The sequence below is a fragment of the Delphinus delphis genome, chromosome 10, assembly GCF_949987515.2.
Source record: "Delphinus delphis chromosome 10, mDelDel1.2, whole genome shotgun sequence".
NCBI classification, from domain to species: domain Eukaryota; kingdom Metazoa; phylum Chordata; class Mammalia; order Artiodactyla; family Delphinidae; genus Delphinus; species Delphinus delphis.
Window position 1 is genome coordinate 62,898,920 of NC_082692.2, and position 64,049 is coordinate 62,962,968.

Sequence of the window (64,049 nt, forward strand, 5' to 3'; positions counted from 1 at the left end):
AGTGTTCTTTAAATGTCAGATCCTGTTAATTGGTGGAGTTATTAAGCTCTTCTATAACCTTGATGATTTGCTGTCTGATTGTTCTATCAGTTGTTGACAGTAGGATGTTGAGGTCTCCGACTCAGCATCTCCGATAGATAATTGTAAATCTATCTGTTTCTCCTTTCAGTTCTTTGTCTTTGCTTCACTTACTTTGCAGTTCTGATGCTTGGTGCACACACATTTAGGATCTGTATGTCTTCTTGGTAGAGTGTCCCTTTTATCATTATGTCCTCTCTGTCCCTTTCTATCCTGGTTAATGTCCCTCTCTGTCCCTGTTAATTTTCTTTGCTCTGAATTCTGATATTAAGAGCCACTATTGTTTCTTTTGACTGCTGTTGGCATGATATATATATTTCCATTTTTTAACTTTCAATCTACATGTGTTATTATATTTGAATTGAGATTCTTGTAGACAGGATACAGTTGGGTCATTTTAAAATAATCCATCCTGCCTATATTTGTGTTTTAAAAGGTATATTTAGACCATTTATATTTAATGTTACTATTGACTGTATCAGGGCTTACGTCTGCCATTTACTTTTTTTTTTTTTTTTTTTTTTTGTGGTACGCGGGCCTCTCACTGTTGTGGCCTCTCCCGTTGCAGAGCACAGGCTCCGGACACGCAGGCTCAGTGGCCATGGCTCACGGGCCTTGCCGCTCCGCGGCATGTGGGATCTTCCTGGACTGGGGCACGAACCCGTGTCCCCTGCATCGGCAGGCGGACTCCCAACCACTGCACCACCAGGGAAGCCCTGCCATTTACTTTTTAATCTCTATTTGTTCTGTTTTTCATTTCTCAATCTTCTTTTCCTGCCTTTCTGTGGGTTATTTGAACATTTTTTTTTTAGAATTCAATTTTGATCTATCCATTGTGTTTTTGAGTGTATCTCTTTGTACACTTTTTTGTTTTTGTGTTTTTTTGGTGGTGGTCATTCTAGATATTACATGATATATAAACATCACAGTTTACTGGTATTGACATTTCACCAGTTCAAATGACATACAGAAACCCTACCTCCTTCTACTTCCCTTTATCCTTCCTCATTTATACTTTAATTCTCTTAAAATATTTCCTTTACATATATCTCAAACCACATCAAACAGCATTACAAGTTCTGTTTCAATCATCGAAAGTCATTTATGAAACTCGATATCAGCAGGAAGATGTGTTGTTCTGACCCATATTTTTACTCTTTCCATTGTTCTTGCCCTCTTCCTGATGTTCTAAGAATTCTTAATCTTATTATTTCCTTTCTGTTTAGGGAATTTCCTTTAGCCATCCCCTTATGAGAAAAGAGAGGTAGCAAATGCTCTCTTCTTTTCTCTCATCTGATGTCTTGATTTTCCCTTCACTTCTGCTGGATATTTTCACTGGATATAGGTTTCTGGATCAAATAGTTCTTTTTTTCAGCACTTAAAATACTGTGCCACTAACTCTGAGCCTTTATGATTTCTGATGAGAAATTCACTGTCATACTATTTTTGTTTGCCCTCTATAGGTAATGTGTTTCAAACTGCTTTCAAGATTTTTAAATTTGTCTTCAGTTTTCCAAAGTTTGACAATGATGTGTCTTGATTATATCTTTTGCTAAGTTTATAAAGTTTCATCCATTATTTGTTTGAGGACTTTTTCAGACTCATTCTCTTTCTCCTCCCCTTCTGGAAGTCTGACGAATGAATGCTGGATTCTTTTGTTATAGTCCCTCAAATTCCTGAGGCTCTGTTCTTTTCTTTTTCCTCAGTCTTTTTTCTTTCTGTTATTTCTATTGTTCAAATTTTAAGTTCACTGATTTTGTTTTTCTCTGTCACTTCCACTTCTGCTGTTGAGCCCATGCAGCAATTTTTTGTTGTTTTTATTGTTGTATTTTTCAGTTCTATAATCTGCATGTGGTTCTTCTTTATATCCTCTATTTCTTTCCTGAGACTTTCTATTTCTTTGCTGAGATGTTCAATTTATTCATATGTTTCAAGTGTGTTTATAATTGCTCATTGAAGGCTTTTATATGATGGCTGCTTTTAATTGTATTTCTAACATCTGTGTCATCTCTGTGTTGGAAGCTGTTGATTGTCTCTATTCTTTCAAGTTGAGATTTTATTGCTTCTTGGTACGACAAGTGACTTTCTGTTGAAACCTGGACATTTTGAGTAGCGTAATATAGGACTCTGGATCTTATTTAAACCCTCTGGCTTCCTTTAACACTGCTCTAGCAGGGGAAAGGGTGGTACTGCCTTGTTAGTGCCATGTAGGGGTAAATGTCTGGGTTTTCCCACTTGTTCTTCATTGACACCCAAGGGGGAGGAGGGGCTCTTGTTACTGCTAGGTGGAAGTGAGAGTACCCACTAGGTTTCCACTAATACCATTCTGGAAGGGAGGGGTGAGAGTGCCTCATTATTGTTCCTCCATGTGGCCTCCACTGACACCACACTACCACTGGACCTTGTTAATGAGTGGTGGTAAAAGTCCTGTCTTCCCACTAGCTTTCCTCTGACACCACCCCACTGGGGAGTGGGAGGAATCTTTTTTACTGCTGGGTGGGAACTGAAATCCAGGCTCCTCACATAGTCTCCACTGACACTGAAGGGTGGTGGGGATGAGCCTCATTCCCTGGTGGGGATGAGCCTCATTCCCTGGTGGGGATGAAAGTCCCTGCTCCCCACCTGGCTTTCTTGACACCATTCTGCCATGAGAGGAGGGGAGAAGTTTGGGGAGTCTCATTAAAGCCTATGCTCACCACTGGTCTTTGACAGCCTGGGTGAGCTTGGGGTCACAGTTCTCTGTGAGGCATTTGGCTGGAATAGAGCGTATAATGTCTGAAAGTTTTCTGTCTTTCTAGTCCTTGGGCCAGAGAGAGTAGAAATTCATTGGAGCTATTTTTTGTCTGTATCTGTTGTCGGTTCTAGGTTCCTAGCTTTTCTAGCACCCAGCCTGGGATATATGAGATGCAAAGAAAACCCAATGAACTCATCACTGTGTTGCACCTTGGGTACTGAGGTCTCTAGCTGGTTTGCCTTCTTCTCTCCACCTTTCAGAGTTTTCTTTTTTTTTTCTTTTTTCTTTTTTTTTTTTTGCGGTGTGCGGGCCTCTCACTGTTGCGGCCCCTCCCGCTGCGGAGCACAGGCTCCGGACGCGCAGGCCCAGCAGCCATGGCTCACGAGCCCAGCCGCTCCGCAGCATGTGGGATCCTCCCGGACCGGGGCACGAACCCGCGTCCCCTGCATCGGCAGGCGGACTCCCAACCACTGCGCCACCAGGGAAGCCCAGAGTTTTCTTTTTTTATTAAACTTATGATTATTTATTTATTTATTATTTTTGGCTGTGTTGGGTCTTCATTGCTGTGCAGCCTTTCTCTAGTTGTGGCGAGCAGGGGCTACTCTTCAGTGCAGTGCATGGGCTTCTCATTACAGTGGCTTCTCTTGCTGCAGAGCACAGGCTCTAGGCGCATGGGCTTTAGTAGTTGTGGCACACAGGCTCAGCAGTTGTGGCTCACGGACTCTAGAGCACAGGCTCAGTAGTTGTGGCACACAGGCTTAGTTGCTCTGAGGCATGTGGGATCTTCCCGGACCAGGGATTGAATCCGTGTCCCCTGCACTGGTTGGCAGGCGGATTCTTAACCACTGCACCACCAGGGAAGTCCCTCAGAGTTTTCTTATGTTTCTTTTATATACGATGATCAGGGGTTTTAGTTGTATTCAGTGGGAAGAATAGGGAAAAGTACTTTTACTCCATCTTCCTGGAACTTCCTATTTGTTTAATTTTATGTCCTTGTCCCACAGCTAGACTGTAAGAGCCGTGTCTGTTTTGTCTACCATAGCAATTCCAGGAACCGGTACAATGTCCAGGTGATTGTGCGTGTTTGATAATGAATGCATGAAAAGTACTAAAAGGAAATAGAATTAAATCTTTACACTGTAGACTTTTTTTTAGCATCTTTATTGGAGTATAATTGCTTTACAATGGTGTGTTAGTTTCTCCTTTATAACAAAGTGAATCAGTTATACATATACATATGTTCCCATATCTCTTCCCTCTTGCGTCTCCCTCCCTCCCATCCTCCCTATCCCACCCCTCTAGGTGGTCACAAATCACCAAGCTCATCTCCTACAGTGTAGACTTTTGATGGTAGAACAATAGTGATTTTCCCCCTCTCTCTCTATACATTGAACAATTTTTCTAAAATTAGCATGTATCACCTTTATAATGGAAGAAATGAGCTTTTTTTTTTTTTTTTTTGCGGTATGCGGGCCTCTCACTGTTGTGGCCTCTCCCGTTGCAGAGCACAGGCTCCGGACGCGCAGGCTCAGCGGCCATGGCTCACGGGCCCAGCCGCTCTGCGGCATGTGGTATCTTCCTGGACCGGGGCACGAACCCGTGTCCCCTGCATCAGCAGGCGGACTCTCAACCACTGTGCCACCAGGGAAGCCCAAGAAATGAGCTTTTTAACAGAAGAAATTGAAGCCCAAGATAGGTGAAGATATATTGAGAGCATCCATTTTTTCCAAAAGAGATTTATTCTCCAGATTCAGATAAGTCACACTAGAGGTATGGAAAGAATTTGCAGGTATAACTAGAAAACTATTGTCAATAATACTCAGAGGGTAAGAGAGGAGGCAAAAGACTGGATGGAGTTGGGAAGATATCCTTGCTTCACTTATATAAAAGGAGAGACTGTTGAGTATTTACTTAAGTGAGATGGTACTGAAACTTCACAAATGCTGGGCAGAATAATTAAATGCTAGCTCATAGATACTAAAAGACACTAAATATGAGGAGCCTGCCAAGGGAAGGTGGTAAGGTTAAGCCCCCAGACACGACAGGAATAAGAGGCAGGGGTGGAGAAATGGAGGGGAATTTACAAAACAAATACTTACTCATTCCCTCTGGTAAGCTCAATGTCCAAAGTTCATGAACTTCTTGAATATCACTCTTTCATTTCCACCACCAACTTCTGACCTAAATTTCCCTGCAGTTAGTCCACCATGCTTACGAACTTCTGGTTTAGCCCCTCCTGTGCATGCTTAAGCAACACTTCTCAGTTCCACCCTACTTGCCCACCCTGTCATTTTTTGTTGCTTAATCCCTTGGCCTAGCGCCACCCTACCCCCCCGGCAGAGCAACCAAATCTTCCACTATAGGACAACATACATCCACTAATAACAATTCATGCCATACCAACTACATTTCCCTTTTCAATGAAGTTACTCAATTGGTAAATCCAGGAATGCCAATGAACCCCACTGACAACAAGATATTTGGCAGGCTCTCTACTGCCTAGTACATATCTTGGCATTTGGAGTTCAAATAGTGAGAAACAGATTTAATTGGATTGGACTGGATTGAATTGAGACCTATGGCATAGCTTAGTCAAAGGAGAAATGAAGACCAGTTCAATAATGGTATCTAACAAGAGTTGATTAATGGATTAATATTACCCTCAAAGAAGATCTTTAGGGGTAAGCTAAATCTATCACAGCGAACTATTTTCTAGTCAATGATTTAGCAGTTACTCGAATGAGGGCACTAAAGCTGTGGCTTACTGGAATGACAACTGGCACAAAGTTGGGAATGACAGCTAATGACATAACAGAACCAGATTTCAAAAACATCTTGACAGCTGGTGCTTGGTTAAAACTAAGAGGATAAAATTTAATAGGAATAAGTATAAAGTCTCATTTTTAGATGCATTAAAAACTAACCTCTCGAAAATGTCAAATAATGATAATAGCTAAAGTATGTAAGTTTATAGTGAACATGATCCATTTGTATTTTGTAAATTGTCATAATATTGTTGGAAAGTAATGGGGCAGATGTTTCAATAGTCATAAACTATTTTTTTCTCTTTGACACAGTAATTCCATTCCTTGGGATTTATACTGAAAACAGTAATCTAAAAAGGAGAAAATGTCAAATGCAAAAAGAAGCTCATTACAGCACTACTTATAATAGCAAAAATCTGGAGACAAATGTACAATAATAGTGATAATGCTTAGTAATTTGATATATATCAACCACATTATGTACCTTAAAAAAGGGAGGAGATTTTTAAAGGAAGAGGTGTTATTCTAAAGACAATACAGCACAAGAAATAAATCTTACAGTATGTGATTAAAACAAAATTATTTCCCATTCTATGAATACAACTGCAAAATTATATGTGCTTATGTATATTTTCAACAAGAATTATGCACAAGAACTGCATAAAAACAGAAAATGAAAGCGATCTGTTAGAATACTGTGATTTTTTTTCTCCTCTAATATCTATTATTTCAGTAGCATATAAATTAATGAATTTTTAGCTGCACAAGACATGATGAGAGATCTAACCTGTTATCAGTTTATGCTCATAAGATACCTAATAGTTTTTATTAGGGGCAAAGCACATGTTTGTTGGTTTGTTCTTTTCTCTTTAAAAGGTGTTTATTGATCATATACAAAATAAAGAAAACCTTATATATCACAAACATACACTACGTACAGCAATAAATACCCAGGGCCCGGCCCAGTGCTGCCCCTCGTGGACAATAACTTAGCAATAAATGCTGCACCGGGCAGGGAGGGCACGAGGCCGCCGCCATCCAGGTCAGCCAGGGTGCTCCAGTGAGGCCCCTCCCCACCTGGATCCTCAACAACCCTCACCCACCCCGGCCGATCCCAGCGTACCCACCCCACCTCCTGTCTTCAGCCCTAGGCAGGGCAGGCAGGGTCTGATCAACTCTGCTCTGCCCACCTCTCAGCGCTAAAGCACATGTTAAGTGGAAGAAGAGTTATGTCCCCAAAGAAAGAGTTAACCAGAAATCTACACAGAGATCAGAACTCTGAGCAAATGAGGTAAAAAAAATCTCCTTCTACTGGAATGTCTGGAATATTTTATGGAAGTCTAGGGGTCATCATAAGATGGAGCACATCTCTACAGGACTAATCCTTGAAGACATTCCATAATAGGTGTGGCTTCTCTCTTCTGCCCACTCTGGAACCAGAATCTGACTGCCAGGACCAGTTCAGTCCACCCCAAATTAAAACAGTACAAGGGTATTTTTCTACTTTATATCGAAACACCACAGTTATTTTTTTTAAACTGTGGTGCTGGTACAAAAGTGGACAAATATATCAATAGAACAGAATACAAAGTATAGTAACAAATTCATAAATATAAGAAAATGTAATATATGATAAACGTGGCATTGCAAAGCAGTGGGGGAAAGACGGATACTTTCTTGGAATGAGGCTCTTAACTAAAGTCTTCTCAAGTTAACTAACTAACCCCAGGAGGGGTTAGTTTTTTTTTTTTTTTTTTTAACATCTTTATTGGAGTAGAATTGCTTTACAATGGTGTGTTAGTTTCTGCTTTATAACAAAGTTAATCAGCTATACATATTCATATGTCCCCATATCTCCTCCCTCTTGCATCTCCCTCCTACCCTTCCTATCCCATCCCTCTAGGTGGTCACAAAGCACGGAGCTGATCTCCCTGTGCTATGTGGCTGCTTCCCACTAGCTATCTATCTTACATTTGGTAGTATTTGTAAGTCCATGCCACCCTCTCACTTCGTCATATAGGAGGGTATATTCTCGATTGAGGTATTTCAAATGTGCCCCCAGGATATGGATTAAAACTAAATAACACCTCTATATTACATGTTTAAAACTGAAGTGTTTTAAATTAAATTCCAGATAACACAACAGCATTTTATTACAGGTGACCACAGGTGGTACTTCCATTAGCTGTTTCAAAAGCCCATACCTTAATACCAGCTGGATTTTCATCAGCTTTAGCTGCAACCAGGCCAGGGAATCAATCCCAGTCCCCTCATTTCCCTGAGGGTCTGTGATCTGTGCTCCTCTAGAAACCAACTTCTACTTGGTCAAGGTTCTTAGTGTGAGCAATAGAAACAATTCTAATTGATATAGGAGCAAATAATTTTATTGGAAGGGTATCAGTAGCTGCCACAATTGATGAGGAGACTAAGGATCTAGGTTTGGGCATAAACTAAGGCACATCCATTATCCTGGTGACATAAATGTTCTACTTCTGCTATTGCTGAAGACCCTGCCACCCAACACTGGTCAATCAACGACACCACAGCCACTATGAATGAGCTCTAACCTGACCACCACTCCCTCCAGATGAAAATTTCCAGAGGGCAGCAAATCGTCAGGCCTAGATCTCATGCTCAGCCACAAGGTGTCAGAAAGTGAGACGGGGGAATTTCTCCCCTGCTTTGGCTTCCAAAGCGGAAAGCAGAGCTGCCCCCTCCTTACCTGGGTTATTTCTGAAAATAGGAAGTGTTTTCATACCGGGCAGCCAAAATAATACACGCTCATTTTACCCCACCAATTACACATTCTCCTTTCTCTTAAAGGCTCAAATGAGGTCACATTCTCTTCTTTCTCTCCAGATCAAAACCTACATTCAGGAAAGTATCTGATTAATATTTTTAGTATGAAGAAATGACTGATAATGCAAAGTGTATTGGTACCTTGCTTCTAATAGTATTTGGCCTCAGACCAATTACATAAACGATTTGAGCCTTGAGTTCCTCATCTTTAAAATGGGAATACCATCACTTAACCTCATAGGGTTGTTGCAAAAACTCAAAATGCCACAGTGTATCTGAAACGCTTCCTACATGAAGGACACAAAACAGGGCTTGAGTAAGTGTAGAGTCCTAACACCTTCCCGGATAGAGAGACTACTGTTGTAAAGATGCCCATTTTCCTCAAGTTAAACTAGAAATTCAGTACAATTTAATAGTTTTTTTTTAAACTGGACGAAGTGATTCCAAGTTTACAAAGAAAATGTGAGACCCCAAACAATATCTGAAACAGAAGAATAAAGTCTCATCCATTCAGAGATCAAAACATATTATGAAGCAACTGTAATTAAAATGTGGGATACTGGTGCAGAGGTAGGGAAACGAATGAAATGAAGTAGTCAAAACAAATTCATGTGTATATAGGGATTTAGTATATAATAAAGGTGGCATTTCAGATCAGGTGAGAAAAGATGGGTTATTCAATAAATGCTGTTGGAAAAATTGGTTCTACATTGGAAAAAAATAAACTCTTCACACTATATATAAAAAATAGACTCCAGATGGATTAAATATATAAATGCAAAAAGAACCCAAAAAACAAAACAAAAAACCTCCATACGGACTAGAAGAAAATATAGGAGAATATTTTTATTCCTTTGGGATAGGGAAGCCCTTACTAAATAAAACACAAAATCACAGCAATAAATGAAAACAGCTGGACACAATATACCAAGTTAAAAAACACAGGCAACAAAGCAGAAGTAAATAGTTACTACATTTTACAGGCCAAAGATTATCATTTAGCCTCATATGATAAGAGCACCTCCACATAAGGATATCTCTTTGACACCACATGGCTCCTCAAAACAAGACAAATACTCCATCTCAGGCCAACCTAAGACAAACAAACAAACCGCTGACCTGTTCCAACAATGAAGGGAAACACTGCCGGAGCAGCTACAGGGCACCTTCAGAAAAATGAGAAAAATGTACTCCTTCTAAGGAGCCACATGTGGCATATTCAGTTAGAGCAGAGGCTGGGCTGCATCTCAGCACCCAAGAGCACCCCAATCACACCATTCTCACGGGTCCTGAATGGCTGTGCTGTACTTACCAACTAGACGTCAGTCTCCTACGTTTGTCTTCCACAATATTGTGATATGATGAGAATATATATATTGATGATTGGTTGATGTGGGGAAAACTCCCACATTATTTGGTGTCAGAAGTATTCTGTGGGGGGAGGAAACAGGGTTTTCCTTTACTTGAAGTGTCATGAGCAGAGTACAGGAAAAACAGGAGTTTTTCTTTTTAGTCTTTCTAAGGATTTTCAGTAATATTTTTTTGCTTTTATTTAGATTTTGCTTTGCTCTACATTGCAATCGATTTGTGGGATGCAGCTAACAATGCTTAGAGGGAAGTTGACAGCCCTAAACTCCTATATTAAAAAAGAAAAAAGTCACAAATCAATGACCTCAGCTTACACTTTAAAAAACTAGAAAAAGTAGGACAACCTAAACCCAAAGTAAACATAAGAAAATAATAAAAATAAGAGCATAAATCAATACAACAGAAAACAACAAACTAAAAAAATAGAGAAAAATCAATGAAAAGCTAGTTCTTGGAGATCAATAAAATTCATAAAATCTAGCCAGACTGTCAAAAAGTCAAAAAAAGGAAGAAGACACAAATTACCAAAAGTGAGGAAGATAACATCACTACAAATCCTAAAGATACTAAGTGAATATTATGAACAATTTTATACAAATAAATTAGGCAGTTAAAATAAAACAAACTACTTGAAAGACACAACCAAGATCACCCCCAAAAGAAACAGATAAACTGAATAGCCCAAGAGCTATTAGAGAAATTGAAATTGTAGGTTAAAAAAAAAAAACCATAAAGAAAACTCCAGATGGCTTCAATTCTACTAGACATTTAAAGAAGAAATAATACCATTTCTAACAAACTCTTTTATAAAATTGGAAAAAAAGTTGAAAGGAAAAAATACTTCCCAGCTCATTTTATGAGACTAGCATTACCCTGACACCAAAATCATACAAAGACAGTGTAAGAAAACAACAGGTCCATATCCTCCATGAACATAAATGAGATACAAGCTACCCCATGCATAAATTAAGACTTCACACTGTCCTACAAATACAAGCAATTCAGCATTGTTGGCTGCCCTTCCAGATCTGTTAAGTCCTGCCTTTTTCATCAGAAGGCATCCTTCTTGAGGACAGAAGCCTCAACATTTGTCTCCTCACAGCACCTCTCACGGTCCTCAGCACTTGCTGACCCATCACTACACAGATAAGACATTGAGTACATCCACAAATTATTTTAGAGAAAAAGCAAGAGGAGAAAGGGATTTTTGTACAGAGAAGAGAGAGGAAATTCTTGTGGGTTTTGTACAGATGGGGCCAAGGGAAAATTACACATGTGAAAAGAAGGAGTATGTGAAATAGTGTCGTTGGTACACACAAACGCAATAATTTCATTCTTTTTTTGAAAATGACAACTATTCTAATTTTTAATGGTAATGCTTTATTGAATGCAAACTATATACTGGTTCCTCATGCCTAAGGCTGGAGATGATAATTTCCTCTTTTCATTTGATTATATTTGGTGAAACAATTCAAAGGCTGAGATGCAAACACATTCTATTTCAGGTGCATGACCTTCCTCCTGGGCTCAACACAAGAGTGATTACAGCTGAAGACACCAGGTCCTACCAGCAGAACTTTTCTCACAGTCTTGACTTTGCCTTTGTAGTTCTGGACCTTAACATCAAAGCAGAGGGAGGCCAGAGGAAGTGACTCATTTCTGCTTGACGCAAGTTGCAGGCTTCTAATGAGGAAAAAGCAAGATGCACATCTCCCTTTCCTAGTATGTAAAGTCTGTGTAATTTAGGACTTAGGACCTATATGGATTTGAAATATCAAGCATTGGAGCTGGAGTGGTTGGGGACAACACTGGTGGTGTGGTAGGCCATGGAATGTCAAAAGGTGAAACCCGCGTGAGATTAAACATCAAAACCCTCCCCTCTTCCAGTTTCCTGTGGGATGTGGATTACAATCATTGATGGAGCATAACTGGGATGGAGCTGGAGAAAATATTATCAACTAGGCATTTAAAAATGTTTGTGAGGGGCTTCCCTGGTGGCACAGTGGTTGAGAGTCCGCCTGCCAATGCAGGGGACACGGGTTCATGCCCCGGTCTGGGAAGATCCCACATGCCATGGAGCGGCTGGGCCCGTGAGCCATAGCCGCTGAGCCTGTGCGTCCGGAGCCCGTGCTCCGCAATGGGAGAGGCCACAACAGTGAGAGGCCCGCGTACTGAAAAAAAAAAAGTTTGTGAGAGCTAGTTTCTCTGAATGAGAACCCATCCTATTTCCATGGTGACCCACTGGGTATTGATTCTAAAAATCCATGAGTCAGAAGAGTCCTTGTCTTCTCCAAGTTATTGTCCAGGACTCCAAGGAACCCCAACACATTAACCTTTCTGGATTCCTTTTTGTGCCACTAGCCTAGGAGTTTCCGGAAGGGGGTGGGGGGGGTGGCAAGACTCTTGTCCTATTCATTCTGTAACCTTAGCAACTGACCTGGAAGAGCTGTCCCCTCAAGGTCTGGTGAATTATAAACATGCATGTCTCATCCTACTTCTTCCAGAGTATAAGCTCCAGGTACGGATAACAGTATTCCTATGATCTGTTGAGCACCTGTCTCCCTCACTGAACTGTGAACTTCCTGAGAGTGAAATCCGTGTCTGACTTATCTTGGTCCCCCCTGCTCCCTGTATTCAAAACAGAGTAAGCACTCAGTATGAGTTTGCTGAATGACCTGAATGCACATGTGCATGAATGAACAACAAGAGCCTCCCTAAATTTTATTTATCAATTACACCTCAATAAAGCTGGGGAGTGGGGGGAATGAGCCTCCCTGTTTCTGACAGTGGATCAGTTGCTTTGCTATTTTCCTGCAGCCTAGAGCTCAACGCCTGGGGCATCTAAAGTTATCTATTAGTGCGGTGGTTCTCAAATTGGTGTGTATCAGAATCACCTAGAGGCCCAGGTTCTTTGATGTACCATAGGGCCTAGGCCTTTGTAGTTTTACTAAGTTAGGCCCTTGTAGTTTTACTAAGTTCCCCAGCTGATTCTAATACCAACCGAAACCGGAGAACTAACGCTTCTGTGCAGTGCTTATCAACCTTTTTCATGTTGAACCATCATAGAGCATGATACGTATTGAGCATATTGGAATAAACAAGATGAAGCTACTTGTAGTCAGGGGACTCAAACTCTTGGCCCACCGATGATCCTTTCATTCACTGGAAACGCCAGTTGTAACACTCTGCAGAACCCTGATATTCAAACAGCGGTCTGGGGACAAACAGCTTCAGCGTCAACCAAGAGCTTGTTAAAAATGCATATCTCAGGCCCTCCCCAGACTCCTGAAGCAGCATTCGAACAAGATCTCCAGAAGATCTGTGTGCCAATGAAAGACTGAGAAACACTGGTTTTAACAACCCTAACCTTGAACTCCAACTCCTCTCTGACCTAAACAAAACCTATGTGTCCAGGAAAAGGCATGACTCTTCCCTCCCTGTGGTTGACTCAGAGAAGCAGGGGAAGTAGGGCAGAAACCTGCTGAGCTCAGCTACAACCACTATTTACACTTGAGGACAGCGGGCGGCGGGGGGTGGGGGGTAGTGCACATGTTGTTCCATTCCTGTCGGAGCACCACTGAGCCAGAGCGTAATGGATGGTATCTGAGACGTTTAAGAAAAATAGTCAAAATTCTAAAAGATGCTGAAGGAAATTTTGTACTGACCCTTGAGCTCACTCTCCGCAGCTGAGATACATCCAGGACAGTTTTCTGCTCCATTCCTGCTATCATGACTCTAGTTCATTCATTCACTCATTCATTCACTGAGCATCGATTTTGTAGGAGGCACCACAAATACAAATGTGAAACAACACTTCAGATTGTTGCTCAAGCCTCTGCCCACAGCCTCTCGTCCTCCCAGTTCACACTGCCTACCGTACCAGACTAACCTCAGAATATGTATTTCAGTGTCACTCCCTTGGACCAGATGCTCTCAGGGTGCCAACCTTCTTTATTTGCTGGCCTATCTCCCAGAATTTTCCTATATAGACCTACCAATCCCTGAAGCTGGACTGTCCTTTAAATGCGCCAAGTGCTTTGCTGCTGGAATCTGTTTCAGCAGGTCTAGGAAGAGGCCTGAGCAACATAGTTTTGTAAAGCTGATGCACAGCCATGACTTGAGAAACGCTTGTTAACAAGATCAGAGATGTGACCCCTGTCTTCTGGACACTCATGGCCCAGCCAAGCAGGGTGTGAAGGCAATGACAGCATGAGGTGGGAGCTGCGGTACTCAGTAGAGTGTTGACATCAACATGGGTGGGCTGACCCTGGACAGGACATCCAGGAGGCTGGCTGGAGGAGAAAACGGCTGAAATGTTTTGTAGGTAGATGAGAGGAAGAAAGATACGCAGGCAGGAGACATGGTGTGAAGCTTCATAACACCTTCGGGGAACGAGAGTGAATTTAGTGTGGCTGGAGCTCGTGCAGGGTGGCATCAGGAGGAGAGGATGGTGAGGCAGAGGGCCAGATTTCAGCAATCAGCTATGCCACACTAGAGAAGTTGGTCTTAATCACATAAAGGGGTGCAGGAGGGCGGTATGGAGATTTTAATTGGGAATGCAGATCTGAACTTGAGTCTCAAATGAGGAGTCTGGACGTTTTGCAGAGGATGTGTGGTAAGATGGGGCTGGGGCTGAGGGCATGAGAGTCGAGTGCAAGAAGGCTAGTTAGAGAAGCCTTATGCAGAGTGACAGAAAGACAACTGTCATGACTTGGTTCTGCTGCTCATTGCTATGCAGCCTCCATTGAGTCATGCCATTTCCCAGGGCCTCAGTCTCTTCCTCTGTAACATGGGCGGGTTGCACTGTATAACCAGAAAGATCATTCTCAGTGCTACAAGCTCATGATGTGGTGAAATTTAGTCTTATTTTTTTTTAATTGTGATAAAATACACATAATGTAAAATTTACCATTTTAACCATTTTTAAGTATACAGTTCAGTGTTATGAAGTACATCCACATTGTTGTGCAACCATCACCGCCACGATCCATCTTCAGAACATTTTTATCTTCCTCAGCTGAAACTCTGCACCCATTAAACACTAACTCCCCATTTCCTCCTCCTCCGAGCCCCTGGCAACCACTATTCTGCTTTCTGGCTCTATGAATTTCACTATTCTAGTACCTCATACAAGTGGAATCATAGAGTATTTATTCGTTTGTGACTGGCTTATTTCACTTAACATAATGCCTTCAAGGTTCATCCTCACTGAAGCTTGTGTCAGAATTTCCTTCTATTGAATGTATATACCACATTTTGTTCATCTATTCATCTCCTGACAAACACCTGGGTTGCTTCTACCTTTGGCTATTGAGAATAATGCTACTATAAAGATGAGTGTACAAACATATGTTTAGGGAAAGTCCTGCTTTCAATTCTTTTGAGAATATACCTAGAAGTGGAACCGCTGGATCATATGGTAATCCTATATTTAATTTTTTGAGGCACTGCCAAAACTGTTTTCCACAGTGGCTACTACAGCATTTTACATTCCCACAAGCAATGCACAAGGGTTCCAATTTCCCCAAACTTCATCAACACCTGTTATTTTCTGACTTGTTGATAATACCATCCTAATGGGTGTGGAGTGGTATCTCATTGTGATTTTGATTTATATTTCCCTAATGATTAGTAATGCAGAACAGCTTTTCATGTGCTTATTGGCCATTTTCTTCTTTGGACTTTTAAGCTATTCAAGCCCTTTGCCCATTTTTGAATTGGGTTGTTTGCTTTTTCATTGTTCAGCTGTAGGAGTTCTTTATATATTTTAGATATTAATCCCTTATCAGATATATGATTTACAAACTGTTTTCCATTCAGTGGGGTGCTTTTTCATTCTGTTGATAGTTTCCTTTGATAAACAGATGTTTTCAATTTTGACGAAGTCTAATCTGTCTATTTTTACTTCTGTCGCCTGTTTCTTTGGTGTCAGATCCAAGAAGTCACTGCCAAATCCAATGTCATGAGGCTTTCCCCCTAATGTTTTCCTCTAAGATTTTTACAGTTTTAGCTCTTACATTTGGGTCTTTGATCCATTTTGAGTTAATCTTTGTATATGGGGTACCACAGGGTCCAACTTAATTCTTTTGCATTTGGATATCCAGTTTTCCCAACACCATGCTGAAAACAGTGTCCTTTCCCTATTGAATGATCTTGGAGCCCTTGTCAAAAATCATTTGACCACATATGTGAGGGTTTATTTTTGAGCTCTCTATTTTATTCCATTTATTTGTCTTTATGCCAGAACCACTGTTTTGATTACTGTAGCTTTATGTAAGTTTGAAATCAGGAAATGTGAGACCTTTAATTTTGTTCTCTTTTAAGATTGACTATTTAGGATCCTCTGAAAGTCCATATGAATTTTAGGATGGATTTTTCTTTTTCTGCAAAAAAAAAAAAATGTTGCTGGGATTTTTATGAGGATTGCATTGAATCTGCAGATCACTTTAGTAAATACTGACATCTTAACAAAATTAAGTCGTCCAACCCATGAATACAGAATCTTTCATTTATTTTTGTCTTCTTTAATTTCTTTCAGCAGTGTTTTATACTTTCAGTGTACAAGTTTTTCACCTCCTTGGTTAAGTTCACTCCTAAGTATTTTATTCTTTCTGATGCTATTTTAAATGGAATTATTTTCTTAATTTCCTTTCTGGTTTCCTCATTGTTAGCGTATAGAAATGCAACCGATTTTCATGTATTGATTTTGTATCCTGCAACTCTGCTGAATTCATTTATTAGTTCCAACAGATTTTTTTGTAGAATCTTTGGGATTTTCCACATATAAGATCATGTCATCTGCAAACAGAGATAATTTTACTTCTTTCTTTCCAGTTTTGATGCTTTTATTTCTTTTCCTTGTCTAATTTCCCTGGCTAGGTCTTCCACTACATGTTGAATAGAAGTGGTGAAAACAGGCATCCTTGTCTCATCCCTGATCCTGGAGGGAAAGATTTTGGTCTTTCATGGTCTGAAAGAGTTTTCTTAGCTGCGTTGGGTCTTCGTTGCTGCGCGCAGGCTTTTTCTACTTGCGGCGAGTGCGGGCTACTCTTTGTTGTGGTGCGTGGGCTTCTCATTGCAGTGGCTTCTCTTGTTGCGGAGCACCGTCTCTAGGCGTGCGGGCTTCAGTAGTTGTGGCTCGCGGGCTGTAGAGTGCAGGCTCAGTAGTTGTGGCACAGGGGCTTAGTTGCTCCGCGGCATGTGGGATCTTCCCAGACCAGGGCTCAAACCCGTGTCCCCTTCATTGGCAGGCAGATTCTTATCCACTGCGCCACTGCCCTTAATCTATTCTTGGGGTTAAAGAATTTCAAGAGTTTGCTAAGGAAGAGACCGCTTTATTAACCCAATGGGCAACAATGCTGAGAGATCAGAAAATAAAGAGAAGGGGTGAGAAGTATCTGGTGAGTATAAAGGTTGAGTGGGCTGCATATCCTTCTAATTTTCCATAGGTATTAAACAGATTGCAAAAGAAACAATGAAAAATGAAGCAACGTAGTAGGAGAGGCAAAAGTCTTAAAGTTGACTAAGCATCACTAAATGAAATGGCTTTGCCTTTATTTCCATGAATGACTTCCCAAGAAGACTCCAGCCTTGATTGTAAGCTAAACAAACAAACAGACAACAACAACAAACCCAGCACCTAAAACCAGAAGCCTTGAAAGAATGAAGAAGGAATTGGGAGACCACTCCATGTCTATTCCAGAAGGGCCAGAAGGGGTCTCCCTCTGGGGTCCTGGCCCCTAACAAGCTATGCATAAACAACCCCGGCCACATTTAGTGACAGATGGTAAGTTTGTCTAAAAATATGAGAGGGAACTGAAACATTTCAGAGAAGGCAGGGCTCAGGAGCAAGAAACAAAAAGAGGAAGGTAAAATTCTACTTACAAAAAAAGAGGAATGGAAATTGAATTTTTCTTACAAAGAAAGTCCAGAAGCTTCCCCCTCTTCCCTGACTACTCCATCAAAAAAGGGGAAAAAATAGTCAATGGGAAACAGCTCTGAGAAAAATAAGCCTCTGCACCATTACAGCTGAGAATTCAAACAACCTGAGCTGAAGAGTTAGGCAATTTCTTGACTCAAGGTGTGTTTGAACTGAAAGAGCATTTCTTAAAAACATCCATCCCTCCGACCTCAGAGAAGGAACTGAGGCTGAGAAGCCTCTGATCTCTCCCAGGGTCACAGAGCTAACTAACTAGGGTCAGAGACAGGCTGGAAAGTCATTTTCTGACATTGTCCTGTGCTCTTTTCGCTGGACACCCATAGCAATTTGATGTACTCATTGAACTGGAATCTCTCCCTTGACCTTTCCTCAGGACCAGGTTTACATCTAAGTCCGTGGTGCTCAGAGTAGGGTCCCCTGTCAGCAGCACTAGCATCACCTGAGAACTTGTCAGAAATGAACATTCTCAGCCCCAATCCAGACCTATGGAATCAGAAACTCTGGGTGTGGGGACCAGTCTCAACAAGCCCAATGCGAATTTCTGATGCATTAAAGTTTGAGAACCGCTGGTCCAAGAAATAAATCACTTTTATTCATTATAATAACATGCATAATAATGAACATGTACTTCACAATTGACAGAAGAGCTTTTAACATGCATTCTTTCTTATTTTGGTTTTCGGGAGAGATCGGCCTCTTAAAAATCTCTGTGACAATAGAAAGTTAGGTACTGACACACCTATTTTATGATCTCAAAGGTGAAGTTAAAGGAGGGTAAGTGACGCTGAGATGGCTGGTCTAGAGAGGATAGGGCCAAAACTGCAAGGGAGTCTTCTGCCTTGAAAAATCAGCATAGTTGCCCCAAGGCACTCCTAGATAAAACTTACTACTTATCACTTCTAGATAAAATGGTGTCAACTACGGCCACGTTTCAGTACATTCTCAGAAGCACAGAACGCTAGGTCAATTGTGTCATGGTACAGATGAGGAAATGATAATACTAAGTGCTCCCATTTTCTGAGGCCTTATATAGGATCCTGTCAGGTAGGAAGTAGAGTCTCAGAGAGACAACACTGTCCACTCGGATCACCAGGTGGGCCTGGAAGAGCTGGTATCAGAATGTAGGTGTTTGTCTCTAGAGCCTGCCTGCCCACATATGCCACATGGATTGTACTTGGTCATCCAGAGCATTAGGGGGCAGCACTGGCCCCACACTCAATGCTCCCAACTGCATATACAGTGCCCTGTCTACCTACAGAAAACCTCTTCTCCCTAGACCAATGGCTTTCAAACGTAACGTCCATCAGAAGAATCACCTGTGAGGCTGCTTTAAACACAGATTACTCCACCTCAAGAGCTTCTGACTGCATAGGCTGGAGTGGGGCCAATGGATCTGCACTTCTAACAAGCTCCCAGGTAATGCTGATGCTGCCAGTCTGTGGACCACACTTTGAGTAGAGAGGCTCTAGACACCTTAACTTGAAGGGTGATCAGGCTGATGCAGCAAATGAATAAGAACCAAAGTTCTGAGTCTAAAATCTTCACTGCCAGTGCTAATCAGTAACATACACACAATCCCATGCATTTTCCCTTTAGCTTCTCATCTACATCCATCCCTCCTTTCCCTTCCATTGCCTTCTGTCCAGTTACCTCACACCAGGTAACTCTTATAATGGCCTCCTAGCTCACCAACGAGTAGGTTTCTTTGGCCTCGATCCATACTGCCCACCTCCATCAGATTTACCTTGTCAGAGCACCAATCAATTCATGTAAGGCCTAAAACTCCTGAACTTATAATTTAAGGTTTTCCATGACTTCCATGAGTCAACCTAACATTTTAGCTTTATCTCCAGTGACATGTCTTCACCACATACTTTGTCACTCTTTCTCTCTCTGTAACTTTGTTTATGCCATCTCCTCTACTTGAAATGTTCTCCCTCACCATCTCCCCAGATTTTTAAATTCTTCAGAGCTCATCTCAAATGACCTCCCTTTTATGAAGTCTTTCGTGGAAACCCCCAGCGGGAGGTTCTTCCTCCTCTGAGATCTCCAAAACACAGAGATCTACATTGGTGGCCATTATCTTATGTTGCCTTGTATTAAAATTTCTCCATCTTGCCACATTGTCATTCGCTTAAGGGCAGACACCTTATTATGCTTTATGCATCTTTGTATTTCATCAGCACAGTACCCAAAACACTTCTGGCGCTCAGTCAGCATTTGATGAATGAACGCATATGTTCTGTTTCTAGTCATATTTGTATATATTTCAAGTGAACCATCAGTTTCCCCTCATAGGGGTCTAAAGAATAAATAATAAAGGTCAGTGCAAATTCATTAACAAACATTAAGGACAACTTATTGAAAAATTCTAAGGGCTAATCATTACACATTGCAATGCTCATCTACCTGAAGCCAGCTAAATATTGGCCAAGTTAATGAGTCTAGAGGAAAAGACAGTAAAATATAATGAAAAGCCCCCACAACCCCTAGAGCCCCAGGTGATAAACTGAGGCCCTATGACAATATTTCATGAACAGTAAAAGTGCTTGACAGTAAAGCAAGAAATGAGAGAGAAGTCTGAATAACCCTTATATCTGGCTACCACAAACTTCTGAGAATAATGGCCTTTCCTCCCTTCTGCCTTCCAAACCATAGGTAAATTCTTCTCACTGGAGACCTCTAACCATATAGAGAAGGGAAGCCATGTAAAGTCCATACAAGGAGAGGGATTCTGGAAAATGTCATTTCTTGCCTCCCTTCTATACTCTCCTGATGCAAAGCGTTTACTATCTTATATTATACTTAAACTCCTTAACAAAGCATTATACAGTCTGGTTGCTTCTAACCCCGTAAACATTCACACATACTCTACCAGACTGACTGTGCTCTGGCCACACTGGCCTTCTTTCAGTTCCTTGAAAACACTGATTTTTCACCTATGGCTTAGTAACTTCATCTTTGGTTTTGCTGTTTCTATTGTGAAGATATGGCAGTGGTTAAAAAAAAAAAAAGAAACAAAAGAAAAAAATATATATATGACAAATCCCAGTTCTAAAACAAGCATCTTGGAACCAGAAGTGGAGCAGAAAACCAATGCGGTGAGTAGAGCTAAACCATGAGCCCAGGTCCAAAAGTGGGTGATGGCAGCCAGGAGTATGGCATCTGATGGGCAATAGGTACTAAAAAAATGCATGCTTGAGATGGAGATTGGAGCCAGGCTGAGTCTTAAAATCAAAGGCAGGATGAGTTTCTACAACTCCTGAACAAAGGCTGGCAGCTGTTGCTGCCCTTTCCCAGGTGCACAGCTTATACAGAGCAGCAGGCCTACGGAGGCAAGAGGACCCAGACATCACTTGGAAACTGGGCACGAACCACGTCACCTGCTGTTATAGCCCCAATATCTTCTCAGGGCAAGCACTCTGAACCAACGCATGAAGCCTGGTTCTGGCTTGGTTCGGGAACTAGACAAAGACAACCACAAAATAGCTGGATAGGGAGAGAGAAGCATAAAAGGAGGAAGAAGACCAAATGTTCTTTTATTCAAAATGAGACTACAAGTCAAAATTCCACAGTTTGTAAAGAAATCAAATGGTAATTAACACACCCAATGCTCAAAGCTTAAAGTCAGAGGATTCTCTGTCTTAAGAGTCTCTTAAGTCAGAGGACAGCGTTCTACCACGCCTGATAGAAGGATGGGGGAGGAGGTAGAAATACATCCAAATGTCTGACTCTAATAGAGACTATTGGTTGCCTTCTAATAGCTCTTCTTTCATAGTAACCCTATCTTACTGAGTAACAAAATCCTGCACAAGGCAATTATAGCCAGTCAAAAGATGACTTTTCTCAGCTTCCCTTGCTACTAAGTATCACTGAGTTTGGGCCAATGAGAAGTGAACAGAAGTGTTGCGAAGAACTTCTGCAAATTAACCTGAAAAGCAAAGGGATGAGTTCCTATTTTTTCCTTCCTCACTTGCTCTTTTCTGCTGTCTGAATGTGGGCAAGATGGCTGGGGTCATTTTAGACCACCAACCGACCTTGAGGATAGCAGTTCTGTACTAGAGATGGTGTGGTAGCAAAAACAGAGGTAATAATAAACCTCGATATTGTTAAGATGGCAATATTCCCCAAACTGATCTACAGATTCAACTCAATCCCTATTAAATTCCAGCTGGTTTTTGCAGAAACTGACACACTGATCATAAAATCGATATGGAAATGCAAGGGAGCCAGAATGGCCAAAACAATCTTGAAAAGAATAAACAAAGTTGGAAGATTCATACTTGCTGATTTCAAAACTTATTTCAAAGCTACAGTAATCAAGACAGTGAGCTACTGGTATAAGAATAGACATATAGATCTTATATCATATAGATATAAGAATGGAATTGAGAGTCTAGAAATAAAACTTTTTATTTATGGTCAATTCATTTTCAACAAGGGTGCCAAGATCACTCAGTGGGGGAAAGAATAGTCTCTGCAACAAATGCTGCTGGGATAACTCAATAGCCACATGCAAAAGAGTGAATCTGAGCCCCAACCTGCAGCTAACTGGGCTGTGGGTCCAGTGAGACTACTGATGCTCTGTCACCCAGGGCTGTGCCAGCAATGTGACAGTTTACAAATCTCCCCTCAAAAATCAAATAAATTTGAATGCTTATCTCATACTATATGCAAAAATTAACCCAAACTAAATGTAACACCTAAAACTATAAAACTCCTAGAAGAAAACAGGAGTAAATCTTCATGACCTTGGGTTAGGCAATGGCTTCTTAGATATGACACCAAAAGCACCAAGAACAAAAGAAAAAACAGATGAACTGAACTTCATCAAAATTAAAAGAACCTTTGTGCTGCAAATGATACCATCAAGAAAGTGAAAAAACAATCCACAGAATGGGAGAAAATATTAGCAGAAAATATATCTAATAAGAGACTTATATCCAGAATACACAAAGAATGCTTACAACTCAATACTGAAAACATAAATAACCCAACCAAAAAGTAGGCCAAGGATATGAATAGATATTCCTCCAAAGAAGATATAAAGATGGCCAATAAGCACATGAAAAGATGCTCAACATCATTATCTATTGGGGAAATGCAAATCACAACCACAATGTGATGCCAATTCACACTTACCCGTGTGGTTATAATCAAAAACACAGATAACTATTGTCGGCGAGGATGTAGAGAAATTGAAACTCTAATACATTGCTGGTAGGAATGTAACATGTACAGCAGCAGCTTTGAAAACAGTTGGGCAGATTCTCAAAAACTTAAACACACGGGCTTCCCTGGTGGCGCAGTGGTTGAGGGTCCGCCTGACGATGCAGGGGACACGGGTTCGTGCCCCGGTCCAGGAAGATCCCGCATGCCGCGGAGCAGCTGGGCCCGTGAGCCATAGCCGCTGAGCCTGTGCGTCCGGAGCCTGTGCTCCACAACAGGAGAGGCCACAGCAGTGAGAGGCCTGCGTATCGCAAAAAAAAAATAACAAAAAACTTAATCACAAAGTTGCTCTATGAGCTAGCCATCCAACTCCTAGGTATATACGCAAGGGAAATGAAAACATATGTCCACACAAAAACTTGCGTACAAATGTTCATAAAGCTTTATTCATAATAGCCAAAAAGTGAAAACAACCCAAATCTGTCAACTAATGAGTGGATAAATAAAATGTGGTTTCTCTACACAATACTATTCAGTCACAAAAGGTATGAAGTACTGATACATACTACAACATGGATGAAGCTTGAAAACATTATGCTATGTGAAAGAAGCCAGTCATGAAAAACCACATATTGTATGATTCCATTCATATGAAATGTCCAGAAGAGAGAAATTTATAGAAACAGAAGTAGAATAGTGTTTGCCTAGTTCTGGGCATGGCAAAGGGACAGGGAGTGGGAGAGCTAATGGAGAGTGACTGATAATGGGTACAGGGCTTCTTTTTGGAATGATGAAAACATTTTAAAATTAGCTTATGGTGATGGTTGCACAACTGTGAATATACTAAAAAAAAACCATTACATTTACACTTTAAATGGGTAGATTTTATGAATTATATCTCAATAAAACTGTTTTTAAAAATCAGGGGAAATGGACTATTCATTAATGACACAGTTAACTGATTAGCATACAAGAAAATATTAGACCCTTACTGCACACTATATACAAAAATAAATTTCAGGGACTTTCCTGGCAGTCCAGTGGTTAAGACTCTGTGCTGCCAACACAGGGGTTGCCAGTTCGATCCCTGGTCTGGGGAACTAAGATCCCACACACCGCGTGGCGTAAAGTTACGTAAAGTAAAAGTATAGTAAAGTAAAGTAAAATAAATAAAATAAATTTCAGGTGAATCATATATCTAAATGTGAAAAGCAAAAATTTAATGCTTTTCGAAGATAAGCTTTATGACTTTAAGGTAGAAAAGGGTTTTTCTGACAAGATACCAAAAAACACTACTCACCAAGAAATATTTTAATAAGTTGCATTACAATAAAAACCTGTCCATCGAAAGACACCATGAATAAAATTAAAACAAACCACAAACTGTAAGAATATATTTGCCACTGATAATAAGAAACAAAAAGATTAGTATCCAGAATTTGTAAACATCTCCAACAAACTTTATTAGTAATCTGGGAAATGCAAATAAAAACCACAGTGAAACACTATGGCCCATCAGACTGGCAAGTACATTTAAGTCTGATAACACCTGGTACTGAGCTGGCCCAACAATTCCATTCCTGGGCATGTTGCCTAGAGAATTCTGCTAAATATCCAAAGAGGGTTCATTGCTGTATTGCTTGAATAGTGAAAAACTGAAATCAGTTAATATATCCAACAGCAGGAGAAGATTTTTTTTAATTGTGGTTTATTCATGCAATGGAATATTTCATGAATTAACTGGTGTTTTATTTCACCAGATGAAAACCTGCACTACAATCATTCCAACCATGGTCTGAATACTGAGTTTCTCTATTACGCACGAAAATTTAAAGTGAACATATTCTTTGATCTCATAACCCTACTTTTGGCAATTTGCCCGAAAGAGACAATTATACAAGTGAGATAAATCTTAAAATCATAAAGTAAGCTGCAGACAATACGAGCAGTATATCATTTTAAAATTTTAAAATGTATAAAACAATACTACATATATAGTAAAAATAAATAAATTATGCACGAGAATAATAATCACCCAATTCAGAACAGTGTTGACACTGGGAAAGGAAAGAGAGAGAAAGATAAATGGGGACTATGGGAAGATAAAGTAATTTCAGTTGTAGCTCTAAATTTTTACTTTTTAAAAGCAGACTGAATATGGCCAAATAAGATTTGTTAAATTCGGGCAGTAAGTACACAAGCTTTCTATCATTTTTTGAATACTTCTGTATATTTAAAGTCCATTTAAAAAATAAGAACACACGTAATTTTTTTTAACTAGCTCTTTTCTACTTTCTGGCCTTTACCAGTATGGCTCCCTCTGCTTCAATTCTTTATGCGGTGGTTGAGAGTGGGGGAAAGAGTCAGATTGCCTGGGCTTGAGTTCCAGTGCTGAGTTGATTTAGGGAGATTCTTAACCTCTTAGTTCCTCAATTTCTCTTTTGAAAATTGGGTATAATAATAGTATTGACCTCATAGGGTTGTTACAAGGATTAAATGTGGCCAGTATATGTAAAGCACTATAACAGTGCCTACAAGCATTTAATAAATGTCTGCCATTACCATCACCACCATCACCATCATTACTATCATTATCACCATCATCACCACCATCACTATTAAATGTCTTTGTCTAGTCAATTCCCATTCGTCCTTCATATTTTAGGTATCAGTTAAAATATTACTTTTCAAAGAAGTCTACCCTGACTCTACAATATAAATTAGATTTCATAGGACCCTGTCCTTTTTTGTCCATGCACTTATTAGAATTTATAGTTACATATTTATACGTGTTTTAATTTGTTTAACATCTCTACCACATTTGAACACAAAAGTTCTTGAGGGCCAAGGCTGGGTATGTTTTATTCACTTTTTTATATACATTGTCCAGTCTAGGCTGGACAATGAATAATAACGGTATAGATTCTGACTACTTGTTACATGAATAAATACACGAATCATTTTATCATCTGACCAGTACGCAGCCATTGAAATTATGTTTATGAAGGATTTACAACACGGAAAAACTTTTGGCTTGCTTAGTGGAAAAACTAAAAGGTACAAAATTATAAATATGATGAGTACAATGCCATACAAATAACAACAAAACCAAACCTATAAATTGGGGAAAAACAGGGGAGATGTACATTCACTTTGTTGTGAAATCACCACCTTTATCTACTTTCAAAACATTTTCAACACCACCAAATAAAACCCTGTGCCCATTAGGTTGTTACTCCTAATTCTGCCCTCCCCCAGCCCCAGCCACCACCAATTTGTTTTCTGTCTCTATGGATTTACTTATCCTGGACATTCCATATAAATGAAGTCACACAATATGGGACTTGTTATGTCTGGTTTCCTTCACTTAGGATGATGCTAGTGAGGTCCATCTACATTGTAACATGTATCAGTACTTCATTCCTTTTATGGATAATTATATGTATACGCCACAATTTATTTATCTATTCATCCTTTGATGACTATTTGGGTTGTTTCCATCTTTTGGTTATTGTAAATAGTGCTGCTATGAACATTCATGTACTAGCATTTGATTATGTTTTCATTTGGGGGGTGGGGTATATATCTAGGACTGGAATCACAGGGTCATATGGTAATTCCATGTTTAGGTTTTTTTCTTAGGAATTGTCAAACTGCTTTCCAAATCTGGTATGTATCATTACACATTCACAACAGCAACGTTAAGAGTTCCAACTTCTCCACATCCTCACCAACACATATTATTTCCTTTAAACAAAAAATTATAGCCATCTTAGTAGGTGTACAGTGGTATCTCAGTGTAGTTTTGATTTGCATTTCCTTCGTGACTAATGATATTGAGTACCTTTTCATGTGCTTGTTGAGCATTTGTATATCTTTGGAGAAATGTGTCTTCAAGTGCTTTGTCCATTTTTAAATTGGGCTGTTTGCCTCTTTGTTGTTGAGGTGTAGGCACTTTCTATATTTTCTGGACACTAGACCCTTAACAGATACATGATTTGCAAATATTTTCTCTTTTTCCATAGGCTGTCTTTTCACTTTATTGGTAATGTCTTTTTGACACACAAATGTTTTCAATTTTGATGAAGTCCAATGTACCTATTTTTTTCATTTGTTACTCTTGCTTTTGGTGTCATATCTAAGGTTTCATTCAAAATCAAAGGTCATATTTACCTCTATATTTTCTTCTAAGAATTTTATTGTTTTAGCTCTTATATTTACATTATTGATTCATTTGATTTAATTTTTATAAATGAAGAGCGGAAGAGGTCCAACTTCATTCTTCTGCATGTGGATATACAGTTGTCCCAGCACCATTTGTTGAAGAGAATATTCTTTCTCCATTCCATGGTCTTGGCACCTTTGTTGAAAATCAGTTGGCAATAGGTGCAGAAGTTTATTTCTAGACTCTCAATTATAGTCCATTGATCTATATGTTTATTCTTATGCCAGGATAAACTGGCATAAATTACTGTAGCTTTGCAGTAAGTTATGAAATTGGGAAGGTGCCAAGTCCTCCAAAGTTGCTTTGTTGTTGCTGCTGCTGTTTCGATTGTTTTGACTATTCAGTGTCCCTTGCAATTTCATATGAATCTGAGGATCAGTTTTTCCATTTCTGCAAAATGCCACTGGAATTTTGACAGGGACTGCGTTAAATCTTTAGATAGCTTTGGGCAATACTGCCAACTCAACAATTTAAGTCTTCCAATACATGGACATGTGCCATCCTTCCATTTATTTAGATCTTCTTTAATTTCTTTCAACAGTGCTTTGTAGTTAGGGTGTACAAATCTTTCACCTCCTTAGTTACATTTATTCCCAGGTATTTTATTCTTTTTTATGCTATTATAAGTAGAACTGTTTTCTTAATTTCCTTTTTGGATTGTTCACTGCTGGTATATAAAAACATAACTGATTTTGTGCACTGATTTTGTTTCCCGCAACTTTGTTAAATTTGTTTATTAGACCTAGCAGGGTTTTTGTGAATTCTTCAGGGTTTTCTGTATATAGGATCATGTCATCTGTGCACAGAGATAGTTTTACTTCTTTCTTTCCAATTTGGATTACTTTTATTTCCTTTTCTTGCCTGATTGCTCTGGCTAGAATTTTCAGTATAGTGCTGAATAGCAGTGGTGAAAATGGGTATTCTTGTCTTGTTTTTGACCTTAGAGAGAAAGCTTTTAGTCTTTTACCACTGAGTATGATACTACCTCTGAGGTTTCACATATGCCCTTTATCACGTTGAGGAAGTTTCCTCATTATTTGTACTTTTTTGAGTGTTTTTATTATGAAAGGGCATTGGATTTTGTCAAATGCTTTTTCTGTGTTAATTGAGATGATCGTATTTTTTTCTCTCATTCTGTTAATGTTGTGTATTACACTGGTTGATTTTCTTTTATTGAACCATGCTTGCATTCTTTGGATAAATCCCAGTTGACAAGAGAGTACAATCTTTTTAATGTGCTGTTGAATTCAGTTTGCTAGTACTTCGTTGTGAGTTTTGCATTTGTATTCATAAGGGATATTGACTCGCAGTTTCTTTGTGGTGTCTCTGGCTTTGCTATCACGGTAATACTGGTTTCACAGTATAAATTAGAAAATGTTCCCTCCTCTTCTATTTTTAGGAAGAGTTTGAGAAGGACTGATGTTAATTTTTCTTGAAACGTTTGGTAGAAATCACCAGTGAAGCCACCTAGTCCTGGATGTTTTCTGTTGGGAGGTTTTTGATTTCTGATTCAATCTCTTTATTTTTTAAAAGATCTTTTCAGATTTTCTATTTCTTCTTGAGTCAGTCCTGGGTAATTTATGTGTTTCTAGAAATTTTTCCATTTTATCTAGGTTATTTATTGGTGGACGTTGCTCATAGTTTTCTCTTATAATCTTTTTTTATTTCTGTAAATTTGGTAGTAATAAACACTTTCACCTGATTTTAGTTATTTGTATCTTTTCTTTTTAATCAGTGTTGCTAGAGGTTTGTCAACTTTGTTGATCTTTTCAAAGAACCAACTTTTGCTTTCAGCATGCTATATATATATATATATATATATATATATGTGTGTGTGTGCGTATATATATATATATATGCATATACATATATATACGCATATACATATATATATGCATATATATATATATATATATATATATATATATATATAGCATGCTGAAAGCATGGATATGTATATATCTCCAACAAGCCCACACTTGATCAGGGTCTCTCTTACTATCTTCCATCACCCACTGCCCACCCAGCAACCCAGGATGAGGCCTCAGTCATGTCCTCCAATCAGAATCTGCCACGTCAAGCTTTATGGGTTTCTTCTCATGCCACTTGTGCCGGCAAAGAGCATTATCTGGGTTTCTTGCAGTTGGGTACAGCATAATGCCCTTCCCTGGGACACCTCAGAAGACATAGGCAAATAGATGATGTCAGCGGTAGGAGAGGAGCAGCTATGGCCCTTAATGCCATGTATGAAACCTCATTCTGTAGGTACTTGCCCCATCCTCCTACTACTCACCATGCCTTGGGGTGGGGGGCAGGTAATGGTGGTGAGAGTGAATTCTAGCTTCTCATTCCCTAGAACCAGCCCCCAACCCACTGCTGTCATGTACTGAGAGGCAGCTAAAAATGCCTTCTAAGTACTCTGTTCTGACCCATCCCCAGCCAAGGCTTCCTCCCCAGAGCAGGACACTTCTGAGGCATCTAGACTAAGATCTGACTCTAGTCACAGAGTAGTTCCAAGTACCTGGGCTACAGAAGAACACAGCATTATCTCCCTACTACACAGTTCAAGTGACATCACCTTAAGTCACCAGAGGGGGCTTCATAGCAAGTGAATGTATTCAAGATTCTGACTTCACATCTATTTCCCCAAAGTTTATTTGGCCTGAAGGTATGGAAACATCCAATCTGCTACCCTTACACTCTTAAATTAATAAATACTTAAATTACCATTTTTGATGACATTTTTATTTCTATTTTTCATCACATGTTCTAGTCTGTTCTTGGTTCACTTGGAGATGGTAGTGAACTTGGACAACGAAGGAGAAATTCATGTCTCGCCTCTGTCTATTACTTGACACTTTTCCAAAAATCAGGTGTAGTTTCTGGGCTTTCCTGCTGTGACTATATGCCCTGTTGTGTTGCTTTGTAACTTGGAACAAAAACAGTAGAAAAAGTTTGCACAATTTTTATTATGAAGACATGACCAGAACATGTAGGAACATATAACTGTGCTGCTTCTACGGTTATTAGTCCAGATCATTGTTTTTAACCAAAACTGACAATGTAAAATCCTAGAACTCACTAATCTATTTTAGTAGGTCACAGGAAGCAGGCAAACTATAGAAACCACAATCAACCAAAACCATCGTTGTTGAAAAACCAGCAACAGTTTATCTTCTAAATGTGTCAACTGAACAAATCCAACTGACGATGTCAAGGGGGCATCTTCAAAGTTCCCTCAGGTTGTTGATAAACCTTTCCTATCTCCTTGCCCCAGCAGCATTCTCTCCAGCCATGCTTTTCCCCATGTTTTCATTTGGTTGAGTAATGCCACCCATGGAGGGGCAGAGAGGTTCTTGGAACACACCTAACTTTCAGCTTCAATGGTCTAACCCCCCACTCAGCTGCTGACCTTCAGAGTATGAATAAACAAGAATCTTAAACTTCTCATGGCCAGTGTTGGTCTGGTTCTTCCCTCTTCGTTCAGGGAGCATGAACTTTTTTTTTTTTAATAAATTTATTTATTTATTTTTGGTTGCATTGGGTCTTTGTTGCTGCACATGGGCTTTCTCTAGTGTGGCGAGCGGGGGCTACTCTTCATTGCAGAGCACGGGCTCTAGGCACGCAGGCTCCGTAGTTATGGCTTGTGGGCTCCAGAGTGCAGGCTCAGTCGTTGTGGTGCACAGGCTTAGTTGCTCCATGGCATGCGGGATCTTCCCGGACCAGGGATAGAACCCATGTCCCCTGCACTGGCAGGTGGATTCTTAACCACTGTGCCACCAGGAAAGTCCCAAACTATTTTTATTTCATTGGTTTACAGAAGAATTGAGCATCTCTTCATTGCTGGCCCAGGTCACCTTGAGATGACCACGGCCATGCCTTCCATGTGACCCTGCTTAGTCAGCAGTCACACTAGAGACAGGAGGCTGGTGGTGTGTTTTCCTCGAAGTCTGCTCAAAAGGTCATACTCCTTTGCCAGACTGAGAATTTCAGAAACCATGAACCCAGTGCCAACAAGTAGATGTGGGGTTCTCAAGCTCAAGGAAAAGTATCTTTCCTAATTCTTTCCACGTGCATAAAGAATTCTAAGGTGTACTTACTTCAGTTTCCAGTTTTACGACTGTCTATATGGACCATGTGAAAACAAAGTGACAAGAAAAAAAAAGTTTGACTTGATAGCTGTGTGGGTATTTGCCATTCTCCCCAGATCCACTGAGCCCTGGGAAGCTGACTTCTATGGGTTACATCACCTAGACTCCCTGCTGCTCCCTCTTCTAGCTGGGTTCAATCACCAGGAAGCACTGGCAGGACATCAGAGTGGGAGGAGGAGGTTAGGGTACTTTCTGATCCTGCTCTCCTGCCTGGCGTAACTTCTAGTAGTGCCTATATCCTTCAATCTTCAGCTATCAACAGGGTTCAGGTGATACTGTTTTTTCTTTTGACTCTTAACAGCTCCCACCTTTGCTAGCATCTCTGGGCACCTCAACACCCCTACACCCCTGTTGGTCCTTTTAACCCCGCCAACCCCTCTGTACACATTCTCATCCTTATCAAGTCTTCAAAATCTCAGCTGAGTGTGTCTTCTGTTCCCTGCCCTAGAGATAAGACAAAGATTTGAATCCTGGCTCTACCACTAACTACCTCTATACATCTCTCTGTTTATAAAATTACAGAGCTGGAATCAACGATGTCTTGTATGTAGACAGAAATAGTAATAGAGTAGTCGTAATCAGCAACAGCAAAATTCCTGGGTCTTGACCTTCCCCATCACAGTCTGACTCAAAGGAACTAGCAGCGAGATGCTGGAATCAGGAGATTCCCTAAGTGGAAGTGGACCCAGTAACGCTGGGGTGAGTATCACCCATTTTGTTACTGAAACCTCAGAAAGACCCTTCTGATCCCTGCCCAGAGACCGCATTAGGAGATAACTGGGGAACTTTCCCTGTTCCTGTTCACGCAAGGAATTGCTTCTAAGGAACAACCTGAGGCCCTTTTGCTTAGCACGAAAAACAGGTCTTATGCAGGATACGTGGTCACAACTTATTGAAAACTAGAAAGGACACCTGAACTTCCCTGAGTGTTTTATTGTTATTCACTACGATTTACTGAGAGCCTACTACACACCAGGCACTGTATTAGCCGCTTTACATTTATTTAAACCTCACAGACCCCAGAGGCCTTATTATTTGTTTCATAGCTAGGGAAATCAAAGCTTAGAAATTTGTCTAGCCTACAGCATGAGATCCTTCTTTCTATATGGCCTATCCTGGAAATGTCCCGTGTGCATTTGGGAAGAACACGTATGCTGTTGTTTGGTAGAGTTGTGTATATACATCTGTTAAATCTGGTTGGTTCATTGTGTTGTTCAAGTGCTCTATTTCCTTACTTCTATATGGTTGTTTTATCCATTACTGAAAGTGGGGTATTGAAGTTGCCAATGATTACTGTACAACTGTCTTTAGTTCTGTCAGTTTTGGCTTCATATATTTTGATGATCTGTCATTAGGTGTAAATGTTTATAATTGTTATATCTTCTTGCTGTACGGAACCTTTTATTAATATATAGTGTCCTTCTTCATTATCTCTTGCAAACATTATCTCTTGCAAACTTAATGTCTATTTTGTCTGATATTAGCATAGCTACCTCTGCTCTCTTTTGGTTAAGATTTGCACGGAATATCCTTCACTGTCAATCTATTTTTGTCTTTGGATCTAAAGTCTCTTATTGACAGTTAGACCATGTTTTTGTTTTGTCAATTCATTCTATCGTTCTCTATCTTTTGATTGGAGCGTTTAATCCACTTACATTTCAAGTAGTTACTGATAAGGCAGGACTTCATTCTGTCATTTTGCTATTTGTTTTCTATGTGCCTTACAGCTTTTTTGTCCTTCATTTCCTGCATTACTGTCTTTGTGTTTAGTTGACTTTTTTTTGTAGTGGAATGTTTATATCGTTTTTTTATTTTCTTTTGTATATGTTCTATAGCTATTTTCTTTGTGGGTACAATGAGGGTCACATTTAACCTCCCAAAGTTTTAATTTAAATATATAGCTTAACTTCAATAACATACAAAAACTCTTTTATCTGGGAATGTCCTAATTTCTCCCTCACTCTTGAAGGATAGTTTTGCCGGCTATAGGAAAAACATTTATCTTATTGAGAATCCCTTGTATGTGACAATTTGCTTCTCTTTTAGTGTTTTCTTTTAGCAAAACTTCTTTCTGAGGAGTGGAACCTATAACAGCTAAGCACCTTCTTACTAAGGACATCTCTGACACAAGAGACCACTTAGCCTTCCCTTTTCATTAAGAAGCTGTATCTAAATAACATTTCTAACGAAGTCCCAAATCCTCGATGCCACTGAAATCAGTGCATATGGTCACACAAAACGTAATTATATTTCCTCCACCATCACCAACAGCCCCCATTAGCATTCATCTTCTTGGGAAATGAAATTCTGATGTGCTCGTTTCATGCAAATTATTACTGGCAGAAGAGAGGGGAAGATTTCCAGATATAGAGACCCACAAGATAAAGAAGCCCAGAGCTGTTAGACCCAGGAGCAGACACAGGGTGTGCCTAACTTACCCTCAAGGTTGCATAAGCAAGATTTCAAAATTAATTCTACTCTGGAGACTTCAACCTAGTATACAATGTTCCTGGCTGGAAAAGAAGAACTGTATCATTCTTTTTTTCAAATCTTTACCATTACTTGCCCTTGTATCTCCGCCTTCTCTTTCTGCAGGAAACTTTATTTCCTACTTCTGCACACCAAGTTTCTACCTCCAGATCTGTTTGGTTCAGTTGCTGAGAAGCCTGACACACCAGTGCCACTTGGAAGAAGCCATCTACCGGTGAGCTGGGGGTGTTTTTTCTATCACTTTCTGAACCAAAGGCTCGAAGCACCTCAGTGCTAGAGATGCAGGGACTGGGAGCACCCTGGGGGTCTCCACAGCCCAGGAACTTGGGAGATGATCAAGAAAGGAGAAACGGGTGGAGGGCAGCATCGGTACCAGGAATGTCAGAGAGACCCCAATGGCAGTGAGGAAGCGCAAAGTGGAGACCCCCCTCAGGGCTCAGGCAGTAGGATAGAGTGGGCTAAAAGAAGACAATTAAGAAAGAAGGACAATCAGGTTTCTCAACTACTGCTCCTCTCACTCTGCCCCTCCCAGCTGCCAAGGACTGTGAAGAGCTGGAGCTTTCTACCTCAGATTTTCCCCCCTCCAGTCCATATACGTGATAGTCCAGGCCCTGCACCAAAATGCACCTCCTGCCTCAATTCAGAGGCTGAAGTGAGGGATTCACTTTTCTGGGAGGCAGCTTTTAATCAGTTCTGGATGATGTGTCTTGACACTTGAAAGTGAAACATTAACCAGTACCCTTCAGCTCCCTTGCTACATGTCGGCTGTGGTAGGAGCTAGGTGTACGGGGGTGACATGGGAATAGGGAATAAAAAGGAGAAGGTGGCTGACACTTGAGAGGCCAGGGCAGATGAAGAGCAAAGCATAGGAAACACATGGTGGATGTGGCTGGGGCAGTTCACCCACAATCTGAATCACCAGAGTGAGGGTCTGGGCTGTATATTTGTGACTGACAGGCTTCCTGTATGATACTTAAAGCCAGCATTTCAGAGTCACTGATCCAGTCCACACTTTCCTGTACAGATGAGGAGACTAACCTACAGAACAGCCCAGAGGGCCTGCTGCAGCTAAAAGGCTGTGTGCAAGGATCTCCAATATTTTAGTCTTTATAAGATCTCCCACTGGATTACCTGGGAGTCTAGTCCACAGGGTAGCCCTTTGTTTCTCAGAAGCTTGTAGCCTGCTAGTTCGCTGTTATTCACTTTTTCAATTGATATTTATTTAGCAGCTTCTATGTGCTAGCCTGGGTTCTAGGGCACCAAGATAGCTCATTGCAAAACAAATCTCTCTGCCCTCATGGAGCTCATCTTCTGGCGGAAATGTCTCTGAGGGTGTGTGTGTGCGTGTGCGCGTGTGTGTGTGTGTGTGTGTGTACTTGTGTATGTATGGGTGGGGTACGCTTGTATGGGAAAGTGTGTGGATTTTAAGGCTAAAATGCCAAAGAAGTTCTGTTCAAGGCATGGAAGAATAACTAGAAAATCTGTTACTTGTTCTTCTACATCCATCTCTGCTCTCAGAGCCTGAAGATGAAAACCCCTGAGGGCCTTTGAAATTGTATAGTCCAAGGTTCAAATTCCAGCTCGGCCATTACTTGCTTTGTGAGTTTGGGAAAAATCATTTAATCCACCCATGCTTCTATTTCTTCACTTGTAAAATGTATACTGATCTCACAAAACGGTTGCAAGGATTAAATTAATTAATGTACGCAAAGTATTTAGCATAGCACTGGGAGCTTAAGGAACACTCAATTAATTACTATAGTTTTAATTCTTTAGGTGGATACATTTTTTTCCCCGAGTTTGATGAGAGGTATTATTTAGTTGCTGCTGATTTAAAGAATCTAGTTCCGTGCTGTGAAATTCAAAATCTGTGAAATGTATCAATCACAAGAGAAACTGAAGAATAAGGTGTATACACAGATAAAAACAAAGTCACAGTCATTGCCAGGAAAAAATGAATATTCTTGAGAACCAATTCTAATGATGTTAGTTGTCACACTTATTACGAGTTTTGTGTATTTTGTCCGTGAACATTTATTGGTGCCTCCTTTAGCCAGGTGCCATCATAAGAGCTGAAGACAGAAACATGACCTAGTCCTTGCTCTCAAGCAGCACACAATGTGTAGAAGATAATGTGCTTATTTAGAGGCACACACAATGTTATGAGATAAGAATGATTTGACAGAGGAGGTGGGTTGGGCTTCACGGAGAACGGGAATTTGAGCAGGATGTATTGCAGGATGAATAGGAGCTCACTAGCCATTTTAAGCAGAGGGGCAAGCATGTGCACAACCACTAAAGCCTGAAGGAAATGATGAGTCTGGGGGAAATGGAAAAAAGATGGGTATGGCTGGAGCACAGGATCTGGGATTTGAGAAGTCATTAGAGATGAAGCTGAGAAGAAGTGAGCTTAGAAAAGCCATGATGAGTAGTCTGGGCATTGCCTTTGAGGCCCTGCCACATACAAATCGTGGGGCTACTCCAGTTTTAAACTGAGAAGTGCATGATCCAATTTCAGCTTCAGAGAAGACAGAGTGAATGGGAGCATGGCTAAGAATAAGGCATGAACAAATGAAAAAGCTCAGCAAAGCCACAAGTGAGAAGTATGGGAGGCAAGAGAGTGGCAGTTGAAAGAGATGCAGAGGGGAGGACTCAGAGGTGTTTACGAGGGAGAATTCATAAGACTTAGTTGCAATAATACAAAGCATTTCTCGGTATCAGATGCTGCACTACGTCTTTGTTTCCATAGCAACTCAGCTTAGTTATTATTTTATACATGAAGAAGCTGATAGTTCAAGAAGTAATTAGCCCCGAATTACACAACTGTAGTTTGGAAGCAGGAGTCAAATCTAGGTCTTTTTGGCTCCAAAGCCCTGGCTCCTAATCTTCTGAAGAAGAGGGGACCCAGGACAATGTCAAATCTTACTTCTTAAGTAATGGAGTAAATGACAATAGCCAAGATAAGGAATCTACGAGTTGAAGCAACTTTCCAGGGGCGTTCAGTTTGGGGTGGGCTGAATTTGAGGTGGCTATATGATACCCACTTTGCTCTCTGCTGTATCTCCAGTGCCTAAAATAGAGTATGGCTCCTGGCAGGTGCTCAATAAATATTGGTTAAATGAATAAATCCATGGGGAGATGTGCAGTCGGCAATGGAAAATTCAACTCTGAGGTGGGACTGGAAGGCAGAGCTTTGGGAAGCATTAGCCTACAGGAAACTTAGAACCTTGAGATTAGACAACACAATTCAGGAAGAACTTTGGAGCAAGGGTAAAGAAGTAAATGGTAAAGAAGTGGGAGCCAAGGGTGGTGCCTGGGACTCTTAACAGTGTGGTCAGAGGAAAGAGACACCAACAAAGAAAATGAAAAAGAAGTGGTGAGCCACTTTTTCTCCTGGAAGCCAAAAGATTTTTTGTGAGTTTGTTTTTTAACTTTTTGGGGGGGGGGGCCTTGATATTCACTGTAATATCAAGATATTTTGATCCTAGTTCCCTGACCAGGGATCGAACCCACGCCCTCAACGGTGAAAGCATGGAGTCCTAACCACTGGACAGCCAGGGAATTCCCAAGCCAAAAGTTTTAAATGGAAGAAGTGAGCAGAAGGATCAAATGCTTGATGAAAAAGAAACTGAAAGCCAGCGTGTTTAAAAATTGGGTTGTCATTGCAACCCTGGCAAGAGAAGTTTTCTGATGGAGACAGAAAGTTGAGAGAGATATCAGCACACTCTGGGTGGCAGGTAACGGAAAATGCAAATCACAGTGGCTCATTATGAGCATCCCCAGAAGCCCCCAGCGGAGTCCCCTTAAATACTATCATCCAGGAATGGGTCACAGGCCTTGTACCACTGCAGAGGAGCTAGAGAAAGCAAGTGTCCAATATGGTCAGCCTTATCACGAGAGTCAGGCTCTCCGGGAAGGCCAAGGGTGTTGGGAAATGGCTGTGAGGAGATGACTGGTGTCTGCAACCAGGAATAAGGGGAAGTGATGAACTAGCATACACGTTTCAAGGAGATGGCTGTGAAGCAAAGACAAAGCCTAGGACGTTGCTTAAGTGGAGCAGGGACCTTGGTAAGATTGGGGATCGCAGCCGTTGTGTTGTGTGTCATCATCTAGTCCTCTTGTTTACAGGACAAAGGAAGATGGATGGCAATGATACGTTTCCCCAGTTCAGCCACGATGTGCTTTCCACATCTCATTCTCTGTTTACAACGAATATCAAGGGGAACGATGAAGAACCCACCACCAGTTATGACTATGATTACAGTGAGCCCTGCCAAAAGACCACTGTGGGACAAATTGAAGCCCGGCTCCTACCCCCGCTCTACTCGCTGGTGTTCATCTTTGGTTTTGTGGGCAACTTGCTGGTCGTTCTCATCCTGATCAACTGCAAAAAGCTGAAAAGCATGACTGACATCTACCTGCTCAACTTGGCCGTCTCTGACCTGCTGTTCCTCCTCACCATCCCGTTCTGGGCTCACTATGCTGCAGACCAGTGGGTCTTTGGGAACGTGATGTGTAAATTTTTCACAGGGCTGTATCACATTGGTTATTTTGGTGGAATCTTCTTCATCATCCTCTTGACAATCGATAGGTACCTGGCTATTGTTCATGCTGTGTTTGCTTTAAAAGCCAGGACGGTCACCTTTGGGGTGGTGACAAGTGGGGTCACCTGGTTGGTGGCTGTGTTTGCCTCTCTCCCAGGAATCATCTTTATCAAATCCCAAGAAGAACATTCTGGTTATGCCTGCGCCCCTTATTTTCCACTAGTATGGAAGAATTTCCATACAATAATGAGAAGTGTCTTGGGCCTGGTGCTGCCACTGCTTGTCATGATCGTCTGCTACTCGGGAATCCTAAAAACCCTGCTTCGGTGTCGCAACGAGAAGAAGAAGCACAAGGCCGTGAGGCTCATCTTCGTGATCATGATTGTCTACTTTCTCTTCTGGGCTCCCTACAACATCGTCCTTCTCCTAAGCACCTTCCAGGTATTCTTTGGCCTGAGTAACTGTAAGAACAGCAGTCAGCTGGACCAAGCAATGCAGGTGACCGAGACCCTGGGGCTGATGCACTGCTGCATCAACCCCATCATCTATGCCTTCGTAGGGGAGAAGTTCAGAAGGTATCTCTCTGTGTTTTTCCGAAAGCACATTGCCAAACACCTCTGCAAACAATGCCCAGTTTTCTACGGGGAGACAGGAGATCGAATGAGTTCAACATATACCCCTTCCACTGGGGAGCAGGAAGTCTCGGCTGTTTTGTAGAGGAGTAGCAGTTCGCTTGTTATTTTCAAAGGGAGACAGAAATCTATATACGATGATAAGCCTCCACAGTTTGTTGAAGAATAGAGGACTCTAAGTCTCTAAAGCAAGTGCCCAGGAACCTCAGGGTTGTGTGAACCAAGACAGACTTGTGTCATTCCTTGTAGAGCCAACATGCGCTCAGGGAATATTCCAGAACAACTGTGGGCAGAGACCTGGACTCTCCAACGAGCTCATCGCAGTTCCTGGAAAATGTCACTTTGCCTTGTGCTTTTGCTCTTTCCCCCCTCGTCACCACTTTGCTCACTCTCTGATTCTATCAATCTCTTTAATCAGCTGGAGGTGGGGAAGAGAACGAGACGGGCACAGGTGAATGGAACAGGGGGGAGTGGGGTCAGGACCAAGGAGAAGGAGGAGGAAGTATCAACAAGGCTGAGCCTGGAGGAGGATGCAGGTAAGGGCTTTGCTCTCCCTTAGCACCATCTCCTACTGTATTTAACTTTGGAGGCTTCCCCAGCTCATGGAGAGCTTAGGAACAGTAAGAACTTTCTAGAAGCTTTGGTTGGGTCCATGATCCCCCTTCTGCTAAATGCATGACACATTTCTGCTTTATTATGGTTTAGCTATGACAACCACGCACCCTACATTTGAAATCTATTCAGTATCTTGCCCCATTGTTCATGTGCTTCTTAGGCCTCATTCCCCTATACAAAAATTTACTAAAGGACTTCCCTGGTGGCACAGTGGTTAAGAATCCACCTGCCAATGCAGGGGACACGGGGTTCAAGCCCTGGTCCGGGAAGATCCCACATGCCGCGGAGCAACTAAGCCCGTGTGCCACAACTACTGAGCCTGAGCTCTAGAGCCCGCGAGCCACAACTACTGAAGCCCGCGCGCCTAGAGCCCACGCTCTGCAACAAGAGAAGCCACCGTGATGTGAAGTCCACACACTGCAACGAAGAGTAGCCCCTGCTCGCCGCAACTATAGAAGGCCCGTGTGCAGCAACAAAGACCCAAAGCAGCAATAATGAAATATAAAATGAATAAATAAATCTTTAATATTTACTAAAGTGTTTGTTTATAAAAATATGCATAATCTTTAATGAGATGAAAAAATAAAAGCCCTCGCTTGGAAACGGGAGGGTTGGAGGTCGTGATTATGAGAAAGGGGTAGGCACTAGTGAGTTCCTCCATCAGGAGTGGAGGGGTAAGCTCGCAGCAGGATGTGCAGGAATGTTTCCAGAATCAGCTAAGAGCAGAAGCCAGGAAGGATGCGTTAGAACACTTAATAGGCCTCATGTCTCTGGATCTGATGGTGTCTGTTTCCTTGTGGCTCCTCCTGCTTTCCTGCTGCCGCTGCCCACCTGTCCCCCTGCAGCCTTTATCACATAACTCTGCCTGGAGGATTACCCCACTCCAAAAGCCGGTTTGTAGCGGTCCAGGAGAGCAGCTTTGGGGAGAATGTGAAGGAAACTGTGCAACAAGAACCCCCTGTTGGGCCCTGGAGAGGGAAGGCAATTGGTGAGGATACTGGGGTATGTGCTCAGAGCAGAGAAGGGGCCTGTCTTGGAAATCAAACATCGGCCTGTAACCTCAGGGTCTATTACCAGGCAGGGCAGGCCTAGATGAGGAAGAAGCTAGATAGGGTGGAAAAAAAAGTCTTCCAAATTACCTTCCAGCACCTCATTTTTGCATACAGGCAAAGAGTTCAGATATACACACACACACACTTTTTTCAATGTAAAGTAAAAATTAAAGCTGAAAACTGCAACTTGCAATTGTGGTAAAGTACCACTTTAAGAGTTACTATTATGCCATGCCTAAAAATACTGTATTAGTTATAGAGACAATTCTGGTGTTGGTGGAGCACGTGGTATGTTTGGGAGACCACCGGTTCATAAATAAATGTTGATTAGGGAGTTGGAGGTCTCTGATGTGTGGATTTACTAGCTTACGGTGATGTAGCATCTAAATAATCTCAGTCGGATCACAGCACACTCCCCACAACTGTCATCTCAACTGTCTTTATTCTCTCTGACTTGCTACCAAAAATCTCTTTTGCCTTGTTAGGAAGTCTAGGAAGTCGTGGATTTAATCCTATTTGAATGCTTCATGCCTTGCCAGTGTCCTTATTGATGCTCAAATGGTCCCCTCTTTGGCCGGTGGGAACTTCTAATTCAAGCTGACTCCTAATCAAAGCTTTTAAATCCTATTTGTAAAGGAGAGGAATTGGAGAAGCTCACTTAAATAAGCAGAGATTTTCATCTTGGCTGAGCTAAGAATACAAATATATGTTAGTGCATTTCCTATCTGATGCAGGCAAGAAACACAAGGCTCCTGGAACCTGGCAACTGGGGAGCTGGAAGTTACTATGGTTTTACTTTCTTGCCTCATGGCTAAAGAAGGTTTCAGAAAGATGTGTGTGTGTTGCAAGGGAGGGGGGTGGTGCTTCACCTGCAGATATTTATATTATCCTAATGAATGCATTAAATTTTGTTTTGATGATGATGAAACATAAATATTGTTTTAAAAAACTATGACTTGGGGCTTCCCTGGTGGCGCAGTGGCTGGGGGTCTGCCTGCCGATGCAGGGGACGCGGGTTCATGCCCCAGTCCAGGGGTATCCCGCATGCCGCGGAGCGGCTGGGCCCGTGAGCCATGGCCGCTGGGCCTGCGCGTCCGGAGCCTCTGCTCCGCAACGGGAGAGGCCACAGCAGTGAGAAGCCCGCGTACTGCAAAAAAAAAAAAAAACAAAAAAAAACTATGACTTGGAAAATGAATCAATACTCTTAATTATATTGTTTTAAAAGAAAAACTGTCTGATTGCCAACTACCCTGTCCTTCTTCTCCCAAAACTCTGACAACCACCATCCTATTCTTTCCATCTATGAGTATGATGATTTTAGATTCCTCATATAAGTGGAATTATGCAGTTCTTATCTTTCTGTGATTGACTTATTTCACTTGGCATCCTGTCCTCCAGGTACATCCATGTTGTTGCATATTGCAGGATTTCTCTCTTTCTTAAGGTGAAATAAGATTCCTTAGATGTATTAACCCTATTTTCTTTATCCATTTATCAACATGCATAGAATTTCAGTTATACAGGATGAGTAAGTTCTAAATGTCTGTTTTACAACAGTGTGCCTACAATACTGTATTGTACACTTCAAGATCTGTTAAAAGGGTAAATCTCATACTGTATTCCTACCACAATAAAAGTCTTTAAACTGCCTGCTTTGTTATGCTGTAGTACGACAGACTGTCTTATGGTTCACAGCTTTTCACTCCCTTCCCCCTGTCATTACACATGCTAGTCCTTGCCGTGTGACTTGCAGCGCGCCCTTCAAGAGGGACCCCCACCCCCAAGCCACAGCCGGCTCGGCCAACAGAAAGTGAGCAGAACTGACAGTGTCGAGTGACTGGGTGGAGCCTCTGGCTCTCCCTGCTCAGCCACAGGAAGGCCGTCCCAGAACACAAGTTCAGCCCAGGTGCCTGGTGAGTGAGCGGGAAGATGCAGAGAGCAGAGCCAGGGCCCCGGCCACAAAGCGGCCCCAGGTCACAGGAGTAAGAGGTCCATGTTCACTGTGGTACGCCCCTGACTCGTGGGGGTTGCCTGCTAAGAAGCAGAAAAGGTAACAGATGCATAAGGCAGCTGGTGCCCTCAGAGGTAAAATTTGGAAAAGTGTCTATTTGTTTTTCCATCATGAGATTCACTGTGACAATCACACCTGAGGATCTACCATGTGCCAGACTGGCGCGGGTTCATAACGACGGATATGTTATTCCCATGCTCTTAGACTTCCTAGTCCAGGGATGGCTGATGGGGAGGCGCGGGGGAGAACAGAGTATTAATAATCACAATGCACTGTGCAAAGCACAGAAACAGAGGTGCACGTGTAGTTTGTTGACAGCCCCGAGGAGAAGGTGACTAACCCGGTGACAGTCCTGCATCACAGTTATAATAGCTACAGTAGGATTTTATTGCCACCAAAGAAACTGCCACTTGAAAGTTGCCAACTATCTCCATATCTAGAAGTGGAAGAAACCTCAAGTCTCCTTTATTCTAGGGAGAACGTTCGAAGTGGGCTGAGTTAAGCAAATGTCAGGAAAGATGATCATTCCAGGCGATGGGTATCTTAAGACTTTTGCTGGAGCTGGGGCTTGACACAGTCCACCCCATACCAACCTCTTCGATCTGTGGCAACTGGGGCTGTTGGAGCACTTTTTCAGAGAGGCCCTGCAGCCTCCTGGGAGTAAGCCATCAAGACCCTATCTTTCCACTTTCACTTTTTCTCATTATTAAAATTTCCCTGGGAATTCCCTGGTGGCACAGTGGTTAAGACTCCGCTCTCCCAAGGCAGGGGGCCTGGGTTCGATCCCTGGTCCGGGGACTAGATCCCACATGCATGCCACAACTAAGAGTTTGCATGCCCAACTAAGGAGCCCGCAAGCCACAACTAAGGAGCCCTCGAGCTGCAACTAAGGAGCCCGCCTGCTGCAACTAAGACCTGATGCAACCAAATAAATATTTTTTAAAAATTTTTTTTAATTTCCCTGATGGGGCTTCCCTGGTGGCACAGTGGTTGGGAATCTGCCTGCCAATGCAGGGGACATGGGTTCGAGCCCTGGTCTGGGAAGATCCCACATGCCGCGGAGCAACTAGGCCTGTGAGCCACAACTACTGAGCCTGCGCGTCTGGAGCTTGTGCTCCACAAGAAGAGAGGTCACGACAGTGAGAGGCCCACGCACCGCAATGAAGAGTGGCCCCCGCTCACCGCAACTAGAGAAAGCCCACGCACAGAAACGAAGACCCAACACAGCCAAAAATAAATAAATAAATAAAATTAAAAAAAAAAAATTTCCCTGACAAACTGAAATGGCCTCAGGTGAGATTAGCCAGCAGCAAAGGCCACCAAGGGCTGCCAAGAAGAAACTCAACACGAGCGAAGAGGTGCCTGGGCTGGTGAGCTGACCTCTACGAGGCAGCCCATGAATTCAGGGGAAGGCTGGCCCTGGGTGTGGTGAGTGACTGAGATTGGATATTTCTCCAGACGCCACCTGTCTAGCACCATGTTTATAACTTGACATCCTTGGGATATCCTTGCTGCCTCACGGCCACACCATCTCCACCATCACCTGTCTCCAATCTCCTCTTCCCTGCTCAGCTGGTTTGCTGCCCAGTGGATGCCCCACCCAGGAATGAGGCACTGGCCTCCCCTTCCCGCAAGCCCCCATTCCTCACATGGTTCTTTCAGAGGCCCCTCCTCTGGCTTTGGGGAGAGGAACCCCACCCTCCTTCCCATCAACCCCACCCACTTCTATAACCCTTTCCTGCCCAACTTGTCTCCTTACACAGGATGGGGTGAGAAGGGTTGTCATGGTGACTAGGGGCACAGGGCTGATTCTGTTACTCTTAGTAAGGCCTGGGGGAGGTGTGTGATCCTAGGTGTCAGTGGTTTTTTTGTAGAACTTCCGGGTACTCAACACCTCTTTGCCCTCAGCCTCAGGCCATACATAGTTGCCAGCTCTGGGACAACAGGAAAAGTCCCACATATCATGTTATGTAGAGAGCCGAACACATAGCTGCAGGTATGACCTGACCCACTGAAGACCACAGAGGGTCTAGTATACACCTTAATCAGCACCTTAGACTTCTGTTACCGCACATAAGGTTACATCAGCGCCATGTCTGGGTAGTGATCTGAAAGAAATACCCAAAATGCATACAGCAGACTTCCCAGCAGAGTTAAGGGGTTTCCACCAGGTCTGGACATTATCTAATAAAGCAATGAGGTGGACAGCCTGTAAATGTCTACTTGGTTTGATGATTTGCACAGGGTGAGGGGGACGTGGTGCATGGTCTGGGAAAAGGGGTCATACTGGGAAGGGTCTAGCGAACAGACACAGTGGGAGTGGAGAGAACAGCATGGTGGCCTCCCAGCCCCGCTTGCCACAAAGGGTGTCTGGGGTAGAAGGTGAAGGGACACTGGAAGTCATGAGACCCCAGCATCACTGCTGAGGCACATGAGTGCAAAATGTAACACTGGTTGGAGGGGGGGAGGGATTCTTCCTACTTCTTCGAGGACCGTGGGGATTCTCTGGCTCTCCTGGTGAAGGGGGCTTTGGGGACACTGGGAGCTTCCTCCTTGGTGGAGATACCAGAGCACTGACAGCAACACTCAAAACATGCTGTCCATGTGAGTGAACCAGGGAAAGGGCTCAACCGCCTATTAACAGAGCTCTGTCACATATAGTTACGGCATTCTGTTGAACGAAAGAAACCAGAAAGAGGACAGAGTCTGTGATGCCATTTATATGAAGTTAAAGAAGAGGCACATCTAATCCATGCACAGAAGTCAGAGTGGCCCCTGCCACTGGGTGGGGTACAAGAGCACTTTCTGGGGTGACAAGGCTACTCCCTATCATCTGGCTACAGGGTGTATGCGTATCAAAACTTCACCAAGATGTACACCTGGGTCTAGTGCGCTTTGCTGCACGTAAGTTATACCTCAATAAAAATAATAATTAAAAAGCTGCATTTATAAAGAATTTTTAATAACATAAGGACATGCCTATACTGTAATCTTTAGCAAAAAAAAAAAGCAGCATAAAGAACTGGAATGTGTGTGAGAACAATTAATCAGAAAGTATGCATGGGAAAAGGTGTGGATTAAAACACATCATGTGTTAAGAGGGACTGTTTTGAGATTGTGAGAATGTCTAATTTTTTCCGTACTTTCTATTTTTCTGTTTTTCCTAACTTGACACAATAAGCACGTGTTGGTTTTAGAGTTAGACACCTGTTTTAAAAACGAAAAGATTCACTTGCTATTTTTTCAGTCCGTCTCACTGTTGACATTGACCTAGAGTCAGCGTGAGCCCCTGTCTGTTCGTGTGAGCTGCTGTGTGTCAGGGTTTCAGCTCATTGAGCTCATGCAGTTGGCCCTTTGAACCCAAGGAAGAAATTCAACGTCCTCCCCATCTTGTGGATGAAGCTCTGAGTCCAGAGAGAGAAGCAGCCCTCGGAACTCGGGTGTAATGACTCAAAGTGGAGCAGCTACTGGAAGCCTGGCCAGCACCCCACAAGGAGGGCTGGGCATCAAGTCCAGAGCAGCAAACCAGTCAAAAGATCATTTCTCATGGAGAGTCTGAAGGCCATACATAACAGAACCAGAGCCCTGCAAACTGGGAAACTGGGAGGGCCAAGGTAAAAAAAGAAGCGGAGATGGCAAAACTAAGGCACAGCATGATACACTGCTGGTTTACTGTTGCTATGGGACAACACGGGACAACAGGAAAAGTCCCACATATCATGTTATGCAGAGAGCCGAATGTAGAGAGAGACGTTCCCATGGGTCCTCCCTTCCTTGCGCATCCCTGGGATGAACCCCTACCCCAAGAGGTGACCTGAATGTCCCCCTAAAAGGGGGTCACGCACCCTGCTAAGCTGTGCTTCCTTGTTTCAGCCTGTGAATCCTCACCCTGTATTGCCCAAATGTGGTATTTTCCAAACCAACTTGGCCATGGAGTCATTTTGTATTTAAGGGGAGAGGTCCCTTGGGGACCCCAAGTCTAGCACATCATTTCACAGAATGGGGAAACAGAAGCTCAGAGAGGGGAAGTATCTTGCCAAGGGCACACAGCGAGCCAGCAGCCCAGTATGGGCAACTTCGAGCCTGCTCCACTACTCCACGCTGCCCTCTGGGGGTGAGTGTGCCCTCAACTCCACAGCCACCCAGATGACAAGACCCACAGAACACAGGGCAAAGCCCCAGCTCCACATGGCGAAGTATCAATAAAATACAAGGCAACCAATGCCACACACAGAAAAGCAACATTTGTCTGGCAGCATCTGAGAGTTCTACCCAGTGTATTACCACTGAACATAAGGCTTCTCTTCAACCAGCCGAAACTATATTCCCCATTTCCTGTGAAATTCTGTGTTAATTTATTTGCTACACATTTTGTGAACGCTTTCTCAAGCATACTTTGTACGTCGCTGCTTAACTAGCCCACAGAGAGCCGGTACCTACAAAAGACTACAACTCGTTCTGTCATTTGATCTCAACCACAGATCTGTCGAGTAGGTTTGTGTTTGGGGCTTTTTTTCCCCCCATTTTACAGGTAAGAAAACTAAGGTCTGGAGAGTTTCAGTAACTTGTACAGATCAAGTAGTAAAGAGTGAAGCTGGGTGTTAAGTCCAGCCTCATGACTAGAGTCCAGTTCTCAACTGCTGCCTCTTGTATGAACTTGAACATCTTCTTCGTAACTCACTGTCCTGGTTGTGATTACCAGCTGCTGGGTCCTTCTGTGCTTTTCTGGCTTTTCCCAGCAGTCATATCCCTAATGGCACCAGCGGTTAGCTTCTCCCTTTCAGGTTCTATTTTGCTGATACTAATATGCTCTAGACAAGGACCCCACAGGGAACGAATTTTTTTAGAATTTTATATAATAAATCTCTCTAAGAAAGGATCACTGAATGAGTAACTAAGAGTCTGATGTTTATTGAGTGTATACTATGTGCTAAATTCTGGACATGGATGCCTCATGTAATCCTCCCAACAAACCCATGAAGCAACTACCATTATTCAGCCCACTCCACAGATGAGAAAGCTGAGGGTAGGGCGAGGCTTCGAGCTCAGGCAACCTGACTGTAGAGGCCACTTCCACAGGTTTGGGGTCTCCTCAGATCACAAGCCAGTGCTTCTTATTCTGTGGCGCTGACTCTCCACTATGTTCTTGGTTTTGTGGTCTACAATTAAGATTTATAGATAAGTAACCAACCACCAAGGAAGCCTGGGGTGACTGCATATAATATTGAAATCGAATCTTGAACTTGACCCTATTCTTCTGCCATTTGTTGCCTGTTTTGTGTTGAAAAATTCTCACAGAAATTCCAGATAGACTGTATCCTTGGAGTGAGGAACTCTGCTGCCTACATCCCTGGCAGAATACAGGCACTCACAAATGCCTGCTGGCTTGGAGGGCTGCAAAACAGTGGATAGGGAGAGTGAAAATTCATAATGACATGCTCCCAAGATGCTTGATCTGGAGAAAGATGGGCAACATGTTTAGCTCACAGGTAAAGGTAGAGTAAAAACCCTTAAGCAACCAGTTATTTTAGTTTGCAGAGGAAAACAGTATTGGGTGGTGAGCATATGTGTGTGAGTCGTGGCAGGCAAGGGGGGTGAGGGGAGAGCAGATAAAGGGGAGCACGGGGTTAAGGTGAGATGTTCCCTTCACTTCAGAGCTGGTTTCAGCTGGCTTTCACGGAAGACAAACGGCAAGGGGGTCAGAATCTCTCACCCGTTGAGCCTCCCCGTTGATAAGCCCTGAGGTCTTAAGTCCTCCTAATCATTTGCTTCTTGGCCAGCAGTTTCTTTCAGTAAAATGAGGGCTTTTACCTAGATGGACATGAATGTTCTTCTAGTTCTATTACCCTTCAATTCTTTCTGTTTTCCCTTCAATTCTTTCTGTTTTCTAACAGACTGTGTGGTTGGATGAACTGAGAACCAGAAAGAAACTGTGTAATCAGGGAAGCCCATGAATAAGCTTTCAGACCAGCTATCTATTTTCTAGTCTATTTCAAGCTCAATTTTTCTTTTTTTTAGAAAAAAAGACTGTTCTCTGATGATTTTCTGCACTGCCACATACTTATTCATTAAAACTCCGCCCCCAATTCAGAAGAAACTGTGCATTTCCTTCTTTTATGCTGTCTGTATGTTTGATTTGCACAGCTCAACTGGTCAGAGGAACTAAGAGATCTGTCCCCCTGCGAGAATCTCTCTCGGTAAGTCACCTCTCAGCCACTTTGCCTATTACTTAGCTCAGCTTGTGTGATGAGTAAAAGCCTTTGCAGGAAACCATGGAAGACATTAGAAAAACACCAGGTGCTCACTGAACTATCTTAAAATATTATCTTTAAGTAAAAAGTTAGATTTCAGAATGGTTTCAGACTGTGATAACATCAAAGATACAAAACATGATTATGAATGAAAAACTTTAAAGGGAGCAATATTATTTTTAAAAGCCCTCACCTTTCATAAGAAAGATTTTTCAGAGAGATGATGATTATTGGCCAAAACCTTGACAGAGATGATCTTCTGGTAAGGAGAACTAAAACCTCCTCATCAGGATGCCCTCTGAACAGACGCCTAACCAGAAGTTGCATCCAAGTCTTCTTTTTTTTTTTTGGCCAAGAAAAGAAGGAAGCCTGAAAATTGTCCAAATTAATAACAAGTTACAAATATCAAATGAAGTTTCATGGCATATTCAGTGTATGATTCTTTTTCTGGCTCAGAATTTAAAGGTGAGATTTTCTGTGTGCTTCTCTCAGCTGCCTAATCTGAGGTACCAGGAGTTTGAGACTCACAAGGACTAATTAGGGAAAACTCTCAATCAAGCAGTGGAACTTAAATAGACCAGGCAAGTCAGTGGGTCGTGAAGGGACTGAGCTAACCCAGGATGTATGATGGGAGATGAAACACTGTCCACTTGGTCATTTTTATGTATGTGTGGGAGCTCTTAACCATAGCAGCTCAGAAACTACAAACACAAACTTCAGAGAGAATGTGAGAATGGCAGTCTGGATTTCACAACTGGCTGCTGGTTCCTATGACCTTCTCAGGGGACTCAGGCATCAGCCTGTTTCATTTTGACTACACTGAGGCACCAGGCTGACAGTCCTGTTTTTAGTTCTCTCACCAAAGAGTGAAAGATAGGGGACCACGACGGATAAGAGTACAGGCTGCCTGCATTCAAAACTAGTTGCTTCCTCACTGTGTGTCTTTGGCGAAGTTACTCAACCTCTCTGTGCTCTGAGGCCCTTATTTGTAAAATGGGGACAATAACCTGACCCGCCTCACTGGGTCACCTTGAGGATTAACTGAATGAATGGAAGTGAAGCTTGGAACAATGTTTGGCAGGCAGAGCACCCTGGGGAACTGTTCATTACCACCAGCACGCTCGTAATGATGCTGTGTGTAAGCTAACTCCTGGGAATGGCAGCTTCAGAATAGATTGTAAGACAGTGTCGGACGGTGCCTGACCCGGTTTCTGGACATTGTTATCACAGCTTCATTCACTCCACATGGCTACGCAACATCAGATTTTATTTAGTGAGATGATACTCTCCATCTAGTAAGCAGAGAAGCAGGCAACAAACATCCCTTACTACAGAAGTTCACTGTTTGACCAAAAAAGGGACTTCAGTTAAATGTAGAAATCTATGTATCAACTTTTAAAATCTACTGGTGTTTAAGATAGTTTGCATTCATGATGGACTGTTAAGGACATTCTAGGACTTTAAAAAAGATCTCTTCTTTATTCACAGAGTCGAGCAAAATGGATTATCAAACATCAAGTCCCCTCTACGACATTGATTATGGGATGTCAGAGCCCTGCCAAAAAGTCAATGTGAGACAAACTGCAGCCCAGCTCCTGCCCCCGCTCTACTCGCTGGTGTTCATCTTTGGTTTTGTGGGTAACATTCTGGTCGTCCTCACCCTGATCAACTGCAAAAAGCTGAAAAGCATGACTGACATCTACCTGCTCAACTTGGCCGTCTCTGACCTGCTTTTCATCATCACCATCCCATTCTGGGCTCACTATGCTGCAGACCAGTGGGTCTTTGGAGATATAACGTGCCAGTTTTTCACGGGCTTCTATTTCATTGGCTTTTTCTCTGGAATCTTCTTCATCATCCTCTTGACAATCGATAGGTACCTGGCTATCGTCCATGCTGTGTTTGCTTTGAAAGCCAGGACAGTCACCTCTGGGGTGGTGACAAGTGGGGTCACCTGGGTGGTGGCTGTGTTTGCCTCTCTCCCAGGAATCATCTTCACCAAATCCCAGAAAGAGGGTTCTCGTTATACATGCAGCCCTCATTTTCCATCCAGTCGGTATCATTTCTGGAAGAACCTCCAAACTTTAAAGATAGTCATCTTGGGCCTGGTGCTGCCACTGCTTGTCATGATCGTCTGCTACTCGGGAATCCTAAAAACCCTGCTTCGGTGTCGCAACGAGAAGAAGAAGCACAAGGCCGTGAGGCTCATCTTTGCCGTCATGATTGTCTACTTTCTCTTCTGGGCTCCCTACAACATCGTCCTTCTTCTGAGCACCTTCCAGGAATTCTTTGGCCTGAATAACTGCAGTGACTCTAATAGGCTGGACCAAGCCATGCAGGTGACAGAGACCCTGGGGATGACACACTGCTGCATCAACCCCATCATCTACGCCTTCGTCGGGGAGAAGTTCCGAAGCTATCTCTTACAGTTCTTCCGAAAGCACGTTGCCAGATGCTTCTGCAAAGGCTGTCCAGTCTTCCAGGGAGACGCTCCAGAGAGAACGAGCTCCATTTACACACGATCCACAGGGGAGCAGGAAATCTCTGTTGGCTTGTGACCTGACTCAGTTTTTATATGCAGATTAGGGGCAGGAGCGGTTCTTTTAAAGAGGAAGTTACTGTCATAGAGGGTTTAAGTTTCATCCATTTATTTGGCATCAGCTCTAAGTATATTAGATATTTCAAGCTCATCAGTTCTAGAAAGCCAAACCAAAACACGTGATGAAATAGCAACCTTCTCACCTCCCCTCCACATACATCAATTTATTGGCAAACTCTCCCTTCACTGCAAAAGTTCAAAAAAAAAAAAAAAAAAATCCTCAGAGAATTGCTAATTCCTGAGTTCGGTTACCTGAACGGGAATAACAAAATGAACTGAGGAAAGTACTGTATAGTTTCTTATCGGAGTAGGGCAACATCCAGGTTGCAAATGTGCTTAAAATATATCTTTCTCTTGCCATGGGGAGAAAAGACATGCCCGTGATCAGTTAAGAAATGACAACTTCCATGTGGGATCTCCCCTCCAAGGTGTGGTTAACAAGTTCCACAGACATTCACACCAGGGGAGAGCCCTGTGGCCTGCTGAGAGCTGGGAAGGCTTCTTCGCAGAGAAGGGATTGGAGGTGGATGGTCTGTTGGTGAAGAGGGAAGATGAGCTGCAGGCACCGCACTGGCAAAGACTGGCTGTGGGGAGATGTGCTCTGGTTGGGGGAGCCCCAGGGGAGGAAGGATGAGGTGAGAGCATGAGGAACCTGGACAGCGCTGCTCATCAAAGTCCAAGAGCAGAGCAGGGAGCCCTTGCCAGTGTTGCAGAAGGCTCATTCCACAGCCAAAGGATGGCCTGGAAAGGTGAGCATTCAGGGAAAGGAGACCAAAACAATCTGATCGAGTGAGGAGGCTCCACTTAGGTCGAGGCGCAAGAGATGGGAAGGAGGGGTGCATTCTCACAGCATTTAGGATGAGAGTCAGCAATAATAGTTGGGGCGGATTTGGCTTGGTGGTGAGGAGCAGAGAACAGTCAGAGTGAACCCCTAGATTCCACGCGAGCATCAGAGATGCCCTGAAAGAGACACCAAGAAGGAGGAGGAGGTTTAGGTCAAAACAGGAGTTGGTGGAAGAGAAAGTTGGTGGTCTGTGAGCTGACCAAAGCCCTAGGCACACAGACCCTGGGCTGCCTGTCACTGACTGCTCCGCCCCCAGAGCTGTCCGTCCCATCCAGGCTCGAATCATGAGGCATCTCCAGGGGGCTCTGAAACACCAGATTTACGAACGCACGAGCCTGAGGTCCAGGAACACTTTTAGGTCAGATATGACATCTAGGTGAGGACTGATTACACAGTTAATGAAAATCCAGAGCTTTATAAGCACCGAGTAAAGAGGTCCCCAAGAGCTGCAGGAAGCCTGAATGACTGTTTCTGCCTGTTTCAGGCGCACCACTATTTACGGTTTTCTGGATCTAACTATCAATAGACAAAGGGAAGAAGGACACACTCATTTGGAAACAGGCTGCCTCAAGCTTTATAAGCCACAAAACGTGCAATCTACTAACCTCTGTGTTTCAGGCTGAGTGTGGAGGCTTTAGATACACCTTCCAGGCACCATCTCCAAACAAAGCATATCCAAACACTAAGAGACTTATTCATTTCAAAGGGAGAATTTGAAATTTTTCGCAGTTGCTACTTCTGTTATTTTGTATATGCCTAAGATTGTTTTGAATTCAGGGGTAGCTAAGACCATCGTTGTAAAGATTAGGTGGGAAAATGTAAAGGAGTGAGAATCCCTCAGGAGATTAAGGTGTCAAAATAAGAGGTACTACTGATTTTTCTGCAGTTCTTAAATGGGAATCTTGAGGGTTGTGGCTATCAATGGGAAGTGACTGGAAGGACCTTTTCTTTTGCCCTTAAGGTTACTGAGAGTGCATATATAACACATGACCCTCACCTATGAATCAGTTCAAACATTCTGGTATCTTTGTGTATATACATATAAACATATATATATGTATATATACACATATACATGTGTATGACATTCTTACATATATAGGAAGTTACAAACTGCTTAGAAGAAAATATGTATCTAATAAAAACCCTGTAAAATAACTGGTTGTATTCTTGTATTTTCAGCCAAGTTTACATTTAGAAAATAGCACATAAAGTTGTGAGAGCATTTTGTGTAGCTGTTTCGGAAAATTTCATACACACACACAAACACACATATTGAGAATTATTTTTCTAATTATTTTTAAAAGTTAACCTTCTCCCTGGATCAAATTGCCAGAATAATTTGTTTTTAAAGATGCTACTTCCCAGAGTGGTGATTCTGAACAACTGACCCTGCAAACTTTTAAATTTCAAATTTAATTCTGCTCAAGCAAAAGAACTGACATATTTTTTTAAAAAAATCAATGTGTGATTCAGCATATGCCAGCTGTCTATGCTTGAAAATGAAGACATACAATGTCATAACCTGGTCATTTATCTGTAGTCTTGAGTTACAGATACATAATGCAGGAGGAAGAGGTTGGTGGCTATAAAGATTACTTTTCTTTCATTTAAAGTCTCTCCCCAAAACTTGGCTGTAATTTCAGCGATGGCAACGGTGCCCATGTGAACTTCTGTGCACGTGTCTCTCACCCTCAAGGAGGACAGGTGCTCCATGTGGAGGTGACCTGGCCGGGCACATTCACACTGGTTTTCCCCCTGCTGTCCTCTCCCCTTCCAGAGTGGACTCTGGAGTTGGCCAGCGTCCTACATGCAGGTCTGTGAAATGAGCAGCAGACAAGGACAGCTGGAGCTGGTCCTTAGGACAGCTTCTCCCTAACAATACCTGAAAGACTTCCATCTCATAGGCTACAAGGAGGCATGAACCAATGAAGGGTGGAAGAGGGCTGGGATTAGAGCAGAGGGAAGGGCCAGGGAGAAGGCAGGCCCTGCCCCATATGACAAAGGCAGCTGCCATAGGGAGACTGGAAAGTGTCAGTTTTTATGGCTGATACACATGCACTTCTTATCCTCTTTCCCTCTGAAAAAATGAATCCAACGTTAACATGAAGAAAAAGCTACCCAACGTGTCTGCAGCCTTTCCAGGGTGCATACCCCACGCTCACTCCTCGTTTGCCTGGATCCTCCATGCCCCTTGCTTTGCAGGCCCCTCCACTGCCCACCTCTTCTCTGCCCATCCCTTAGATCAACAAACAAGTGTGAACTCATTATGGCCTGCAGGTTCTGACTCCATTCACTGCCTCAACTCAGAGGCCCCATCAAGGACGGGGTTGTATGTGCCATGGAGAAAGTCAAAGAAAAGGTAAACGTCCTTAGCAGGGAGCAATAATGTGCAAATTCATAAGCTAAGATTCTGTTGACATATATATTCCAAGGGTTCTCAGTAAAAGCAGCTCTGACTAAACTAAAACGTACTGGCATTTCTACTGATTAAATTAATAAGTCATTTACTTTCTATCTGAAGGAAGGACAGATTCCCCAACATGAACATCAACGTTCAAATGTTAACCCTTCTAATGAAGACATCAGACACCACTGAAGTGAGAAGTGAGCCAGAGAACAAGTCCTGAACTTCCTAACTGCTCTGGCTCATAGTCTGGTAACATATCTTTTACCTACAGTTCAGGGTTTGCGAAGACCTCCTATAACCCTCAGGGGTGAGGGTGGACAGAAGAGGCAAAAAGAGGCATTTCCATAGCTCCTTTGCAATTAAATAAAATTCACTATAAAAGTCTTGCTTGTATTTTTCCAAAATACTGTCAAACTTTAATATATTACATTATGTATATGTCATAATTGTGCCACATTTTCCATTTTCCTTAATTTGTTGTAAGCATATTTACAAGTCTTACTTATATTTGGCTCCATATTGTTACTACTTTGAGAATAAGTTCTGTGTCACTGTGATTCTGTCATGTTTCAGGAACTTATTTTTGTCTCCTTTCTTAAAGTGGTTAACTAGTTTTTCAAAGCACACACTTAAACATCTTTTTCACATTAAATTCAATGGGAAGCCCTTCAAAACCATTAAGAACCTCGGGCTATACTGTCCCCCTGTGGCCACTTAGTAAACCAACAGGGGGGCCAGCAGCCATCCTTGACCACAGAGAATGTAGACAGGGGGCATTTTTACACTCAGCCGTTTAATCTCTGTCTCTGCTGGCGCCACTCCTGCTGTGGACAAGAAGTATTTCCACAGCAGCTCGCGGTGGATGATGCACAACTCATTCTTGTTATTTGTGAAGAACAAGAGGAGCATCAGTGGAGGCCACACTGATGCCTGCAGGGAAGGTCCCAGCTGCCCAGGGCCAATCCCTACAGATCTGGTCAATCTCTGGGATTCTGATTTGATCAGTCTGCGATGAGGCCTGTGGTTATGACTTTCAGAAATTCCCCGGGTGATTGTAAGTGTCACCAAGTTTGAAAACCACTTGCTTACAGCCCGTCGAACCGAAAGCAGGTTCGAGAGGTGGCTGATGTCTGAGGAGGATGCTGCCCGGCCTGGAAGTGGGTGGCATGTGGGCCCGGTAGACTCTGGATTCAGACCCTCAATTCTCATAACAGTGCATTGACTCTGTCTTCCCCCAAGCTGGTTTTAAAAGCGTGTAAATCTAGACTTAATTGGCAATATAAAATATCTGTATTTGAGGCTCCAAATATTTTGCTTTCATTTCTGGTTTTGGATTATGTTTTGACCCATCCATTCCAAGTGAAAAGTAAATAAAAGTGGGATGTCTGGTGCCCATGCTGAGCTTGACGACTTCAATTTCAACAGAGAACAAGTCCATCATGTACAAAAGGTCTGTCTGAGATGGTTTACAAGTGAATATAGATTTTGCTTCTGTTGGCAAAAGAATACTCCCCCCATTTCCTCCTCCCTTCAGTGAGCCCCACCATTAACCATGACCAGTAAAAAGCATTATACCCGAAGAACCAGATAACTCTGGGAGTCCCTTTCAACCCTGGGTGAGGCAATGATAATTCTGCAGAGAAATCAACAGTTTTAAAACAGCAATTGTTCCTATTTAGTCTAAAGTTCCTCTACTTGTGTTGACTGCCACTTACCTAATATTCTTCAAAAATTCCTTTTAAGAAAATTATGACTTTTTGTAACATATAATCAAATCAGGGCTCTGTTGATTGGTTAACTCACTCCTTCATGCAGGGTACAAAGTAGACCCTGGTAGACGAAAGAGCAGCTATTTAAAAATCAGACTGGGACTTCCCTGGTGGTGCAATGGTTAAGACTCCTTGCTCCCAATGCAGGGGGCCCAGGTTTGATCCATGGTCCAGGAACTAGATCCCACATGCATGCTGCAACTAAGAGTTCGCATGCCACAAGTAAGGAGCCCACCTGCCACAACCAAGGAGCCCACATGATGCAATAGGAAGCCGGCGAGCCACAACTAAGGACCCTGCCTGCTGCAACTAAGACCCAATGCAACCAAAAAAATAAATAAATATTTAAGGAAAAAAAATCAGACTGACTTGAGCTCCAGCCTTGAGACTGTGGGAGCTTGTGGAAGTGACTTAAAGACCCTGGATCTCAGATTCCTTTCCTGTAATTTGGGGCACTGTTAACATCCACCAGTGAATTATGCTGGGATATGGTGTCTAGACCAGCACTGTCCAGCAGGATTTTCTGTAATGATGAAAATGCTCTGTATCTGCACTGTCCAATACAGCGGCCACCAGACTACTGCAAAATGTGGCTAATGTGACTGTGGAACTAGGTTTTTTATTTTATTTTAATTAATTTAATTTTAATATGGCCAATGGCTATATTAATGGACAGTGCAAGTCTGGCATACAACAGATACTCGTAAATATCAGTAACACCTGGACTGGCATCAGGGATTCCTACGTTTAAATTCCTAGGCACATTACTACATGTTTCTAAGCCTGTTTCCTCATCTGTAATATGGGGCTAATAATAATACCTACCTCACAGATTGGTTCAGAGGATTAAACAGAAATTACACGTTAATGGCTTAGCACAGTACCTGGCGCACAGAAAGACCCTCTTGTAACTGTCGGCTGCTTTCCTAATAATGGCTGTTTGCTCTTTACACTAGGCGCCCCCCCACCCCCGCGAAGAATGCTCTTCAACATGGTGGGCGATCCAGCTCACTTTCTGTAGTGGAATAGAAGCACTGCAGACCTGAGAGGGCTCTTTGGGTGTGAAATCAAACACCATGGATTTACAGTAATAGATGGAGAGGGCCTCCCAACTTTATGGCATTGTGTTCAATCCATTCGACCTTATGGATCTCCTTTGAAAAGCCTTTCAAGCGTAATTAACCTGATAATGTAATTCTGGCTGGATGCAGACCCTGTAGCTCAAAGCAAAATGGGAGATGGAGGTGTGGGTGGCAGGCCAACTCCCCTCCCCTGCCTCTGGGATTCTGACAGAAGCTTACACACAAGGAGAATCAAGAACTCGGTAAGTACTGAATGTACAATGAGCTCTGGCAAAGTAACATGGGCAGATGTGGCTTAGGCAGGAAGGCAATGGGGTTTCTCACCACTGTCCTCCATCGAGATCTGGGACCTCACCCCCAGGTGAGCCCGGGGAAAGGGGAGCAATCAAAAGACCCTTGGCCCACTCTCCTCCCATGGAAGCTAGGACAGTCAGGGGTGGGAGAGGGATGGCAAGTGTCCCCGTCAGCCCTCCCCTGAGAGGGAGAGGGGACTTGGGCAGAGGCTCTGCCCTCCATGGAGCAGAAGCAGAAACCTGGGGAAATGGTAAGTGAGGGAGGTCTCTCTAGTACCATTCAGCTGTGCATTAACCGTCTGAAGCTCAACATTCATTCATTCAACAAACACTTGTGGAGGGCCTACTACGTGCGAGACAACAACCATTCCACGAACGGGAGTCTGTCCTCACGAGATTCACTGTTAAGAGAGAAAGGCAGGCAAATAAACAAAGTGACCTGGTGTTTGAAGAGCGCCCTGTGAATGAGGTACAGGGAGGAGAGTGAGCTCTCCCAGCCCGAGTACAAGGGCCCAGGGAAGGGAGCCTGAAGGAGGCAATGTGTACTGAGCAAGGGCTGCTGAGACGCTCCTTAGGTGGTCATGGGAGAGGGAACAAGTGTGCAGAGGTGACCGAGAGCAAGGCACAGGACAGGGGCCTCAAGTGGCACAGCCAATGAGATAGGTATAGATGGACAGACAGATACACAGACTATGCGAGTGTGGGGGGAGTGGGCATTCCTCCCAAGGGAGGTCAGGAGTGGTGGCCAGTACAGAGAGGGCAGGACCAGGAAGTGTCCCCGCCAGGCTTCCCCTGGGCAAACCCTCTGCCCTGCCTTTGAGCAGAAGCAAAACACAAGGTGATGGGGAGCCAGGAGTCTCCCCAAAATACTACCCAAGTGCATTAGCTATTTATGATTCCACATTCCCCAATTACTCATTAATTCAACATTTACTGAGTGCCTACTGTGTGAAATGTCTGTGTCCAGCTCTCAGGTGTGGATTCCTTTCTGCTGGCCACAGGAAACCCCTGACACAATTAGACCCCAACAGCTTTGCTTTTCAGAAAAAGTCTGTCTGTAGGACAAAAGGAGAGACTCAGGGAAGGAGCAGGCATCACAAACCAGAGGCGGTAGGGTGAGAAAAGCCAAGGATCACATGGGCCCCAGGGAATGAGGTTTCCATGGAAGCAGAGTTATTTCCAGACATCTAAAGCTCTCTGCTTTTAGTGCCAGTGTTTTTATCATGGCCATTTTATAAGGAGAGCCTGTCTACCACCTCTGCTTGTATCTATGCCTCCTTAAGTAGATTACGCTGAACAGTATGTACTTATTCCTTACTGTCCAGCATCACTGTCCTGAGCGCAGGTCGTGGAGGCGTGGGGACACGTCTGCACCTGCAGACAAGGCCCCAGGCTCTCTGAATTCTTGGATCTGGTTTTGTAACTTCCCTGTCTCTCCTCTTGCTCTAGTTTGCAGGTACCAAAGGGAATAATTTAAAAGTCTCCTTCCCACTCCTATCTCCAGTTCCCCAGTTTCCTATCCTAGAGGCAATGAAGTTACCAGATTCTTATCATTCAGGAGATATTTCCTGCATATATAAGCAAATTCTGCATCCCTATCTCCTACTTTTACACAAATGCTAGTACAATATACTACACCTTGGTTCTTTTCACTTTATGATCTTGGGCAACTTACTTAAGCTCTCTGTGCCTCACTTTCTCCGTCTGTGAAATAGGGATAATACCAACCCCACAGATTGTTCTAAGGAGTAAATAAATACATTAACTGGCATATGGCAATATGTGACATGTACTAACTGTCCCATGACGGCCACTCAGAGAATTTTAGCTATTGTTGTTGTTTGCCATTCAGAAAAATTTTATTTGTATGCAAGTGAACTTACTTTTTCTTTGGATTCTGGGTTTTGTGGCATGTTCAGAAAAGCCTTTCCCACTCTGAGATTGCAAAAGACTCCGTGTTTTCTTGGCTTCATTTTTTTTAATATAATTTTTACTGCTCTCTCTGGGATTTATCTTGGAGTATGGAGTGACGAGGGGATCTAAGACATCCCCCCCCCCAGGGGGTACACAATCATCCCAAGACCATTTGTTAAATAATTTTCCTACTAACTTAAAATGCCATCTCTCTAATATTTTAAATGCCCCTCAATGTCTGGCTCTACTTCTGTACTTTCAGTTAAATGACTGCATCCTGGGGTGCCATTTAACACGTTTCTCTGTACCCTGTATTTTCTTCAAATTGGTTGTTACATCTGGAGGCCTCTTGAGCTGCAGGTGTGATTCCCTGGGGAGACACCTCATGAATGCGGCAAGCTCTTCCATCGCTCCACACAGGGGGTGCACTGTCACCATTACTGTGATGTCAGTGTTGAGCACTGGGCTCGGGGCAGTCATATCAGTTAGAGAGCCCCCCTGCCAGCCTTTGGTGGTCTTTCAAGGGCACTGCAGTGGACACAAATTAGAGAAGCGACTTGCCTACACTGAAGTCTGGGGGTATGATACCCAGGTGAGCCAGTCAGATCCTGCTCCCAGAGATGATGACCATGACTGGGCCCCAGAGCAGCAGGCAGTGACCTGGAGAGAGTACCAATAACTGCCTGGTGGGGGGTGCGGGGGGAGGCTGTCCCAACACAGAACTGCCCCAGGTCACATCTTTCCCAGGGCCAGATGCTTGGCGATTCCTCCTCTCCTGTGATCAACCCCAGGAATCTGCCAGCACTTCCCTTCATTGCTGGGTAAGCCTGAGTGGCTCTCTGTTTGCACATAGGGTGCCTTCAGGAATACAGACAATACAGTCACAGAAGTTCCTGCTTCCCCTACACGTGCAGCAGAAGCACTTCTCCACACCACACTTTCCAGCGGCTCCCTTCTTTTTCCAGTTGAGTGGAAGGTTTCATCCACAGATGCACAGATATTTGTTCACCAGCTATTGTGAACTGAATGTGACCACCACCACCCGCCTCCCATTCATTTGTTGAAATCCTAACCCCAATGTAGCCCCAATGTGAAATCCTAACTCCAATGTATTTGGAGGTGAGGCCTTTGGGAGGTAATTAGGTCATGAGGGTGGAGCCCTCATGACTGGCATTAGTGCCCTTATAAAAGAGACAGGAGAGCTTGCTCTTTCTCTGCTCTTCCCCTGTGAGAATACAAGGAGAAGATGGACATCTGGAGGCTTTCACCAGACACCAGACCTGCTGGCACCTTGATCTTGGACTTCCCAGCCTCCAGAAGTGTGAGAAATAAATGCCTGTTGTTTAAGCCACCCCGTCTACAGTGACTGGTTACAGCCAACCCAAGGTGACCAAGACACCAGGCATTTTGCTACAATGTGTTTCTTTCTTTCTATTTATCTATCTATTTTGGCTGTGCCAGGTCTTAGTTGCAGCATGCGGGCTCTTAGTTGTGGCACGTAGACTCTTAGTTGCAGCACGCAGACTCCTTGGTTGCAGCATGTGAACTCTTAGCTGCAGCATGCATGCGGGATCTAGTTCCCCAACCAGGGATCGAACCCGGGCCCCCTGCATTAGGAGTGTGGAGCCTTACCCACTGGACCACCAGGGAAGACCCCAAAGTGTTTCTCTGTCCTTTTGGAAACTGCTTTTTTAAGGGATCTATATTAATTACAAAATAATATCATTTTTGGAAAGTGAACCCTTCTGCCCCTCTTAAAGTGCTGTCCCCCACCGCATAGTTTTCCTCCTCTATCAAAACCTCCTCTCCCATTTTTCACCCAGCACAGGGTAACTAACAGATTACAGTGGAAAAGTGTCACTAATTCGGGGGATTTGCATTTTAAGTTAATCATTTATATACCCAAAAATACTTATAGAGAAGCTAGTGTGCTGGTGCTAGGGTCACAATGGGGCACGAGTTCCTGTGTTCACGGAATGATACAAGAGTCTAGAGACAGGATCCAGAGAAGTAAACAGACAATTGTACAGTGTAGAGTGAGGCAAGCTCCAGCACCGAGGAGGGCTTCCCAGCCCAGTGCTGGGCTGTCAGAGTTGGCCTCCTGGCAGTGATGATGGCTCAGCGAAAGCCTGAAAACCAAGGAGGGCCTTCTGACAAACCAGGGTTAAACCAGGTCCCATGCTCAGAAGCATGAATGAAACTATTTTATAACCAGACATACTTTTCCTCAGTCTAAGCTGCATTTGTTTCAGAACACAAAGTTCCATTCCATCCTTCCTAGCATGTTCAATCCGACTCCGTGATTTTTCAGCTAAATTCAGGATGCATACAAGTCATTTTCTGCTCGGTGCTCCATTGCCAAAAAGTTTTCCCCTTTCCCCTGACTCCCATGGTTGACTCTTCTAGTGTAGTGAATCTCAACCAGGGGATGGCTTTCCCCCAGGGGCCATCCAGCCACGTCTGGAGACATTCCGGTTGTTACAGCTTGGGAAGAGACCAGGGGTACTGCTCAGCATCCTACAATCCCCCACAACAAAACTGTATCCACCTCAGCCGTCAGCAGTGCCACGGCTGAGAACCCTCCTCCAGCCTCAGCAAGGAGGACCCTGGATCAGGCCCCGCACAGACTGCTGCAGCTGACTCCAGACTCACGGAACATTCTGGACACTCTGCATGGCCACAGGAGACTCAGGCTATCCACAGGCACCCATTCCTGTCACTCCACCACTTCCACAGCCTTTCCACACCTGATGATGCAGGACAAGCCCACAGTGGTCCCACCAAAGATGCTCTCAGCTTCCCTATAGCATGTGCAGACCTAGTGAGTGTGTGTTCCCTGTCCCCCACCAAGCCCCCTTGGCCAGGTGACCTTAGAACACAGCAGTTCCAGATATTTTTCTCAGTGATCCAGTTTGTGTGCATATGGGGCTGGGGGGGAGGGGGCTATTATATGAGGAGAAATTACAAGGAAAAGTGTATATATGTGGGATGAATGGAAGAATTTCGATGGAAACAGCGTATGAGAAAACACAGAGGCACAGAGAAGAGGTGGCTTCAGGGAACAGATGGTGAGTGGTTTCATGAGAGGGGAAAGTGAGAAGGGAGTGGAAAAAATTGGGACTGGAGGCTGGCGAGTAGAGGACAAATGAGTATGGGCCGCGCACACCCTGCTAAAGGAGTGTAGACCTGTGGGGGAGGAGGGGGCTTTGAAGCCAGGGAGTAAACGCATACTTTGGACCCTGAATGGCCCCGGCGAGTGGCAGATGTGCTGGAAGAAGACTAGAAGGGAGGCAGGGACCCTAGGCAGAGGTTTTGGCAGTGCTCTTTCTGGGACACAATGGGGGCCTCTACCAAGATAAAGAGCTCTGTGTGGAGAGAAATTAATGTATTTGAAAGCTATGAGGGAGAACCACTCATTAAAATTTGGATTTAGGGAGTGAGTGAGTGGCAGAGGTCAAGGCTTGGGCCCCAGCCCAAAGGGATGGAGAGCACTGGCTCCAGGATGTGGGATGATGGGTTCAATTTTTAGGACAGGTTGAGTGAGAAATCCTGGAGGACATTCAGGTGGCAGTGTCGAGAGCCGCTGGATGTGCTGGCCTTGAACCCAGCGGAGCAAATGGGTGGAGATCCACATTTGGGGTCATAGGAAGTGAACACCGTGAGGGGTGGACAAGTGGCTCTAGACAGAACCCAGAGGAACACAGGCAGCAAAGGAGCCCGAGAGGAGGAGAAGGAGAAAGTGGGCAGGGCAAAGCCAACTGCAGAGAAGAGAGCTCTGGGAGGAACAGGAAGTGTCAGTGATGTCTAATGCTGCCAAGCAAGATAAGAACGGAAAAAACATCTCCTGACCCCGTGATGCAATCAGAAAGGCGCAATAACTTAGTAGCTCCTGCCTTGTCTCTTCCTGGACCAACTCATGGCAAAGGAGCGTAGAATCATATTTCCTCCTTCCCCCAGAAAAACATGATTTTTGTCCCCAAGTTTTGGGCTCTCCCGAGGGGACAGGACTGGCCTTTGTAGTCTGAAGGTCCTGGTTTACTGGTAGAGGGAAGTGCCCTTTCCAATGATCTTTCCAGAGAGTGTGGCTGAATCCTATGGGACAGGAAGGGATGGGACCATGGACTCTGAGGCAGAGATAGGAGCCACCTCAAATAGAGTCCTCGGAGGCCCCAGGGCCTGGAAGGAAATGGCTGCAGAGCCTCTGAGGAGACTCAAGGACCAGCCTGGGGGAGCACTGGGCAGGAGGGAGCACAGCCTGCAGTCTCCAAAACGTGAGGCTCACATGGGCCTTGGCCCTTGGAGGGGCCCAGAGCAA

At 43.1% G+C, this 64,049-nt stretch overlaps 2 protein-coding genes across 2 annotated transcripts; both read left to right on the forward strand.

Moving 5' to 3' along the window:
* The first annotated feature begins 37,857 nt into the window (after window positions 1-37,857).
* On the forward strand, window positions 37,858-39,355 carry LOC132431654 (C-C chemokine receptor type 2-like). The gene has a single exon (XM_060021412.1). The coding sequence runs from the start codon at window positions 37,858-37,860 to the stop codon at window positions 38,977-38,979; it is 1,122 nt and encodes a 373-aa protein (XP_059877395.1). The 3' UTR covers window positions 38,980-39,355.
* Window positions 39,356-50,322: 10,967 nt separating this feature from the next.
* Window positions 50,323-51,447, forward strand: LOC132431655 (C-C chemokine receptor type 5). The gene has a single exon (XM_060021414.1). The coding sequence runs from the start codon at window positions 50,323-50,325 to the stop codon at window positions 51,379-51,381; it is 1,059 nt and encodes a 352-aa protein (XP_059877397.1). The 3' UTR covers window positions 51,382-51,447.
* Window positions 51,448-64,049: the final 12,602 nt, after the last annotated feature.

What these genes read in the sequence shown, in the direction of transcription:
- LOC132431654 (XM_060021412.1), top strand. Translation starts at nt 37,858, where the DNA reads ATGGATGGCAATGATACGTTTCCCCAGTTCAGCCACGATGTGCTTTCC.
- LOC132431655 (XM_060021414.1), top strand. Translation starts at nt 50,323, where the DNA reads ATGGATTATCAAACATCAAGTCCCCTCTACGACATTGATTATGGGATG.